This window comes from Benincasa hispida, chromosome 7 (assembly GCF_009727055.1).
Source record: "Benincasa hispida cultivar B227 chromosome 7, ASM972705v1, whole genome shotgun sequence".
Lineage (NCBI taxonomy): Eukaryota > Viridiplantae > Streptophyta > Magnoliopsida > Cucurbitales > Cucurbitaceae > Benincasa > Benincasa hispida.
The window spans coordinates 45,919,856-45,991,944 of record NC_052355.1 but is presented as its reverse complement, the minus strand read 5'-3'; the positions used below and the strand labels follow the sequence as shown (position 1 = coordinate 45,991,944).

Genomic DNA, 72,089 nt, shown 5'->3' with positions numbered 1-72,089 from the left:
TTTTGGTTTTTTTGAAAGAAATTATCTAGTAGATGGCAAAAGCTTCTTCACCATGCATTTTGTAATTCTTGAGCCAGATTTTCAAGTTTTAAGATCGTTAAAGTTTCATATCAATTCACCTCGTAGATATTGGTAGTTACGATAAACTCTTTTAAATTTTTTATTACTAAACTTTCTTTTTTTAGTAAAATTTGAAATTGAGAGATTCAAATCACAAAACTCGTGATTACTAACAGACTCATATATGTCATTGAGTTATGTCTGTTTTAACATTAAAACTATGTTTTCATAGTTTCAAGATTCCCTCTCGTTCAAATACAGTGTCCTTTATATACCCATCCTAAATTATAGTATAACTGTTGACTAATATTTATTACAAAGAAGCAAAAATCATCCTAAATTCTACCATAACTATTGACTAATATTTATTACAAAGATCCAAAAATAATATATTTAGAAATATTTTTCTAAAACACTATTATATATATATATATATATTAGTGGCTACTGTATGTCTTTGTCTTTTTAATCATTAATGTATATGAATAATCATCAAATAATGAAAATGAAATAACATATTTATTATTATTTGTATTTGTATTTGTATTTGTGTTTGTTTGCTTCCGTTTTACGCGGTAACCGACCGACCTTGAGCGGTCGAGGTATGGTTGAAGTTGATATTTCATTATTATTTATTTATAATATCATTTCCAGTGTTTTCCGGATCCAATAAAAATCCTGCCTTCGTTTTACTCAACCTCCCACGAGTTGGGTTTTTTTTTTTTCTTTCTTTCTTTTTCTTTTTTCCCTACTTTCTAATTCGAAAAGAAAAATATTATTCTCTAAAAGAAAATATAAAAAACCATTATGATATAATTTTATAAGAGACCAACCCAAGCCTAAAAATAGGGTTTGCCATACTTTTTAAAATCTTTGAGGGGTTTTCAGATAAAAGGAATGGATTATTATAGTTGGATTATAATATTTTGTGTAGGTATAGATTATTTTAATTTAGATTATAATAATATGTGTTTGAAGTATAAACTATTTTAGTTTGAGAAGAAAATAATAAATATATAGTAAAGAATAAAACAATGATGAATATAAAATAGTAAAAAATTGTAGTAAATAGTAAATATGTTAACGAATAAAGGTTTTGAAATAATGTTGATTGTAACCAATTGAGATTGAAAGATAATGTTAACTATAGCAAGAGGTGATTATTATAATTTTATGATAGTTGTTCCTCCAAACACCCTTAAGAATTTTGTTATCGGCTAACATTATCCGATTCTGCCAAATTTAGTAAATTAACCTTATTTTTTTTTCTCTTCCTTCATCTACTGTTTTTTTCCTTCTTATTCCTTCCTCTTTCTTGTCGGTCTTCTCTCCCTTGTCTCCTCCACGAGTTTTTTCTTCGTGATTTTTTACCTTCTTTCTTGTGGTGATCTCGACGGTATTTATTATAGAACAAGATCAACAAAAGAGACCGATTTGCATGAAAGAAGAAAGAGAGAATGAGAGGTCCAATCTACATGTCAAAATTTTTATTTTGATAATTTCATTCGAATAGAATGTTAGTAAGTGAAAAAAATCTCAATTTCAAGAATAAAGTAAATTTCATTTTTATTTCTCAACTTTTGGTCATCCATCGGATCCCTTCTTATCTCCATATATATCAATTGAATTATCATTTTAATCAGATATTTTGTGGCTCATCTCTCCTCATAATTCAATTGTTATATTTCCACTTCCATCCCTTCAATGACTTTCCATAAATGGAAAAAATATTGGCTTTTCATTGAGGGGATTTTCTAAAATAGAAAAATAAGATAAATTATTTACACAAAATAGAAAATTTTAATTTTCTTTTATAGAGGTTGATAGAAGTTTATCAGTATCTATCAATGATAAAAACTGAAAGAAATCTATCATTGATACTATTAGTGATAGAAACTGATACAAGTCTATCACTAATAGACGTTGATAGAAATCTATCAGTGGTAGAAACTGAAGTCTATCATTATAGAGGCTAATAAAGGTCTATTACTGTGTATCAGTGATAGAAATTGATAGAATTCTATAATTGATACAATAGTGATAAAAATTGATACAAATCTATCATAGATAGATATAGATAGAAGTCTATTAGTGTTTCTTTTTTAATTTCTGTAAATAATTTGATATTTTTTTTATTTTTGAAAATTTCTCTTTCATGAATGCGATTCTTCTTTTTTCGAGTCATTACTTTTTCAGTCTCAAAATTTTGATATAATTCTTCAAATTATATTTGAAGTAAAAATTGTAGATTTTATATCATCCACTAAAATTCCTTTTCATTTAACTAGTTTGTTTCACACGTTTTCTCGTAAGATTTCAGATAAATATTAATGTCCATGTTATTATCCATAACTTTAAAACTCGATATGAATTTTTTTAATATCATACGTAATTGTAGACTTTTTATATCTTGGTGATGAATGTAAAAATATAGCCTAATCAATCAATAAATTTATATAAGTTATTCATTACTATTAATTTTAATTAATTATTAAATATAAATATATTATTTAGACTTAATAAATTTCAATCTCTTCACAATTTTGTTCTCTTTAACTATTTAATATATATTACTATTATGAATTATCAATTATTTAATTACATTTAATAATTGATTTAAATAATTTAATTATGTTTAATATAAAAATTCACTTGCATTTATTTCAATTGATTAAATAATTAATATATATAAATTAATTAAATAATATTAAGTTTAAGTAATGACTAGTCTCTTGCATTTAATTAAGTGATGTACAAAATTAGTAAATTGAACTCAAATATTTGATTTTTAGATGTTAATTATCTTGCATATCCAAACACATGCATCAATTATCCTAAATATTTAAATTCCAAATATTCAATATTTTACACCATAAAATAATATTTGCGATTCAAATGGACTCTTAGAAGTAATTTTAGGAGTTCATGAGTAGTGTGTTAGGAAAATTTTCCATTATCATTGTAAGAATAGATATAAAAAACAATTTAAGAAACTTGAACATACAAAAATTTACCAAAATAATAATAATAAAGAAACAGAGAAAAACTACAACTCACACCATAAAGAAATTAAAATCAACTATTTGAAAAATTACCTACAATTACAAATAATTCTCTCTGCCCCAATCAAGCATACTCTTTCAAAACTTTTAAACCACTCACATTATTTTCTCCATTCTAAAAAAAAGAACATACCCAAAGCTAAAAGTGTTAAATATGATTATTTGAAAGGAGAGTCTTCCGGTATTTTTATTATGTTTGTAGTCCATCACTTTCTTGAACATTTTCGATGAGTGACAACTACGATTTTTCTAATATAAAAAACCTATATAATGTATTTAGTTATTCTTTTATTCATATAATAATTTAGGAACTTATTAAACCTCGTGAATACGATGTTGAAAACTCAAAAACTTATTTACTTGATAATGGTATGAGTGTTTTTTCCTTTAAGTTCAACAAAAATAGATGCGGTTTATTTATTTATTTATCTTGAGTTCAACAATGTTTGAGGTGAGAGATTCGAATATCTAATATTTTATTTAATGATATATGTTTCAGTCAATTAAATTACCAAAAGTATGTAAGTAGGTGTGGGCTGTTGGGGCTAGATTTATAAATCTAATTTTTGTGAAGACCAGCGCATTAATTGGTGAATTGCCCCTTTAGAGGTACCAAATAAAAAGTTAGAAGATTGACAATGAGGTGCGAAGGAAAATTAATGGGCCAAATTGCTCATTTAGAGAAACAAATAATAAACAAATCAGCTGATATTTTTTAAAATAAAAAAAATTATTAACAAGACATCTCCATTAATGTTTTTCTTATTCAGCCAATGTCACTCCAAAGATTAGTTGGGCTTTGTGTACCTAATTCAGTAAATTTCTGCACCATGGGCAAGAATCACTAGCTAGAAGATTATCTGTCATCTATTTTCTAATTTTATCACTTTTTTTTCACAAATTTTTAATTAATTTAATACCACATATACCTAATATGGTCAAATGATGGTATCTCTTCCACATTTCCATTAAGAACAATGATCCCACCAGAAGATTACTTATGGATTATATATTATGTATAAAATCCATCGTGAGAGAATCCAAAATTCTTTAAAGTTATTGTGAATTATATATATTAAAAAATGTGCTAGAATATTTTTCAAAGAAGGATATAGTTCATGAATTATTAGGAAAAAAAAAGTGTGCTATTTGTACAGGTGCTTACTTTTTGTCTTTTAAAAATAAGGAGATTTTATCTAAATTTGGGATTGATTTTGATTTTGAAATAGTTAAATCATCTTTGTCGTATTCAAACTATTGTGCAAACATGTATAATCAATTTCAATGTTATTTTGAGTGGAGGTCGCCTTAAATTGTGATATACAGTTAGTATTCTAATGCAATAAGTAACCATTTAAAAGGATAGTTTTGATTTATTTAAGATTATTGTTCTTTTAGATGGAATTATTATAAATGAGGAAGCAAAAATTTTATCTTTCATGGATTGAAATAAATTTGATGATTCTCCGAAACTTATTTAAGGTTAATAATATTTCAACAATGAAGTCTAAACTTTTATTGATGACATTTGAACTTTTTCATCGATGACACATTGTTTTAGACTTCTTTTTTTCTCCATAAAACTGTATTTTGCTCATATTTCATCATGTAATACACGATAAATAAAGATTTGATAGAGTATCTAATTTGAAGACCATCCTCCATAAATCAATGATGGTACGAGGGGTGACATACATGACTTTAAATTAAGTATATGCACCACTTAACTTTAGCTTAAAGACAACCATGCTTTAGCCCTCCCTCACATCCCATTTCCAATTATTTAACATATGTAAACAACAAAACTAGAAAAATGTAACACAAACAAAAGTATTTATTAATTTATAATGATGTAATCATGATTTAATTGCTTACCAAATTTTATGTGTAAGATTTCCAAATTAAAAAAAAAAAAAAATGAATGGTTAAATTTACAATTTCAATTTCTAAAATATGAGTTTTGTCAACTTAATTCATAAATTTTCAAAATAAAAACTTTAGCCACCGTTTAGTAATTATTTCGTTTCCACTTTTTGGTTTTTGATTTTTGAAGATTAAGTCTATTTCCTTCCCCTTTCTTATAATAATTTATATCTTTCTTAAGTATTTGAATTCTTAACTAAATTCCAAAAACAAAAATAAGATTTTAAAAGTTACTTTTTTTAGTTTTCAAATTTCGGCTTGATTTTTTAAAGTATTTGTGAAAAGAAGATAATAAAGAAAAAAATTTGAAGTTGGAAGTAGTGTCAGACTTAATTTTTAAAAACAAAAAATAAAAAACCAAATGATTATTAAACATGGATTTAGTTATTGAGGTTTGTTTTTTGTTTTTAAAAAATTATGAATTTACTAGACATTGAAAATTTAGGTTTTGTTGGTCATAAAATTTAAGTTAATATCTAATAAATCAATTACCTTTATAATAATTTTAAATTTGTCAAGTATTATTAGATACAAAATTGAAAGGTAAGAGATTTGCTAGACAATTTTAATAGCTTAAGGAAAAAATAGATATAAATTTCAAATAAAAGATAGTAAACTTATATGATTTAAAAAAAAAATACTTCCAATTTTGTGTGGCTAAAAGACATCTAGCTGCCAAATAATTATAAATAATATAGTTATAACATGCCCACGTAAGTATTAAGCGGATAAATTTAACAATGAAGACACGATAGGCACGGTCAAGAGCTTGATGACTTATTAATAACTTTTTTAAGTATATTGACTAGCTAAATATCATCTAGAAAGTATAAGTGTTGTCACTTGTAATTTTATTAAATAATAATTATTTTTTATAATATAATATTAGAATGAGATGTTTTTAAATATAGGAAAATGAATCAAAATATTTATCAATATAACAAAATTTCAATGTCTATCTACGATAAACTGCAATAGACTATCTGTATTTATCTGTATCATGATGATATAGATAATAGTCTATCATAGTCTACTGCAAATAGATTGTAATATTTTACTATTATTTGTAAATATTTTTAATAATATCTTGTGAGGTAAAGATTTAAACTTATTTTTTTTTATATAATAAAAGAAGATTTGAACCCTCAAAATCAGGTGAAAAAATATATGCTAATTACTGTTCAACATAGTTGACCACCTAATTTTTTTTGTTTACCTTAATTATTTTACTCATGTTAGCAACCATTTAATAATTTCTTTTTAGAAGAAGAAAAAAACTTCATTTAGCCTCTTGGGCATAGGAATAGACAATGTCTTTATTTACAAGGGACATTACCCAATCGGAAAAAATATTATACCAAATACCAGAAATTCTATAGCATCTAACTCTCCTAATAGCTTCATGAGCAACTAAATTCAAGTTTTTGCTTACTTGTAGAAGAGAAATTGAATTAAAATTCTTAGCCAAAAATAAAATTTCTTCAATCAAATATTGAACTTAATTTAGGGATTTTGATCTACCAATAATCAAATTAATAACCTCAAGGCAATTTGATTCCAGAATTAATTTTGAAAACCTTAAACTGTCTTACAATTTTTAAGCCTTCAATAATAGCCATTAATTCTATCATTGGAGGATCTAAACAAAAATTCAAACAATTAAGAGCTAAAGCTCTTAAGCTACCATTTGAATCTCCGAAGATCATACTTAGACCTAAAATAGAAATTTTCTCCTTAGAGAATGGTAGGAGGTGTGGGTTCTGTCTTAGGATTTTGGAAGAGGGAAGGAGAAGAGATGGAGAAGAAGAGATGGAGAGGAAGAGATGGAAGAAAAGAACTTTTCTTCTCATTTTGTTTCTCTCATTACGTATTTGGTTGAGAGAAATTAGGAGAGGGAATTGTAACTACCTCCCTTTAATTAATTAATATTAATTTAATAATAATTATACATATAATAACATCCTTATGATATATATATATATATATATATAAATATAAACTATATGTTATTAGTTACATATTGTATCAAATACAATATAACCTATAGATGAATTTTCTCTTAACCATACATGACATTTAATATAAACCACATTTATAGTAAACTCACTTATATGAATCTCATTCATATAATTGATATTTGGATCATAATCCAAATATTTGATTCATCTCATATTACCTTATATTATAATATATCAAATACATTATATTAATTATAACACATATATAATTAATTTAATTAATTATATTATAATTAATTTCCTCAATTAATTTGAACACTTCAAATTAATCCAAAAATAATTCTCAATTNATTAATTTAATTAATTATATCATATATAATTAATTCTCTCCATTAATTTGAACATATTAAATTAATCCAAAAATAATTCTCAATTAAATTTTTGTTGAGCTATAGAGAGGACCGTATGACCTGCAGATTGAAACTCCAATGGTACTTGGATAATAAATTAAACTCTTTAATTAAATTACCCAACATTCATTAACTGTCGGTCATTCCACTAAAGACGAACGACTATACTCTTTGCACTACAGATAAATTTTTGTGTTCATTGGATATAACCAATCAACAGTGCGATGACACTTCACAAATTATTTGTAAATACAATTAGACCAAAATTACCGTTTTGCCATGTAGTTACATTTAACTCTTTAAATACCACTGATCCCTCTAATGAACAATAAGTCATAGTTCAACTATGACCAAGTCCTTCTCAGGCCAGGAAAGGGTGTAGTCACTATGTTCAAGCCCCGGAATCTGCCCTTAAGAGAGAAATTTATCTACTTGCCCCTGCATTGGGGAAGTAGTGAATTCCGTCTCGTGTAGCTGTGTTCCCAACTCCCCAGTCAGACGAATTCCAAAATGGTAGGCTTATTGAATTGACAATCTGGCCACTCTCATCCATACAAATCAAAGAACTGCCTTCATGAGTAGGATTTCACAACTCACTCAGGATTTAGATCATGTCACCTATGGTCATCCTAGTGAAATGTAAGTCTCTATTATTAATAGTGTTATATAAAGAGACTAATAATTTTGTGGTCCAGTCTTATACAAACTCTTTGTATAGGATACTCGCTCACATGTCTCTACCTGAATGATTAGAATCAGATCATTTGTAGCACTTTACAACACTTGTAACACCTACAAAGCGGGTCATATCCGTAGTGTCACCAAGATAAGGTACCCAACCTTATCCATCTATTACAGACTATTTAGGTTATTATTTAAACAAAATCCACTTGTATGTCTCTACATACTTATTTAGATTACATAAAATAACCTAGGATCTTAGTTCATTGAATTGAGTATATGCTTATAAAATAACACTTATTTTATTAACAACAATATATTTATACAAAATTTACAAACTACGAGATTACAAGGAGATTTTGGCCACCAATCCCAATACGAGTAACCTTGACGGAACCCTCTAGAAGGTATAATTTGACCCCTTGCTTCTCCATTGATTACCACAAAAAAAATTAGTATAGAAACACAATCAATAATTAAGGAACGCCATCTAGAATCAAATCATAATTTAATCATGTGAAGCTTAATGACTATCAAACCATTCTTACCATTTTTACATATTTTAAGAAAATGAAGGTACTCATGACCAATGATAAAATTGTCAAAGATAGCTCGACCAGGAATAAAAGCTACCTGAGATGAAGAAATTAATTGATCCAAAAGTACTCTAAGCCTATTGGTAATTGATTTAGTAATTATTTTGTAAGTTACATTACATAAAGGGGGTTTTCAAAAATAGAAAAATAAAAGAACTATTTACGTAAGATAGAAAAAATTAATCTTCTTTGATAGAGGCTGATAAAGACTGATAGAAGTCTATCAATATCTATCAGTGTCTATCAGTATTTATTTTTACTATTTCTGTAAGTACTTTAACATTTTTCTATCTGTATAAACTAATGAGTTTGTAATCACCAACAAAGAGAGGATTAGAAATCTTAGGGATAAGAATAATATGAGTAGAATTAATGGATTTAATTCCTTTTCTATCATTCAAAACATCAAGACATTTTTTAATAATACATTTACCAATAATACTCTAATATTTTTTTTAAAAAAATATAACTGAAAATCCATCCAGACTAGGCGCTTTAGTGGGGAACATCTGTTGTGTTGTGGAGTATGCATTAGTTTATTGTATTGTATTTGATACTGTACATCTCATTTTTGGTATTTGATACTTTATACTCCACTTATTCATTGTATTGTATTTGATACGGTACATCTGACTCGTTTTAGGACAAGTGGGAGAACGTTGGAGTTAATGTCCTAAATCAAGTGTACTTGTAGTTTCTAAAGACAAATTATATATCTAATAAAATAAGTAGTATTTTATTAATGTTTAGACAACATTAATTCAATCCAATAAACTAAGATCAAATGTTATTTTATGAAACATAAACATGTATGTAGAGACATACAGGTGGATTATATTTAAATAATAACCTAAATGGTCTGTAGTAGATGGATAAGGTTGGGTACCTTATCCTGGTGATACTACGAATACGACCTATTTTGTAAATGTTATAATTGTTGTAAATTGCTGCAAATGATCTGTTTCTGATCACTCATGTGAAGACATGCGAGCGGGGGTATTCTATATAAAAAATTTATATAAGATTGGACCGCAAAATGAATAGTCTCACTATATAACACCATTACTAGTTGAGACTTATATTTCACTAGGATGACCATAGGCGACTTGGCCTTAATCCTGAGTAAGTTGTGAACTCCTGTCTATGAGGAAAGTTCTTTGATTTGTATGGGTAAGAGTGACCTTGTTAACTGACTTAACAAACTTACAATTTTGGAGACTTTTCCAAGTAGGGAGCTAGGAACATAATTACACAAGATGGAATTCACTCACTTCCCAACCTTAGGGAAAGTAGATAAATTGCTCCCTTAATAGCTGATTCTGAATCTTGAACATTGAGGCCTCAACCTCTCACTGGCCCGAGAGGTGTTAGTTTATAGTTGGACTATAAACTATTTGTTCATCAGAGGGATCCGCGGTATTTAAGGAGTTAGATGTAACTATAGGGGGTAAAACGGTATTTTGACCCAATTATAGTTATGGTTAATCTGTGAAGGGTCAACTCACTGTTCATTGGTTGTATCCATGAACACAGAAATAAATCTACAGTGCAAAGAGTGCAGCTATCGGTCTTGAATGGAGTGACCGGCGTAGTTAATGAAAATTGACTAATTTAATATAATATGGTTAAAAATAGATGTGATCTTCATTAAGAGAGAAAAAATATTTGAATAAGATTCAAATATTAAAAAGATGTATACATGTAAATACGTGATAATTATGTTGATTAATTCTATATTAAATATGATTTAATATGGTCGTTAATTGATTAATTAATAGTTAATTAATTATTTTTTGAGAAGTAGAGATAAATAAACATGTGATGTTTATTTATTAATTATATATATATATATATATATATTAAATTGATTTAATATATATCATTATTTAATTATTAATTATTAAATAAAGGTTATCTAGTTAAATTAAAAAGTAGGAATAGAAAAGACTAGGAGAAGGGGGTCACCCCTCCTCCCTATAAATAGGTCTTCATGGCTCATGTTTGTGATACAGTTGAATTGGAAATTCTAATTCCTAATCTCCTACTACTTTTCTCAAAATCTTTTTTCTTTTTTCTACTACTTCTTCTTCCTCTTCCAAGTCTTAGGGACCACACGTCCAATTCTTGGGATCCTAGAGAATAACAAGGTTTCACTTACGGTGGTATCCCTTGATCATTGAAGAGACGTTCCAGAGAAGAAGCAGAGGGAATTGTGAAGAATTTAGGAGTCTACAAAGGTAAGTTTTAGCTTTTCCCTCTTTTCTTCTCTTAATGCATGCTAATCTTGATTGTTTATCCATTACGTTATTATTTTTATACCGTATTTTGTTTATGTAAAATCGAAAACAAAATTACAAGGTGATCACATGCTTCTGCTTGGGATTCGATCCCTTCATGTTGAACAACATCTTCAGTTTCTTTTGAAGTAAAAGGAGTTAAAAGAGCATCATTCATCTCTTAGGTTACTCTAGAATAAGGACAACATCAATATTTGCTTGGGAAGGCCTTGTTGATGTAAAATTATCTTCAAAATAAGAAAAAAATAGGTCTTTTCAATAACATTTGGATTTTCATTCTAATTGTCATCACTGTCTTTAATGCTAGAAATTTCATTTTTCTTCTTTCTCATCGAAGCTTTCCTATGGAACCACTTTAAATTCTGGTCTCCCTACAAAATCCATTCTTCCCTAGACCTTTACTTCCAATATATATTGTCTTTTTCAAGTAAGTGGTCAACCAAATAGTGAATCTTATCAAAATCTATGTCAGGGCATTTATCATATTCATCTTTCAACTCTTCTTTGCACTTTGTGATTCTGCTTCTTCTAAGATGTAATAAATTCCTACCCTATATGGATAAGGTCTTGAGCATTTTTGCAGATAAAGTTCTAAAGAGTCATTGAGAGGCTTTTTGTCATTCCAGTTACAAAGATGATCTCCTTGCGTTCGTCATGTGAAGTTCAATTTTCACTAACGCCTAAAACCACCATTGGGAGACCGATCGTCGGGAAATAGCGTCTCTCCTGACAATGTAAGAGAAGTGTCGAGAGTTTGAACTAACTCTCGATGCCATATATTAGTCGTCGGTAGATTAGGACAATCTCCCGATGGTAGGCCATAAAACTCCCGACAGGCTATTTACTCAGATCTCCTTCTTCTTCTTCAAACCCTAATAGCCCACTGATAACAGATCCCTTCTTCTTTGGTCATCCATTCACCGATCTTTTTCCCTGTGCTCGCCTCACACCTCATGCCTGTGCGTGTGCCTCACGCCTTACGCCTCATGCCAATCATTGGCCACAATAGATCTGCCCACTCGTCGCTGCTATTGAGCTCGTCGTCGACCAGCTCCGTTGCCCGTTCGACCTGCTCTATAGTCGCCGGTAAATACTTAATTCGCCGTTTTGTTTATTAAATATACGTATTGTGATTGAAAGTTTGCTTTAATTGTTTTTGTGGCATAATCAAAATCAAAATCCAATATTTGTTTTGTTATTATCTTGAATATACATATTAATTTTGTTATTGTTATTATTATTGAAGATACATATTAATTTTGTTATTGTTATTGTTATTGAATGTACATATTATGATTGAAAGTTTTCTTTGATTGTTTTGGGAGTTTGAATATGGTGGGAGGTTGTTGGTAGAGGCAGTGCCAGTGGTTGGAGGGAAAATTATGGTGCATTGTTGAACTTTAAAATTGATATGAAAATGTTATGATGCGTTTTGATCACAATAAGTTTAACTTAGAGTATAGGGTCGTAGGGAATGTGGGCGTATATATCTTTCATGAGAAAGAGGACATGGGTGGAGTGTTTGGAGATTTGAAAAGTCTAAAGAGTAGGAATAATTAATGAATTTAGGGCATATGAAGTGTTTTATTAGACATCACAATGTCATTATTTTGTTGGAAACTTGTGTTGAGATGGTTGAATTGATGCTTAGTTAATTTTGCCTAGAGTATGAGATTTATTATTTGATCCGAATGTTGTGAGGTAGTTGACAAGTAGTATACCTATGAGAAAATGGGTTGCGTTTGATATAAATTATATTCCACGGATGTTATATATACACAAGTCAAATAACCGATTAGAGATTATTTAAAATTTTAAATTCTTCAAAAAAACTTGGAATCGTTTATTAAATTGATCAAAATTCATGCTTAATAAAAGCTTTGTATTTTGTTCTATAATACAGGTTATAGTTTTGGATTAAAGTTGGTCAGAAAAGATTTATTTTTAAGGATGAATAAAGAATGAATGAAAATAAGGAATAAGTTATTAGTGGAGTATAGAGAAAGAGTATCCCAGTTTTTAGATGTGGCGAAGTTTCATGTTAATGATTCCGGACGAAGAAGATGTCCATGCAAGAATTGTATGAATTTAATTTGGGAAAATTAGATATCGTGGAGCGACATCTATCAACATATGGAATATCTCCCTCATACTGTGAATGGGTATATCATGGAGAGCCAGTAAATTTATCTAGAAATTTTGAAAGTCGTACAACATATTCAATACACAATAATGTTGAAGTAAATAGTATAGAGGGTAACGTTGTCGAAGAAAATGAGATATTGAATCTTATAAACAATTTTTAATTTCCAATTGAAAACGAAGATGCAAATGAAGATGGGATTGAGAATGAAATGTTTTCTAATGGTCAAGAAAGAGATACCACGAACTTATTCGAGGATTTAATGACCGAAGCACGTAATGAACTATACCCTGGTTGTTCACAATTTTCATCCTTGAACTTTTTAGTGAAGTGGATGCATATCAAAGTTCTCAATGGCTGAAGTAACAAATCATTTGAGATGTTGTTGGAATTGTTAAAAGCAGCGTTTCCAACTGACACCGCTATACCTACTTCCTTTTATGAAGCTAAGCGAAAATTGCATAATTTAGGCCTAGGTTATGAGTCTATTCATGCATGCAAATATGATTGTATATTGTATCGAAAAGAATTTGCAGATTTGCAACAATGCCCCATTTGTGGTGAGTCTCGGTACAAAGTTAATGATGGTAAGGGTAAAAAAATTACTACATACGGTATTGCGTCATTTTCCATTGATATCGAGATTAAAATGATTGTTTGCAATCAAAAGAATGTGCTTCTGACATGAGATGACATAAAGATAAGCGAGTTGAAATGGAGGATGTATTGTGACATCCAACTGATACAGAGGGGTGGAAACATTTTGATCATGAATTTCTTCATTCGCTTCAGATCCCTAAAATGTTCGTTTGGGATTAGCTTCAAATGGGTTCAATCCATTGAAAATATGAGTACTTTTTATAGTATGTGGCCTGTGGTGATAATCCCTTATAATTTTCCCCCTTGGAAATGCATGAAAGAAACAAATTTCTTCATGTCTTTGCTCATACTTAGTCTAAAATCTCTTGGAAAGAAAATTGATGTTTACTTACAATCATTGATATAAGAGTTGAAAGAGTTGTGGACAATTGGTGTGCGAACTTATGATTCTGTTACTGGTGAGTTTTTTCAACTATATGCCACTTTATTATGGACTATTAATGACTTCCTTGTGTACGGTGACCTATCTGGGTGGAGTACAAAAGGTTATCATGCATGTCCCATATGCAAAGAAGATAATTCATCCTTCGGAATAAGAGGAAAAATATCATTTATGGGACATCAATGTTATCTTCCAGAGAATCATAGTTGGCGCCGAAGTAGGCAACATGATGGAAAAGTTGAACGTAGACCTCCTCTAGTCGTAATAAGTGGAGAACAAATCTTACAACAAATAAATATGTGGAACTTTTCTGTTCTTAACAAACATTCATCGAAGTAAGATTTAGAAAAAAAAAATGTATTCTAAACTGGACTAAGAAACATTTTTTTTTCAATTTCCATATTGGTCCAGACTATTGTTATGACATAAATTGGATGCAATGCATATTGAAAAAAACCTATGTGACAATTTGGTAGGCACATTGTTAAATATTGAAGGAAAGACAAAGGATACAATGAACGCTCGATTAGACTTACAAGATTTGAAGATAAGAAATGACCTATACTTGATACAGGTTGATAACAGATTTGTAAAACCATATGCAGTGTACACATTACCTAATAGTGAACGAATTTTCTTTTGTAAGTATTTGAAATTAGGAAATTTCCTGATGGATTCGTGTCTAACATATCGTGATGTGTGAATGACAAAAATGAAAAAATATCGAGGCTGAAAACACACGATTGTCATGTGGTGCTTCATAGACTACTCACCATTAGTATTTGAGCATACCTACCGAAGAACATATACACTGCTATTGTTGAATTGTATACATTCTTTCACAACTTATGTGCAAAAATAATATGTATAAGTGATTTGAACAGACTACAAGCAGACATCATAATCATACTTTGTAAGTTGGAGAAAATATTCCCGCCTGCCTTCTTCGTTGTAATGGTACACCTTGCTATTGATCTACCATATGAAGCCAAAGTGGTGGATCCGTTTAGTTACAGTTGGATGTATCCTATTGAAAGAATTTTACGAACATTGAAACAATTTGTATGGAATAAAGCACGTCCTGAGGGTTCTATAGTCGAAGCACATGTAATGAACGAATCATGAAACTTTTGCTCGCGATATCTAAGTAGGATTGAAACGAGATTCAATAGAGATGAACGGAATGATGATAACATTCCTAATCATGAGATATTTGGTGAATTTGAATTATTTAGCAGAGGGTACGATCATTAGAGGCGTCAACTTTATAAACACTATTAGCGGAGGAAAAGCGTATCGCACATTGATACATTCTCAACAATTGTAAAGAAATAATAGATTATTGCAAGTACGTTTCAAACTTTATAAATTTCTAAGTTCTAGGATAAATTCTTTGATATAACTTTCAAATGATTAAATTTCTAGGCAACACTCGAGGTTAATTCGTCGTGAAGCTCAAAGTGTCTCTGACTTATATATAAGACATCAACATAAATTTCTCGACTTGTTCAAATCTCAGGTATACATAGTATTGGAAGTTGAGAGATGATTAATTGTTTTGTAGTCATTTTTAATGTAATTAATTATCATGTTCTACAACGACACGAGAGAGAAGATATCTCCGATGATTTCTTTTCACGGGCAATTGGACCTTCGAAGGTGCGTTCTTACAATGGATATATTGTTAATAGGATATGATTTCACATTGTAGAGCATGACAATCGTCGAGCTACACAAAATAATGGAGTCCTAGTGGCAGGAGAGATCAGTGGGAACGAAAGTGTGGATAACAATTTCTATGATGTTGTAGAAAAAGTATTATATTTTCAATATGCGAACAGAAGACGTGCTTTTTTTGTTGTAGACAAAGTATTATATTTTCAATATGCGAACAGAAGACATGCTTTTTTTGTTCAAGTGTAGATAGTTTGACACGGATAACAACAAAAGTAATAGAACACATGTGGACTTAGGGTACAAATCGATCAATACATCGCGCTTTTGGTATGTCGATGAGCCTTTCATCTTTGCTATCCAAGCACACCAAGTCTCTTACATTGATGACATAAAATATGGTAGCAATTGGAAAGTTGTTCAAGTAGTCCAAAATAATCGAACATGGGATGTACCTGAAGTGGATGATGTTTAAAATGAACAACTAGATTTATTAGAAATTGTTAGTGGAGTCTGAGTGGACGAAACCATTGAGAATGTTACTTTATGTAGAGTTGATCCTATAGTTGTGGAAAGACTAATTATTCGACATGGTGATGATGATTTCATAAACGATGATGAAGAACAATTATCTCCCAATAACGGTTCAAGTGTTGATGAATAATTTTATATAGATGACGATGATGGGTAATCATATATCTACTCAATTCTTTTTATCTGTTTACACGTATTTCATATTAATTTTATATTGTTTCTGTCTTTTTTGTGTTTGTATAGATACGATGTCAATCCCTAATAGGCAACAGGAGGCTGATGAAAAATTCCATGAGCAAGAGATATATCTAAGCAACACGGGATCTTCTGTGGGTGACACTTCAGTTAGTATATTTTGAAATATATTCAGTTAACTGAAATACATCCTAAACTATTTTAAATTTTTTATTCCTCAGATACTAGCTCAACATCCACTCGAAGGAAACGCGAGCATTCGCGAAACATTGAGTTGGAAAAATACGTCCAAAAACATGGGAGAATTCCAATCGTGATAAATGAGGGGGAGACGAAGCTGATTTCTCAACATTCGATATGATTTAGTAATCCGATTTTTAGTACGATGTCGTACTTTCACCAAGGTTCCAAACGAGTTTATAGAATTAGCTAAGAGTCAGTTGTTGGTAAGTTATAAGTTTATTCTTTTAGAGTCAATTGTAGACTAATAGTCATGAACATCATATCTACTAATTCTTCATTTATTCTTTTGTAGCCTCATTTTGTGCTTGATTTATCGAGTTAACCACTTAATCATTTTATAGAACATCAAATGCAATCATTCAAAGAATTCATACCAAATTTTCATAGACATTATAAGAAATGTGGCAATCCTAAGCAAGCACGTGCCAACTTGCATAGCTGGCTTAAGAATAGATCAGAAGATTGGTATTTTTTGTGTGACCACTTCGAGAGTGAAGCGTTTTAGTTAGAATAATTTAGGGTGTGTATCATTTACTTCATTTACTATTATAGAATATTGTTTTATTTTTTTTATTTTTGTTCGTATGTAGGAAACGTCGAAGACGAACAGAGAGAATAGAGAGAAATTACCGTTTGACCACGTAGGCAGATCGAAGTCGTTCCTGCAAATTCAATCAGAGCTATAAGCAAAGGAAGGTCGAGAAATAGGACGTGTTGACCTATTTAGGAAAACACACTCTAAAGGTGGCAAGTTCGTGAATCAGGCAGCTGAAAATGCACATGTAACTAATTTTGTTTTACTTTCGTCTTGTTTTTCATTTCTAACTTCAGCCGCTCGTACTTACACATTTAATTAATTTTTCCAGAATCAAATGTTAGAATTACAATCCAATCTCACTCTAGAAGGTTCCTAGCCACTAACAAGGGATGAAATTTGTGAGGTCGTTTTTGGTAGACGACCCGGATATTCAAAAGTCCTAGGTTGGGGCCCTAAACCTAAGTCAAGAAGGAGTAGCAACTCATCGAGTTTGTAATCTACTCAAGGAACGAATAGGGAGGTGAGGGAATTAAAAGCCAATTTCGAATAGTCTCAGTCGAGGATTAAAGAACTTGAAGACATTAAAAAACAAATGAGAGAGGATCATGCAAAACAAATGGAAGAAATGAAAAAAATGATTGAAGACATGATTCGATCACAGAGGGGAGGGCCATCGAATTAGGTATGATTACTTCATTATTTAGTTGTCTAATATGTTGTTTACAGTTATGGTAGCGAAGACATTTAAAAACAAATGAGAGAGGATCATGCAAGACAAATGGAAGAAATGAAAAAAATGATTGAAGACATGATTCGATCACAGAGGAGAGGGCCATCGAATTAGGTATGATTACTTCATTATTTAGTTGTCTAATATGTTGTTTACAGTTATGGTAACGAAGTAGTTATGTCTTACTAGTAACTTTATGATAAAGAATTGTTGGCTATCATACAGTTATGGTAGCCAAACAATTGGATTTTGATGTATTTTTTGTCGTTATTGTGTGTTTGTCTATTAGTGTTGGAAATGTCGTGAGGGGTGGGTAAAGTTAGGTTATACTCGTTTTGTCATTGAACTTGGATTTTTTTGTGTGTTTATAGATGTTTATGGATGTTTATGAATGTTTGAATAGGTTGTGGAGGGTGGGTCGAGTTTGGTTTTGATTGTTTGGAGGGAAAGTATGAGTTTGAGTTCTTTGTGTGTTCGTTCTTGTTTATGAAGTTTGAATGATGTGGGGGTGGGTAGGGAGTTAAACTTGTAGGGTTTCATGTGTTTTTTTTATGTTTATGAGCATCAAGAATATCGTGGAGGTGGGTAGGGTTAGGTTATACTTGTTTTGTCATTGAACTTGAAGCTTTTATGTGTTTATGGATGTTTATGAATGTTTAGACATGGTGTGGGGTGGGTCAAGTTTGGTTTAGATTGTTTTGAGGGGAAAGTTTGTGTTTTTTGTGTGTTTGTTGGTGTTTATTAGTTTGAATATTGTTAGGGTGGGGAGAGTTCGGTTATAATCGTTTTGGAGTTGAACTTGTAGGAATTTGTATGTTTTTTTCTTAATTTTTGTGAGCATTGGGAATATCGTGGGGGTGGGTAGAGTTAGGTTATACTTATTTTGTCAATGAACATGGAGCTTTTGTGTGTTTATAGATGTTTATAAATGTTTGAACATGTTGTGAGGGGTGGGTCGAGTTTGGTTTAGATTGTTTTGGGGGGAAAGTTTGAGTTCTTTGTGTGTTCGTTATTGTTTATAAAGTTTGAATGTTGTGGGGATGGGTAGAGAGTTGAACTTGTAGGTTTTTATGTGTTTTTATTTTATGTTTATGAGTGTCTAGAGTGTCATGGGGGTGGGTAGGGTTAGTTTTGTCATTGAAGTTGGAGTTTTTGTGTGTTTATGGATGTTTATGAATGTTTGAACATGTTGTGGGGGGTGGGTCAAGTTTGGTTTAGATTGTTTTGAGGGAAAAGTTTGAGTTTTTTGTGTGTTCGTTGGTGTTTATGAAGTTTGAATGTTGTGGGGGTGGGTAGAGTTCAGTTATAATCGTTCTGTAGTTGAACTTGTAGGTATTTGTGTGTTTTTTTTTTATGTTTATGAGCGTCGGGAATATCATTGGAGGGTGGGTAGAGTTTGGTTATACTCGTTTTGTCATTGAACTTGGAGTTTTGTGTATTTATAGATGTTTATGGATGTTTATGAATATTTGAACATGTTGTGGGGGGTGGGTTGAGTTTCGTGATATTCGTTTTGAAGTTGAACTTAGAGTTTTTTGTTTCTTTCTAGAAGTTTATGACATTTGAATATTTTTGTTTTGTTGTAGGATACTGTTCAGAGATGAGGTTAGACGATTGTTGAAGATGTTGTGTTCCAGACGTTGTTTTCTTTTCTGTATGTCTGAAGACATATTTCTTGACGTTGTTTTCATATTATTTCTTTCATGTATTTCTGAAGACAAATTTCTTTTATAAACTATCTTGTAACTTTTCTTTTATTTATTATAGTATGGACTTCCTTTTGTTTTATTTATTTATTATGTGAATCTGTTTGAGTTTGTTAACGATGCTTTTGTAGGTTATTCAGATCAAATTTTTTTAAAAAAATCATAAATTACAAATTAAAAAATTTTAAAAGACAATATTCAGCCAGTGAAGGAACTCCCCACGCATAATTGGGTCGTCGGGAGTTCCCCTAACTCTCGACAAATGGTACAGCCTATCAAGTGTTCTGGAATTCCTGACGCACTAGTGGTCCGTCGGGAGTTCCTAGAACTCCCGATGCATAGAAGAGCCCGTCGGGAGTTCCAGACGTATCCTAATCGTCGGGGGTTCGTGTAACTCCCAACGACCACATTATGCATCGAGAGTTCGTGAACAACTCCCAATGGTCCATTTCTTATGTCAAGAGTTCCACTCCCGATGGATTTTTCCCAACCAAACTCTCGATGATCTCTCCCGACGCATTTTCTACCATTTCTTGACTATTTTGAGCGTCGAGAGAAGTGCAATTTCTTGTAGTGTTTCTTCAAATCTAAAAAATCTTTTTGATTCTTTTGCATCTATTATTTTGAGATATGTTCATATTGCAAATGATTGGTTTATGATTTGATCCATCCCAATCAAGATAAGAAACTTTCAAATTAGGAAACAATCATTGAAAGCATCATTGCACAAAAATCTATCAAGTCTTTCCCAAACTCTAATACCATGTCTTGTACCTGATCACTTAAACTCCCCTAAAAAAAACCCAAGTCTTTAAGAAAAACAATCATCAACATTATTCCTAAAACACTCAAGATAAGTGTGTGCTCTTAATGGACCACCTAACTTCTCATGATCCCAAAGAAATTTGTAGGTCACCAAATAATCCATGGTGAATCATCATTATTGTGCAATCTCCTAATACAGTCCCAGGTAAGATATTTCTTATTTGTTTTTGAGAAACCATATCAACTTGAAAATGTCCAAAGGTTACCATTGCAACTAATTCCAAGCATTAATGTGATTAGAAGAGTAAGAACGAATGTTGACATTAACTTCCCTTTTTCACATGAGAAATAGTCCACCTTTTAGCGCCTTTACTACTAATAGTTAGATAGTAATCAAATTCATTACTAAATTTAATGTGATTTGATATTCTGATTCCATATGTCATTTCAAATAAAAAAGTAGCTGAAGATTATTTGAGCGAATGAGCTCTCGCAATCTCTGAAAGGCTCTAAAATTATCCAAATCCTTAGCATTCCAACATAAGATATTCAAGGGGCATTTGGCTTACCAACATGAGTTGAGTTGAGTTGGTATAATATATCAACTCATTGTTTGGGCTACCAATTTTAAATGTTGGTGGAGTTAAGTTGATATATTTTACCAACTCATCCTAACTCACCCCAACTCTCATTTCTTCCCATGTTTTCAATGGCTCTACCCATCGGCCACTGTCACACTCTGAGAATTAACTCTAGAGTTCCGACAACCATCTTCGATGACAACTTTAGCGACCAACTCCAGGCTTCAACAACTACTTCTGACGACAATTCAGGCGACGAAATCCGGGCTCTGACAACCACCTCCTATGACAGCTCCGACGACTAACTCCGAACCCTGACAGCCTTCGTTCAACCAACTCTGAAAACCAATTCTAGCCTCACAACAACCACCTCCGGTGATCCAACTCCGACGACCACCTTCGTGCTACCAACTCCGACGACCAATTTGCTTCGACAACAAACTTCGATGACCAATTCCGACTACAAACTCTGATGAAAATCACCTTCGATGATCACCTTTGAGCGAGCAACTCTGACGGCCAACTTGGGGTTTTGACAACCACCTTTGACGACAAACTCCAACAATCAACTCTAATACCACCTTCATGCGATTAACTTTGGGCTCCGACAGTCACCTCCAACTATAATCTCTAGCGAAAATCATCTTCGATGATCAACTTTGACGACCACTTTCGCCTGACCAACTTCGGGATTCGAAAACCACCTTCAGGCTCCGACAACCACCTTCGACTACAAAATTCAGCAAAAATCATATTTGATAATCAACTTCGACAACCACTTTCGACTACTATAAAATTGATGAAAATATGTTGTAGGGTTGTTGATTATATAAAAAATATTGTTTTGTCTACATTAAGTGCAATATTTATATGTAAAAATTTGTAAAAAAATATTTTTATTTAATTGAATTCAAATATCAATTGAGTGTTAAGAATAGTTAGAAGAAAAGTATGTATGTAGTTGAAAAGTATGTAACATATAACAAAAAAAAAAACCATAAAATGAAAAAAAATTCCTAGAACATTTTCCAGTAAAAATTAGTGAAAGATAGAGATTTATTTTTTGATGATCCTCCAAATTTAGAGAAAATGAAAGTGATATTGTTGAAAAAATATGGTGACATTCCATTGGCCGTTACGATGATGGAGGATATTTAATTAAAAAAATTCATGACATAGTAAAAATATAGAGCAACAATAGGAAGAAGTAGAAAAATAAGAAGATTTAATGAAATTCATAGAGAAAAATGAGCTAGAATCAAAGTTTTGATTTGGTTTCTCATTTTATATAAACATATTTCTACAAGAAATGTAATTGGTTAATTGCCCAAGAAAGAAAGAAAAGAAAAATTTTAAAAACTAAAAGAAAAAGTTGAAATCCATATTTTATTCAAACAAAGATGAATAGAATTATTGAATAAAAAAATTTTAAAACAAAAATAGTAATCATAAATGCATATTATTGAATAATTTTTTTTAAAAAAAAGTATATAAAATACCCAGATATATGAATTCTATACTCCAATCAGAGACATATAAACTCAGACCAAATAACTCTACATCTTAAATATAAACATAAACTTGACTGATATATGAATTCTACAGATATATGAACTCAATGCATTTTACCTCGACTCTGCGCTCCAAATAGCTCTAATAGTTTTAGGCAAGACAGCCTCTACCCAAGTAAAATTGAGATCTTGGAAATCTGAAAGGCTGCTCTCCCCTAACCTTGAGCAACCATTAAATTATTAATAACGGGTTTTATTTTATTATTTTTCAAAAGAGAGAGATATGAAAAGGAAAAAGTTTTCTATAAAGAGGATGTGACTGTATTACATTGAGTCCACGTGTTCGGATGGTTCCAATAATGATCCTTAAAAGCCATAAAGGTTGCAAATCCTATTTTAGTGAATTTACTTTTCTGACCATTTTGCTTTTTATAATTTTTAAATACCTATTTCAGCTTTTATATATTTTTATTTTTCACCTAATCTCTATATTTTAAAATAGATGGTTCTCAAATATAAAAAAAAATAAGCCAATTTACTTATCTAGATAGACATAGTTACCGTCTAAAATAAATCAACTCATTTACATCGATAGACAATTATTAGTCTCTATCGCTGTCAATGACTAATAAACAACGACATTTTGTTATATTTGAAAATGTTTCAAATAATTTTATCATTTACAATAATTACCTTTTTAAAACGGTATATTTTAATATCTATATATATTTAAAAAATATATTTTATTTGTCTTTAGATTTTGAGTATACTTTCTAATTAGTTCTTAGAATTCAAAATGTTACACTTCTAAGTCTTGAGTTTTGAATTTGGTTTCAATATAGTTTATAAATTTCAACGTGTTGTAATTTTACACTTGAGATTTGAGTTATATTTCAATTAAGTCTCTAGGTTTCAAGATTTACACTTGTGACCTTGATTTTTCATTAAATGCTACTTTTCGTCTTTAATGGTAATGTATACTAATTAATTTAAAATAATTAAAATTAATTGACTCTTAATACTTTTCGTCATTATCAAAACTAAAGGCAAATGATAAAAGACCATTCTAAAATATGATGTGGTAATTACAACTATACTCTCAAACTTTCAGTGGTAGAAATTATAGCAATTGTAAAAGTTTGAGAGTTCAATTTTATCATTCGGAGGTTCAATTTCAACAACTATTATAAGTTCGAGGTTCTAGTTTTAACAATTGTATAAGCTTGACTGTATTTGTAAGTTGTAACTATCACCATACTTTGGGGGTGGTTATTGCACTTTGCTCTAAAATTAAATTTAAAATTTTACTTCATAATTATTTTAAAATACTTAATAGATATTTATGCCAAAGACTGAAAGTTATTATTTATTGAAAAATTAAGATTAAAAGTGTAAATTTTGAAATATAAGAACCAAATTGAAATAAAACTCAAATATCAAGGGTACAAATGCAATATTTTGAAACTTATGGACTAAATCGAAATCAAATTCACCACTTAAGACTAAAATATAACATTTTGAAATTTAGGAACAAATGGAAAGTAGACCAAAACTAATGGACCAAAAGTATATATATATATATATATATATATTTGGTTAATTATGTTGCTATTTGCAAAGTCTTAGTGGGTATGAGATTAGAAGTATAGTTTCAAATTTGAAGAGTTGTATAGTCATGATACTTTAATATAAAAAATTAATAAGACATGAAGTTGGTATGTTTTTAGTCGTAACACCCATGAATTTTTTGGGAAAAAAGAAGTGAAATTACACCATCAACTTCAATTTCTTGGATCAAAAGAATTTCGATCTCAGGAAAACCTAGTTTATGTTAAAATTCCAAACAATTAGATGAGTGTAATATTATGATTGAAAAAGAAACAAAAATAAATTGAAAAAATGTTTTTTAAATATTGACTTGGAATTATAATGGTTAAAATGAATATTTTGAAAAATCTAAGATTTTTTTAGAATGAAAATTTTAAGATTAAGATGGAGAAACGATCAAATTACATACACTAAAATAATATATATTTTGCTAAAAGCGATAATTTTCTTTTGTTTGAAAGCTCATAGAGTAATAATTTGGTGCAGTTTAATCATTAAACTACATCTATTTGACTTATTTTTATGCATTATTTTCAATCATAAAGAAAAAAAAAATATAAAAATGTTTTTTTTAAAAAAAAATTGTCATGTAATAATTACAATTTTAAAGCTTATATGTCACTATCTGGAAGAAAGTAATTGAAGTGAGTGGGAGTTGAGAAATTGAAATGTTAAAAGAGTTTTTCAATGAAAGAATATCTACCTACGCCCAATAACGCCATAAACAGTGCCATATGGGTGTTGACTGTCACCAAGAAAAATTATAGTATCTGATAATTTTTCATACTACTTAAATTTAGTATTTTTATAATAGTAACATGTGAGAATAACATATTATCTACCACATTAATTATCATTTCATATAAAAAAATATTGTTTATATATTTTGTCGAGAAATTTTCCAAACTTCTTTGGTTAATACTATAAATTTTGTCTTTATAAATAGTAGTGAACTTCACATTTATATTAGTGGTACTATTGTAAATTTCAGATAGCACACAAAAAATGATGTATTAATTTTTTTTTCATATTTTAAACGTCTTAATATGAGAAAATTTGTGGTGCTACAATGGTGAAAAATTCATTACTTCCTATAAAAGTATATGTTAAAAAATTATATGAGGTCCACAAAATAAAATAATAATAAATTATAAGTATGTGTTAAATAATGAATTAGATTAGTGGATAGTAAAGTACTTCCATAATTATCAATAAGAGTGTAGCTCAAATGGTATAATATTTACATTATCAAACTCGTGATTTGAGGTTCAATTCTTCAACCTCATACTTTAGTTACAATACCTCTTAAAAAAAATATTACCATAATTTTTTCTCTTGTCACTCTTAAAGCATTCCACGTGTCTTTCATACATTTGATTTTCACACCACCGCCCCATTATTGTTCCCAAAAGATTCCGAATCCTACGTGTCAGAGATTTCCATACATTTCAATCATAATTATCACTTCCTCCCTTTATTACTTTTATAAAAATAAAGGCGATGTATACTACTCCATACTCAAATTATTACAATTATAATAGATTATTAATTAGTCATTTGAGAAGGTATTTGAATGGACTCATTTTTCATATTCATTGCAATTATAATAGATTATTAACTAGTCATTTGGAATCATTTTTCATATTACGATTGATTGATTATGTTTGCTGAAAAGTAAACATGGCCAAATATCAATTAATCGACCTCACAAGTTATCAAATACAAACGTAATTTGTCTTCACTTTTTCCATTACCAACCGTGTTTTTTTTTTTCTTTTTCCTTTTATAGTTAAATGTTGAAGGACGAGAGTAGGTGAAAGAAGAGAAAAGAAAGAATGGCAGCCGATGATGGCGGCATGGCGACTATGAGAGAGAGAAGGCATCGGATGAGAGAGAGAGAAAGAAGGAGTTGGAAGCGTGCGATGGACACTCACAAATAAATAATCAACAAACGATTATTTGAGAGGAAACAAAAATACTTTTAATTGAAAGACTTTCTAAACTTGGTTCACACTTTTGATTGAACTCTCTTTGTGTGTTCTTCTCTACACTTGGATACATCAACAATGTCAATGTCAATCATATTTATAAGATTATCATGGGTAAATTTAAATACATAACTCACACCTTAATTAAATATACATGGAACAATTAAAATCCTACACTTAATTTATGTGAAACTCTACTAAATTAACTCTTACGTTACTTAATTAACTCCCATCTTTTAATTTTTCCAACTCTCATAAATTAATTCATTTATAACCTCTCCTAAATTAATATGCTTAATTAACCCACATCCTTAAATTCATCTGTAACTTATCTAGTTAAATAAAACATGTTTAACTTTCAACATCCTCCTTAAACATGTTTTCTAAAAGCTCCAAGCAAAGTTATTAACTTGTTAAACACATCAACTTTGAGTCGCTTCGTGAAAATATCTGCAATTTGATCTTCAGTCTTTACATATTCAACTTTACAAAAATTATAACATTTATAAGATTAACTAAAGTAATGTCATGCATCATGCAATTCTCATTTCATTACTAACATATACATAACACTTATATATAAAAGTAATGAAATAAATAACATATAACATGTGCATACATTCAAACTATATATTATAACTTTTATAATATAAATGATGCATGGCTATGTTATTTATGTATGCATATATATAGTATAACACTTATATTATATGATGTATGAGCATGCTATAAAATTAAAACATGCAACTATATATTATAACTTTTATAATATATATGATGCATGAATAATGCATAACCTATAGTGAGATTTTACTATATGACATATTGTATGACTTATATTAAAATAAATAAACCATACATTATATGCATAATTTAAATAAAGCAAATATGGATCGGGATTAGACTCCAAAAAAAATTAATTAAATAAATATAACGTTTATATTAATTTAATTAATCCAAAAAACGACCTATTACATTAATAAATAGTACAACCGATTCAAAACAAATGAATCAAGTCCTGAAACAACTCGAACCGGACTATCCAGCAATCAAACCACCCACGAACCGCTCGAACCAAGCGAACCGTGCCCAAACCAGCTCCAAACCGAACTGAGGCACGTGCGAACCGGAGATTTTTCTCTGCGTTGGAGCATTAGCATCGCGACATTACTGAGAAAAATTTTCGTTTGTTGCTCATAGCGTCACGACACTACTATATAGTTGCCTACTGTACAGCTTAAGTTTTCTTCGAATCGATGTCCAATTTGAGCCCCGTTTCGCCAGAAAAACATTGGGAACAACATAAACAACTGAAGATTTAAGAATTACAGACTCTATAACAATTTATCCCAAAAAACAACGGGCCTTTACACAACGAATTGTAAAAAAAAGCTGTAAATCTAAACGATCTAATCCCGAAAACATCCATATTGCAAACCATTCATTCAATCACATTCATCAATATGAAAATAGAATGATATCCACCAAATTCTATAATTAAAATTCTAGAAATTAACAAAATTTGGGATTGAAAACCGACCTCTCTGATACCAATTGAAGGAAAAATCATCGAAGGTTTTCGTAGCAGAAAATAGGGATTGATCCCAATTTTGTATTTCACAGAATTTACAAAGTTACAGAATTAAGAAGAAGAAATTATGCATTAAAATTAAATTTACAACAAGCTATACAAAAGGAAAAAAGGGAGAAGAAAGACTTACCCTTTGAAGAACAAATTCTTCACAAACTCCTTCGAACGGATCACGATTTCTTCTTCCAAAAGGGATATCACCAAAAGAGGAGCCTCTATTCTCCTAGGGTTTGAGAATAAGCAGGAGGTGTGGATTCTGCCTAAGAGTTTTGAAAGAGGAAGGAGATGAAGAGGGGGAGAGGGAATTTTTCAGAGAATTTTTTTCTCTATGTAATCCCCTTCAGAGAGAACTTTTCTCCAGGGTTTCAAGGAGGAAGATGAATGAGCATCAGACATCTCACATCCTCTTACCGCATCACGTACTTAGTTGAGATAAATTAACTCCCTCCCTTTTAATTAATTAATATTAATTTAATGTAATAATTATAAATATAATAACAACCTTATTATAGGTATATAAACAATATATTATGTCATATATAACACATAATCTATAGTTACATATTGTATCAGATAGAATATAACCTATAGATTTATTTTCTCTCAACCATACATGACGTTTAATATAAATCACATTTAAATTAAATTCACTTATATGAATCTCATCCAAATAATTTGAATCATATTCAAATTCCTCTCACATTACCTTATGTCATAATGTATCAAATAAATTCTATTAATTATATCACATATATAATTAATTTAATTAATTATATCATATATAATTAATTTCTTCAATTAATTTAAACACTTCAAATTAATCCAAAATTAATTCTCTATTAAGTTCCTATTAAGCTACAGAAGGGATCTTATGTACCTATAGATTGAAGCTCCAATGGTACCTGGATAATTAATTAAACTCTTTAATTAAATTATCCAACTTCTATTAACTGTCGGTCATTCCACTAAAAATCGAGAGCTGCACTTTTCGCACTACAAATATATTTCTGTGTCTATTAGATATAACCAATCAACAGTGCGATAACTCTTCACAAATTACTCATAAGCACAGCTGGGCCAAAATTACCATTTTATAGTTATATCTAACTCTTTAAGTACCACTGATTCCTCTAATGAACAATAAGTCATAGTCAAACTATGACCAAGTCCCTCTCGGGCTAGGAGAGGGTGTGGCCACTATGATCAAGCTCCAGAATCAGCCCTTAAGAAAGTAATTATCTACTTAACCCGACATCGGGGAAGGAGTGAACTCCGTTTTCTGTGGCTGTATTCCCAGCTCCTTAGTTAGACGAATCCCCAAAATGGTAGGCTTATTGAGTTGACAATTTGGCCTCTCTCAACCATACAAGTCAAAGGACCGCCTTCATGAGCAGGAATTCACAATTCACTCAGGATTCAGGTCATGTCACCTATGGTCATCCTAGTGAAATGTAAGTCTCTATTATTAACGACGTTATATAATGAGACTAATAATTTCATGGTCCGATCTTATACAAACTCTTTGTATAGGATACATCCGCTCACAAGTCTCCACATGAATGATCAGGATCAGATCATTTGTAGTACTTTACAATACTTGTAACATCTACAAAGCGGGCTGTATCCGTAGTGTCATCAGAATAAGGTACTCAGCCTTATCTATTTACTACAAACGGTTTAAGATATTATTTAAACAAGATCCATCTGTATGTCTCTACATACTTGTTTAAATTACATAAAATATCCTAGGATCTTTAGTTTATTGTTTTAAGTGTATGCTTATAAAATAACAATTATTTTTTTAATAACTTGTTTATATAATGTTTATAAACTACGAGAATACAAGAGATTTAGGACACCAATTCCAATAGTTACCACGTCCTCAACCTCGATTGCCTTTTTCTTGGCCATCTTCTTTATCTCTCAACTGCAACTTTGACTGAAAAAGTTACTCAGTTGTTTGTTTGTTCTTCTTGGGAAGCTTCTCTTTATGGGCTTGTAAGGAATTCATAAGTTGATCAATGGACATTGTACTTAAATCCTTTAATTCTTCAATAGCTACAATGATGAAATTGAATTTTTGATCCAATGAGCGAAATATCTTTTCTACCACTTGCTCATCCTCTATTGTCTCACTATATCTTTTCATTTCATTTACTAGCTAGCAATCTTGAAGTATAATATGAAATCGATTCAGATTCCTTCATATGTAGTGATTCATAATCACCTCTTAATTTTTGGAGGCAAACCTTCTTGATTCGATCTACTCCTTTGTATGTATTCTCCAAAATTTTCCATGTCTGATGTACAGTAGTTGCTCTAGAAATCTTCTCAAAATTTGGATCATCGATGACTTGATGAATGATGGTGAGAGCCTTTTGGTCTTTCTTTCTTGTATTTTGCAAAGTTTCTCGTTGAGCTTAATTTTAAGTTGCATCACTTTCTGGTTCTTCATAACCATTATTGACAATGTCCTATACATCTTGTGAACAAAGTAGAGCTTTCATACGAATACACCAACTGCTATAATTTTCTTTTATAAGTTGATGCACTTGGAAGGAAACCAAATTATTATTTGTCATTTGCAAAACAATTATTGTTTTTCAAACTTAAGCTCTGATACCACTTTGTTAGAAGCGTGTGATGGACACTCACAAATAAAAAACCAACAAACGATTATTTGAGAGGAAACAAAAACACTTTTAATTGAAAGACTCTCCAAACTTGGTTCACACTTTTGATTGAACTCTCTTTGTGTGTTCTTCTCTACACACTTGGATACATCAACAATGTCAATGTCAATCCTATTTATAGGATTATCATGGGTAAATTTAAATACCTAACTCACACCCTAATTAAATATACATGGAACAATTAAAATCCTACACTTAATTTATGTGAAACTCTACTAAATTAACTCTTACGTTAACATACTTAATTAACTCTAATCTTTTATTTTTTTTCAATTCTCATACATTAATTCATCTATAACCTCTCATAAGTTAATATGCTTAATTAATCCACATCCTTAAATTCATCTGTAACTTATCTAGTTAAATAAAATATGTTTAACTTTCAACTGAAGAAATACAACCTGAAGCAAACCTAATTAAATATTTTTTCTCACTCTTCTTCCTTTGTCGCCCATTACTCACCATTTTTCTTTGTTTCTTTATCAATTTCTATTAGTGATGGTAGAAAGTATACCTACTATTTGTTCATTCATTCCCATTTTACTTATTTATTTTATATACCTTATATGAATACACTTTTGTATTTTTTGGCGATTAGAATAGAAAAAGAGAAATTGTATCCAAAAAGTATTTAGTGTTTAAAGGATTATTTTCACAGATAGAAAAAATATTAAACTATTTACAGAATTAACAAAAAATATTGATAGGCATTAATAGACTTCTATCAGCATCTATCAATGATAGACTTCAGTCAGTTTCTATCACTGACAGACATTGATAGACTTCTATCAGCCTCTATTAGCCTCTACCAAAAAGATTAAAATTTTACTATTTTGTATAAATAGTGTTGGATATATATAGTGAAAAAAAGTGAAAGTTTAAAGAAGATTTGAAATATAAAATGAATTTAATTGTATAGATTAAATTCATTGTTTAGAAACTTTCAAATTGAATTGAAACTTCAAATTAAAATGATGTTTCATATACAAATTTAATATTTATGAAAGTTAAATTTATAGTTTATTCAATTTGAATGAGTTATGTTCTATTTTTCTCAAGTAATAACTCAATTGAATTAAATTTGACAAATGTTTCAATTTTTGTATTTATAAATTTTATTTTGTAATTTAGAGAGTTACCTAGTTGCTAGCTTAAAAATATCAACTTGGTTCTTCATTTGTAGCATCCAATTCCAAATTGAAGAGTTTTCTCATTTCCTTTTTTATTTTTTTTGTTCATGAGATGAGTTGAGAGCAAGTATCCAAGAGTTTTGCTAGATCCAAATAGTTCGAGGCTGCAGTTCGACCAGAGTTAATCATTGCATCCTGCTGAAACGATCGTTGTAATATGCTTACAGTCTGTGTAGATTGAAAAATTTTCTTCAGGATAACGCTTACCAGAAGCATGCCTCGACTATGTTTTGAGTCTCCAAAGTTTGCTAGTGTATTCAGTTCTATATATTCCATTCCCCCCCAACAATTTGAAAATAATTAGTATATTTGAACTGATGGCTGCAAACTCCACCAATGTCGCTAATTCTACAATCATTCGATCGCCCATTGTCAAGCATCATGCTGAAAAACTAGAGAAATTCAAGGGAGATAATTTCAAGAGATTGCAACAGAAAATGATCTTCTATCTCACCATACTGAGTCTTGCTCATATTTTGAAGAAAGATTGTTAATTATCCCATCAGAAGCTATAACTCCTTAAATAGAAGCTGCAAAGCAAGCATAGATGCATTCGAACTTCTTGTGTCGTAATTATATACTTAGTAGTCTTGAGGACACTTTGTATACTGTCTATTGCAATGCCTACAATATATCAAAACTATTGTGTGAGGCATAAGACAAGAAGTACAAGCTAGAAGATGCTGGTATTAAGAAATTCTTTGTGGGAAAATTCATAGATTATAAGATGATCGATACCAAATTGGTAGTCAATTAGATGGAAGAATGAAAAATTATTATAACTGATTTGCAAAGTGAATGATTGAACATCAGTGAGCCATTCCAAGTTGTTGATGTGATTGAGAAGTTGCCTCTTTCCTAGAAGGACTTCAAATGCTATCTCGAACACAAGTGAAAGGAGTTATCCATGGAAAACCTCGCGGTAAAACTCCGTATAGAAGAGGATAACAAAAAAAGAGATAAAACTCCACTAGAAGTTGAAGTTAAGGTTCACATTGCTGAAGCTTCAAAACATAAACCCAAGAAGCAGAATTTCAAGAAGAAAAATGTGAATCACGAGTCAAGGAATGATGCTAGCAAGCGCATTCAAGGCAATTGCTGGATTTATGGTAAGAATGACCATACTGCTACAATGTGCAAGTACAAGAAGGGACAAAGTTCCAACAATCAAACCATTGTCGTGGAAAATGATGATTTAGTTGCCGTCATTTTTTTTTATGTAAATATGGCTTCAGACACCAAAGATTGGTGGATTGATACTGGCGCTACTAGACATATTTATAAGAACAAGTCATTGTTCATTACATATGAGAAGCTAGATGGCAGCGATAAGTTGTACATGGGAAATGCTTCGAAAGGCAAGGCAAAGGTCCTACTAAAATGGACTTCTGGATAGATACTTACCTTTAATGGCGTATGACATGTGCCAGAGATTCAAAAGAATCTAGTATTCGGAACCCTACTTAAAAAAAAAGGGTTGAAGCTTGTATCTGAGTCAGATAAATTTATTATGACAAAAGAGGTTTGAATGTGGGAAAAACCTATCTAAGTGATGACATGTTCAAACTGAATGTACTGGCACAAATGCCAAAGAATAATAATAATATCAACTCTTCTGCTTATTGCTGAGTTGTGTGACTTTGACACTCTAGATTAGAGCATGTCAATTATCGTTCTTTAAATAGAATGGTAAACTTAGGACTATTGTCGAATTTTAACATTGATAATAGACACAAATGTGAAGTTTGTGTTGAATCAAAGTTTACTAGAAACTCATTTTCATCTGTGGAAAGAAGTAATGAGTTACTTGATTTAATCCACAGTGATGTATATGACATGAAAAGTACTCCCACACGAGGTGGTAAGAGATACTTTGTCACATTCATTGATGATTATAGTTAATATTGCTATGTGTATTTATTACATAGTAAAGATGAAACCTTTAATATTTTTAAAACATATAAAACAGAAGTTGAAAATCAACTTGAGAAGAAAGTAAAGGTGCTCAGATCACTATTACAAAATCTACATTATTCGACACTTGTAATTTTTAATTACTTAACGTTTCTTTGTAAAAAAGTTAAGTAATGACTTTTTAGAAAAGAAAATGTCAAGTAAAAGGGTTAAAAAAGCGAACTATTACTTGACATGTTTTTCATGTCAAGTAATATAAGGTCTTACTTGACACGTTTTTCATATCAAGTAAAATATAACAAATAATTGACTTGTTATTTTAAAGAAGTAAAATGTTAAATGTCCTAGATTTAGTCGATCGACCTTCAACCTCTTGCACGCAACCATGGCGTCCGTTCGACCTTCAATCATTTTCTATCTGTTCGACCTTCAAGTAGTATTCCATCAGCCACCTCTTGCCGGCATGGAATTCCCGTCTTTAGCCAGCCCTCTGGTCCCTCCTTGCCCTTTCCGCCGTTGTTTGTGTACCTTTCTACAAACACTGGTCCTCCGAGTTTCGTTTCACTATTCCATTTCTCTCCTCCATGCTCTTTGTGCTCGCGGCTCTGCTCTTCGAAGCCCTCTCCATTCGATTCGTCACTGCCGTCCTCGGTCTGGACTGACACAGGTAAAGTTAGGATTTGGATTTGTCTCTTTTGTGATTCCTGTGTTGGTTGCTTAAAAATTGAAGTGGATTGCTTGAATATTTAGTTTGATTTGGACTTGGAGAGAGAGGATTGGTTTCTGATTTTTAAGTTGATTTCTAATTATTTTAGATGGTTAAGTTTAGGTACGATTCTGTGAATCTGCTTTAATTAACTCACCGGTTTTGAAAATTCTTTCATTTTCTTTTTGTGTGAATCGGGAGATTAATGATGGATCTGATATTTTTGGCATGTGGTTAAGCTTGAGTTTTCATATTTGAACTTCACGAAGGCCTTGACTGAAAAAATTATTTGTTTTAGAAGTTTAAAGAACGAAAAGGCATTTATATCCATCATCATTGTTTGTCTCATTATGAGACATTAATGTTATACTCGTTCTTTGTAAATGATTTATCAGTTTAGATCCGTTATACTCGTTCGACATTCTATTTGTTCGTCATCCATTTTGTCGTTCGTTCGTTCGACATTAGTCTCTATCACTATTTTATACGGTTATATTTATATCATAGGAGAAGAAAGTTGTTAGTGCATCAACCACAGATGGGGAAGAGAAGAAGGTGAAATATAACTTGGTTGTTCAATATTATTTATATGAAGCATAACTTGGTTGTTCAATATTGTTTATATGAAGTATAACTTGGTTGTTTTAGTAGAGAGTTTCAATGAAGATGGTAAAGGAGAAGGAAGCTATTAGTGCACAACCACTATCGCATAAGGCAAATAAGAATTGCACTATTCCCATTGTTTTGCATCTTATTCGTGAGTTAACCTTACTATTAATTACTTATAAAATTATAACTTGGTGGTTTTAGGGGAAACTTTCAGAGAATGCCGGAAAGGAGAAGGAAGTGATCGCTATTAGTGTACCACCGATCTTAGAATGAAATGATTGTTATGTGCTGTGAGAAGTTGTGATCGAATTTTGTAGCACGCAAAAAGTGAAGACTTCATCAATGGTGGCTTTGTATAAGTAAATGTTATTTATTTATGATATATTATAAGTTTATTTCATTTTGGCCGAAAGAGTTAAGTTTGCAGGAAGATATCAAATACATAACAAATATGTGGATATTATGTCATGAGATATATGCAAGAAATCTTGACTAAAGAGAAAATATTATCACAGATGCAGTATATCTTTAAACTACTTATATATATTGTAACATTATAAATAGTGTAAATAGTGTAAATAATGTATATTTGACTTTTTATATTTTATAGATTGATACGAGGAGCTTGTACTCGCAACTTGAATTGGATGAAGTATGCATGGAATGGGTTGAATATTTAGGTCGCTATATCTGATGGGCTTCCTATAAATTTTGTGTATATGGCTATATTGTTACAGAAAGACTCGAAATCAAGAAAGAACAATGCAGCTGGCAGTTGAACAGTTGTCGACTTCTTTCTATTAAATGTTATAACCATCGGAACTCATTATTGTTGAACGAATCGCTACACATATATAAATGAAATCAATCGAAAGTTAAGGTAAGAGTGAATTATAATCAAGAGAGCAAGGCATTTTCGTTATGTAATAATTTGAAGAATAATAAAAAAGAACGTTCCATTTTGCACAGTGGACGTAGGCCTTTGGCCGAACCACTTAAACTCCTGTGTCTTTTCTTCTTCCTCTACGATCGTTTGGATTTTGCTAAATTATCGTTTACACGATCGTGTAGTTCTTATCGCATCGTGTACATGATCGTTTAACTCAGCGCTCAATCGTTTATACGATTATTTAGCTCCTCGGCTGTCGTCTATACAATCGTCTAACTTCGGTCAACTGTCATCTACACGATCGTTTAACGCTTCCTCCTATTGTTTAGTTAATTGGTCTATCGTTTAGTTATTGGTGCATCATCTACACGATTATGCAGACTTTTGGTAAACAACAGAAGGTTTTTCGAGCATCTATATTCTATCTTTCCTGACTTTTGAATTGTTATCAACCATTATAACTGTGTGTATTGTGATTATTAACGTGAAGATCTAGTCATCTAGGACAATAAGTGGTATCAGAGCTCAGTGAACAGTTCAAGAAAGCTCCAAGATTTGAATTTTTTATTCAGAGTAATCATTATTGAAGACCAAGAATGGCAACTACCAGATATGAGATTGAGAAATTCGACGGCAAGATAGATTTGAATTGTGAGAAGCAAAGATTAAAGGAGTCTTGGGGTAGCAGAAGACATTTTTGGCCATTATGGACCTGCGAAGTACCTTGAAACATTTTCTGAGGCAAACAAAGAGACTATTGAATCAAATGCATATGGAACCATCGTTCTCAATGTCACAGACAGTGTTTTGAGACAAATTATGGATCAGCTGCCTATGCCCTTTGGAATAAGTTGAATGAGATTTATCTCAACAAAGATCTACCCAACAAAGCTTTCTTGAGGGAAAGATTCTTCATGTATAAGATGGATCCAGCAAAGTCCCTCACAGACAATCTTAATGAGTTCAAGAGGCTGTCTTTTGAGTTCAGATTGATTGGAGATAATATTGGAGAAGAGAATGAAGCATTCATATTATTGAATTCTATACTAGAAACTTTCAAAGATGTGAAGACTGCATTGAAGTATGGTAGAGAAAGAATCACCACAGATGCTATTATATCAGCTGTTAGAGTCAGAGAGCTTGAATTGCAAATGACCAAGAAGGATCAACCAGGAGGTGAAGGCTTGTTCTCTAAAGAAAAGAATAAGAACAATTGGAAGGGAAAATAGAACAATGGAGATAAGTAAAAAATAAAGTGTCATTTTGTCACAAGATGAGGCACATGAAAAAGAACTATTATGCCTTGAAGAGAAAATTGAATCAGTAGAACAAGGGGGGTAAACAGACCGAGACTGCTGTAGGTGAAAATTCCCTAGTCTATTCAGATGTTTTAGCTACTACTAAAAAAGATGGAGACCGGAATACTATGGAGACTCAAGATTGGGTGTTAGATTCTAGTTACTCAGTCCACATGACACCATCCAAGGGATGGTTTTGTGCTTATAAGAAACGGGATGGTGGGTTGATCTATATGGGAAACAATAATACATGCAGAGCTGTGGGAATGGGGTCAAGATGCATGATGGTTCAGTCAAATTGATAAGGAACGTGAGGCATGTTTCAAATTTAAAGAGGAATCTCCTTTCATTGGGGATGTTTGATGCCATAGGATGCAAATATAGAGGTATGGGAGGCACATTTGAAATTATTAAGTATTCCAAAGTGGTCTTGGTGGTAGCCAAGGTAAATGGTCTATATGTCATCAAGGATGTACAAATGGCACACTCGACTTTGTTAGCAACGGATAAGAAACCTACCGAAGATGAGTTGTGGCACAAAAGGCTCTTTCATATCAGTGTGAGGGTCTGCAAATTCTATCTAACCAGGGTATACTACCAAGGGGTGTTGGAGATAATCTTAAATTTTGTGAACATTGTATATTGGGCAAGGCAACTAGACAGCAATTCCCCAAAGGGCAACACACTTCAACGGAAATCCTTGAAAATGTGCACTACGGCTTGTGGGGGCCAGCTTACTCTCCATCTCTTAGTGGAGCAAGGTACTTTCTTTCATTTGTAGATGACTATTCAAAAAAGAGATTGGTTTAATTATTAAAATCCAAAGATGAATTATGGAAGACCTTGATTGAAAAGCATACCTCTAAACAAATTAAACATTTGAGAACTAATAATAGTTTAGAGTTTTATGGAGAGGAGTTTAATTTGTATTGTAGGGAGCAAGGCATCGTAGGCATAGAACTGTAAGGTACACACCTCAACAAAATGGAGTGGCTGAAAGATTAAACAGAACAGTACTGGAAAGAGTAAGATGTCAGCTGTCCAATGCCTTGTTACTTGGAAAATATTGGGCTGAAGTTGTCTTCTACACTATATACACACTTAATAGATGCCCTCATCTATCTATAGAGCTGAAGAGTCATGAAGAGAGGTGGACAGGGCAACCACATAAGCTAGAACACCTAAAAGTATTTGGTTGTGTTGGCTGTGCACCAAAGCCAAGGGAAATTGAAACCAAGGGCTGTAAAGTGCATGAAACCAAGGGCTGTAAAGTGCATGTTCTTAAGCTTTACACTGGGAGTAAAAGGCTTGAGACTATGGCATCTAGTTGAAAAGAGGTATGTGAATAGCGGAGATGTGATATTTAGAGAAAATGAAATGTTCATGATGTCAGAACAACCATCTTCAACAGAAACCAAGACTAGTAGCACTAGATTTGAGGTGGAGCATCAAAATGATAATGGAGTTTCTACTTCCTCTCAAAATCAAGAGTTAGAAGGTGATGAGGCAGCTGAATCCAGTGATCATGTGTCAAGTGATCAAGTTGAGACACATAAGGACTTGCACAATTACTCATTGGTAAGAGACAGACCGAGAAGAACTATAGTACCACTAACAAAGTACCAAGAGTCTGACTTTGCAAGTGTAGCATTGAGTGCTGCCATTTCTTTGAGTAATAATGAACCTTCCAGCTTTGAAGAAGCAACAAATAGTCGGATGCTAGGCAATGGATTGAGGCTATGAATGATGAGATGAAGCCCCTCAATCAAAATGACACTTGGAGATTAGTACCTTTAAGGTTACAAACCTATCTCATGCAAATGGATCTACAAATTTAAAGAAGAGATTCTAGGTGTGCAAAAGTCTAGGTTCAAGGCTAGGCTTGTTGCTAAGGGCTTCACTCAAAAGAAAGGCATTGACTATAATGAGGTGTCCTCTCTAGTTGTGAAGCATACTTCCATCCGGCTACTTCTTTCCCTTGTTGTACAGAAAGATTTGAAATTAGACCAGCTAGATGTAAAAATAGCCTTCTTACAAGAGAAGTTGAATGAGACAATATTCATGAGACAACCTCAAGGTTATGTTAAAAGTGGAGAAGAAGGACCTTGTGTGTTTGTTGAACAAGTCCATCTATGGCCTAAAACAGTTACTGAGATACTGGTATGAAAGGTTTGATGAACTAAAAAGAGCTCATTTGATTGGTGTGTATACAAAAATACTAGTTGTTTCGAGGAATCGATCTGTTTTACTTCTCTATGTAGATGACATACTGCTGGCCGAGAGATCCAAAGATGAACTGAAGCAAGTAAAAATGCTTCTTAAGAGAGAATTTATCATGAAAGACCTAGGGGAGTCAAGGAGGATCCTATGCATTGAAATAGAAAGAGACAGAAAACAGGGTAGATTTCTTGTTAGCCAATCTGAATATTGTTAAAAGATTTTATAGAGGTTCAAGATAGAGAAAGCTAAGCCAATAGGTACTCCTCTTGCCCCCCACTTCAAGCTTTCAGTTGCTAATAGTCCAAGAGCACTGATGAAGAACATTTGAACCATATGAAAGTTGTCCTTTAATCGTAAGCAATGGGATCTCTTATGTATCTTATGACTTCTACACGACCAAACCTGTCCTATGCAACGAGTATGGTCAGTAGGTATAGGGTAAATTCTGGTAGAAGACATTGGGAGGCAGTCAAGTGGATACTAAGGTATTTATGCTCATCTAAGGAGGCAAAAGTCTTACAGAATGAGCCATCCAATGATGAGGTTTATGGCTATGCAGATGCAAACTATGCAGAAGACTTGGACAAAAGACGTTCTTTATCAGGTTATGTTTTCCAATGGGGGAATAATTTGATCAGTTGGAAAGCTACATTGCAGCTTGTTGTGGCCCTTTCCACAATAGAGGCTGAGTTCATTGCTTTGTCTGAAGTTGTGAAGGAAGGTTTGTGGCTGAAAGGTATACTAAACGATTTCGACATAACACAATCTAAAGTCAGAATTTATTGTGATAACCAGAGCACAATATACCTATTTAAGAATCAACAGTTTCACAGCAGAACTAAGCATATTTATATCAAATATCATTTCATCAGACAAGAAATTGAGAAAGCGGAAGTCGAAGTAGTGAAGAATCATGCCTCGGATAATGCAGCTGATATGCTAACCAAAACTGTTCCACTGAATAAGCTTGGCAGATGCTTGGACCTTCTGGGGTTCGAGTTACCTAAAAAAGGTTGGCTCAAGTCAGCTCAGTGAAGCAAAGAGGGAAGGAAATCTAGATGCTTACAAAGGTGGAAATTGTTACAGAAAGACTTGAAATCAAGAAAGAACAATGCAGCTAGCAGTTGAATGGTTGTCGACTTCTTTCTGTTAAATGTTGTAACCACCAGAGCTCCTCATCATTGACCGAATTACATGCACATATATAAACGAAATCAATCGAGAGATTAAGGTAAGAGTGAGTATTAATCGAGAGAGCTAGACATTTTCGTTCTGTAACACTTTGAAGAGTAATAAAAGAGAACCTCCCAATTTTCACAGTGGATGTAGGCCTTTGGCCGAACCACTTAAACTCCTGTGTCTTTTTTTCTTCCTTTACGATTATTTAGATTTTGCTAAAGTATCGTTTACATGATCGTGTAGTTCCTATCACATCGTGTACACAATCGTTTAGCTCCACGCTCAATCGTCTATACGATCGCTTAGCTCTTCAGCTGTTGTCTATATGATTATCTAGCTTCAGTCAATTGTTGTCTATACGATTGTTTAACGCTTCATCCTATCATTTACTTAATTGGCCTATCGTTTAGTTATTGGTGCATCGTCTACGCGATCATGCAAACTTTTGGTAAACGACAGAAGGTTTTTCGAGCATCTACATTCTATCTCCATCGACTCTTGAATTGTTATCAACCGTTATAACTGAGTGTATTGTGATTATTAACGTCAAGATCTAGTCATCTGGGACAACATACATGGGAATGCCCAAAACCTTTTTCGTGTAAATGTTTTGTTCATAGCCATTATAGATTATATACTTCAAAGAAATGTGTGGTGGGGGATATAATTTTAGTCTTATGATTTCTAGAATATATAGCACATATGAATTGATCTTGTAATTTTGGAATTATCACATATTAAGGTGGGTTGATAGAGTATATACTAATGTGGATTGATCTTGTAAATTTCAGAATTGTTCATGTACATGAAAGGTAGTAGAAGAATGAAATTGTTAAGTTACGTTGGATATATTGGGCTGATATGTAACTTGAAATATGTGTAGTTGTTTTTTTTAGTTGATGAAATTCTCTTATTGGAACACATGTAATGCATGAAATGAGAAATGAAAATTAAATTCGAATGTTTAATTTGAAAAAAAAAACATAGATTACATTGGAAATGTGAGAAGAATTAGATTACTTATCCATTATTTTGTATCAAGATAAAGATTTATACTTGACATGTCATCACACTACAAGAATTTTGGGCGTTAATGTCAGTTGAAAAAAGTGAAACCGAATGTATAATGTCGGTTTTGTTTTTCTTTTCTTTTCTTTTTTTTTTTTTGCGAATCTTTAATGTCTGTTTAAAATCGACATTGTAGGTATACCTTTAATGTCGGTTTAAAACGAAACATTAAAGATTCGCTTTTTTTTTTTTTTTTAAAAAAAAACCCATTCACCCCCCAAATTTTCTTTTTCCTTTCATTCCCATACTTTCACTCACCCACAACCCACGCGAAACCCTTCCAAAACGTGACTTCTTACTTCCTTCCACGCGAAACCCACAACCCGGCCAAGCATTCGGCCAACAACCTGGTAGATCTGGCCTCTGTTCGTCAATCTGCCTCTATTTGTCGTGCAGATCCGCCTCTGTTCATCAAGATCTACCTCTATTTTTCTCCCCCTCTTTCTTTTCTTCTTGTGATTTTATTTCCACGTTTTCCATGATTTGTTCCAAATGAGTCGTTTAGGGTTCAAATCAGCGGTGTTTCACGGCGACGTCTGTTTTGGGGAGATGTCCTCCTCTTTCAAGTTCTTCAGAAAATTTCTTCATTTTCTCTTAGGTGTAAGCTACAATCTTCCTTTCTGTTGAACAATCGCACTTGATCCAGCTTCACTACTCCTGTTTCCACGAATTGAAGGTTTATTCATTTTCTTTATTCTTTTTGCTTCCTCTGAAACTTTTTTATTTTGTTTTCTGAGAGGAAATGTATGTGTGTTTGTGCATGTTTGGTATGGATACTGATGGATACTGATGGATACTGATTTTCAGCTCTGTTAATTCTTTTAATCATGAAAAAATTTACTGTCAATTTGGAGTGGAGTAGACATATGAAAGCGAGACGTATTAAACGAAGTTAGATTGTAATTTCGATTCTGATGTTCTTTTCGGAACTTATAGACCGCAATTGTGTTTTTTGGGGATGAAGAAATTCACCTGTTTTCCATGTCGAGCAAGTAGAAGAACTTTCCATGCTTTTGGTGTTTTGCAGTGCCGTGTAGCTTATATCTGTCATCTCTTAGTTATTCAGACAATTTCTTCATTTTCTCTTAGGTGTAAGATACAATCTTCCTTGCTTGTTTAACAGTCGCACTTGATCTAGCTTCACTATTTTTGTTTCCACGAATGGTAGGTTTTACTCATTTTCTGGTTTCTTTTTTTTTCTTCTGAAATGTTTTTGTTTTGTTTTTTAAAAGGAAATGTATGTGTGTTTGTGCATGTTTGGTATGGATACTAACTTTTAGCTCTGTTAATTCTTTTAATGATGAAATATTCACTGTGAATTTGGAGTGGAGTCGACTTATAAAAGTGAATAAACTCAAACTTAAGTAACTCACTAGCTAATAATTTGGACTATGGAGTTTGGGCAATTTCAATCTCAAACTTGGTATATACGTTGGGGATTCATAAGATTTCTATGCCTAATATATATATGCGTGGATGTGTGTATATATCTATGAGTGTGCTTTAATTTTTCGAGTTTCAAATTAATATTGTTTTGTTACTATGTATTAAAAAAGTTGAGCAGTGATTATTAACGTTTATTATTCTCTCTTTAGAGACAAATCTTTAGCTTGTTAGAGGACATTGATTGTTGAGTTTGAATAGTAATATACATATGCATAAAGTTTTGACTGAACACTTTATATTGGCAGCTTTATTGTGTCATTTTCGAATAATTTCTTTTTGCTTTATGTTGGAGAATCAAACATTTTGATGTGATGCAATTTTTAGGCTAATTAAAGGAGAGAGAACTTGTTTCTAGCACATTTCCTAATTCGACTTAAACATTAATTTGATGGGTTGTAAAGAAGTTTTTAGATGAATAAATATATAAGAACTCCTTTTTTTTTTTTTTTTTTATGATAGTGTGACAAAATATAGTAGAGCTCCTAAAAAGCAATTGTTTTACATATATGAGAAGTTGCATTTTAATGGTGTATCTAATAGGCCTATAAATTTTTCTACTATATACTTTTAATGGTATTTTTTGTGTGTTTTTTAGGTATTTGGAAGCGGTGGGGAGGAGATGGATTTCTTGCAACAACAAGAGATTCATGTAAAAATTATTCTGGGTAAGTGCATTTTTGAATGCTTGTAGTCTTAAGCACAGTTTCCAAGTATTTTCAAGTTACTCTAATGATATGGAAATTCCTGTTTGAGAAGTTATATTGTGCTTATTTCTCTTTGGACCATATTGGATTAGAATGTAGCACCTATTTATGACTTATGGGTACTATTTATTTGTAGTTTAGATTTGATTCAAGGTGCTTGAGTTTGTGGGTTGCACTATGATAGTTTGTGGGTTATTCATGCACTATGGTAGTTTTTGTGACAACTTTTAACATTTGAAGTACATTGTGAGCTAAATGTTCTTATTGATATATGTATTTTTAAATATTCATTTTTTGGGAATTCTGATAGTTCTCTTGAGAACACGTGGTTGTGAAATATTTTTGGGAGTGTGTTTCTTTGAGCAGGTTGAAGATAAATTTTTGGTTTGTTTTGGTAGCATCGTTATGCTGCCAAAAATTTTTCATCGTCTTCATATCTCATATATAGGTAACTAAGCTTCTCTTCTTCAAGATCTTGAAAAAGAAGATTCTCTCATCTATTGATATCAACTCTTGAGATATATCCGTTTTTCTTAGAAGAATATGTTTAAATTGGCTATTTCCTATTTTTTTTCTTCTTGTGTATGAACTGAGAAAGAAAGATTACTAAAATAATGCCATCTTTTGTTGTTTCTTCTTCAATATTTAAGACACCTTTGGAAGAGACATAGAAGGCATTGTCGTTGTTCGTGTGTCTCCACCGCACATGCCGCCAGGTTCGTTCTACCCTATACTTTTACTGATGTTGTTTGCGTGTTTTTTAGGTGTTTAGAAGGGGTGGGGAGGAGATAGATTTCTTGCAACAACAAGGGATTCACGTAAAAATTGTTCCTGGTAAGTGCATTTTTGAATGCTTGCAGTTTGAAGTACAATTTCAAGTGTTTTCAAATGACTCGAATGATATGAAATTTTCTGTTTGAGAAGTTATAGTGTGCTTATTTCTCTTTGGCCCATATTGGATTAGAATGTAACATCCGTTTATGACTCATGGGTACTATTTATTTGTTGTTTAGATTTGATTCAATGTGCTTGAGTTTGTGGGTTGCACTATGGTAATTTGTAGGTTATTCATGTACTATGGTAGTTTTTGTGACAACTTTTGAGATTTGAAGTACATTCTGAGCTAAATTTGCTTATTTATGTATGTGTTCGTGAATATTTATTTTTTGAGAATTCTGATAGTTCTGTTGAGAACACGTGGTTGTGAAATATTTTTGGGAGTGTGTTTCTTTGAACAGGTTCATGGTAAATTTTTTGTTTTGTTGTGGTAGCATTGTTATGCTGTCGAAAATTTTTCATCGTCTTTGTATCTCATATCTAGGTAACCAAGCTTCTCTTCTTTAAGATCTTGGAAAAGAAGATTTTCTCATTTATTCAACATTGAATTTTCTTGTTTTGCAGGTGCAACAAAGGAGTAAATATTTGGTATCGCAACTTCTTTATGCTTTTTCTTAGGGAACTCTAGATCCAACACATTCACTACAAGAATTTTGCCTTGAATGTACTATTTATGCACATTCCCAATAAACACGGTTAGTTGAATATGAATTCTGATCACATTTTCATTTTCAATCCTTTGTCTTAAATCTTTATTGTTTGTGATCCCAAGAAGAATTATGAAGGCCTGAATTATTTGTATTTTTTGTATTACTTGTAAAATCATAATGTTTGTATTACTTGTAATTCATGTTTTCAAGGCCTAAATTATTGTACGGCTTTTTAAATTATAATTCTATAGTAGAATTTGCAGATTAAATGTAATAGATTTATAATCCATACATGAATAATGTCATAGCCACAACGTTCAATGATGATGCGTCATGTTATATTTTTCTATCAAAAAAATGGATTTGGAAACGGAATTTAAAAAAAGGGACAATAATTGATAAAACGGATAGATTTTGGGCTTCAATGTCGGTTTAAAGGACTTCATTTGATTCTTGGGCTTCAGTTGAAACCGACATTAAAGGGCTTTAATGTCGGTTGCAAATTTCATTAAAGGGCTTTAATATCGATTGCAAATTTCATTAAAAGGCTTTAATGTCGGTTGCAACCGACATTAAAGACAGTGTTATTAAAGCCCTTTAATGTCGGTTTAAAACCGACATTAAATACAACCGAGGCTTTAATAACACTATCGTTAATGTCGGTTGTCAACCGACATTGAAGCCCTTTAATGTCGGTTTAAAACCGACATTAAATCTCGAAATTCTTCTAGTGTCAGTGTCAAGTGTATTATCTTTCTTGACATGAAAATTATATGAAGAAATATTTGCCTTAACGTTTTTTTCAGAATCAACTTATCACATTATATATGACAGTCGAATACTCAATGCTTTTATAAGCGTAAAGTATACCCTTTACTTGACATTGGAAAAACATTAAGTAATCTAATTTTTGTAGTAGCGGATCAGATAGAGGTGGTAAATGTGAATCATCATCACTTTATGTATTATGTGATGTTAATAGTATAGTCCATCAAACTACAACATCTTATACACCACAACAAATTGGTGTAGTTAAAAGAAAGAACCAAACTTTAAAGGACATGGTTAATTGCATGTTAAATAGTTCAGGCTTACCTCACAATTTGTGGAGGGAAGTTTTGCTAATAGCAAAATTTATACTAAATAGAATTCCACATAAGAAGACTAATAAGTCGCCTTAGGAAGTGTGAAATGGAAAGTTACCCTCATATAAAATGCTAAAAGTGTGGGGGTGTTTGGCAAAGGTACAAGTTCCTTTACCAAAAAAGATCAAACTTGGGTTTAAGGCAAATGATTGTGTCTTTATAGGCTATGCAATGCATAGTGTTGCTTATAGATTTCTGGTGAATAAATCAGAAATATCTGATATCATTAATAATACCATAATGGAATCTATGAAAGCTAAATTCTTTGAGGATATTTTTCTTTAGGGAAGGACATAAAATTATTCGTACCAAAAGAATTAATGAGGCTAGCACTTTGAAGGTCAAGATTATTATAATACTGAGTCTGAACCTAGAAGAGGTAAAAGAGCTAAGAAAGCTACTTCTTTTGGACCCGACTTCATAATTTATATGATAGAAAGTGAGCCTCAGACTTTTCAAGAAGTTGAATCATCTCGTGATGCACCTTATTGGAAGGAAACTATCAATAGTGAGCTAGAATCCATTTTACAGAACAATACATTGATATTCGTTGATTTACCTCTTGGAAGTAAACTAATTGGGGGTAGATAGATTTTTAAGAGAAAGCTAAAGGCTGACGACACTATTGATAAGTACAAAGCCCGATTGGTAGCTAAAGGCGAAAAAGAAAGGCTATATTTCTTCGATACCCATTTTCTAGTGACGAGGATGACATCTATAAGGATGTCCTCAAGGATGTTAATTACAATAGTAGCTTGACAAAATTTGGAAATACACCAAATGGATGCAAAAACTGCATTTTTAAATGGAGATTTAGACGAAGAAATTTATATGGAACAACTTGAAGGATTTTTGTTAAAGGACTTGAAGACAAAGTTTGTAAACTTGTTAAGTCTCTTTATGGATTGAAATAAATACCTAAATAATGGCATGAAAAGTTTGATCACACTATATTTTCAAATGGATTTAAGATAAATGAGTGTGATAAATGTGTCTATATTAAAATCATAGATCAAGAGTATGTCATCATTTGCTTGTATGTGGATGATATGTTAATAATGGGCATAAAAATAGGAACGTTATTGATTCCACTAAAAGAATATTGAAAATAACTTTGATATGAAAGACCTTGGTCTTGCTAATGTTATCCTTGGAATTCAAATAACAAGAAATCCAAGTTGATACATACTTTCTCAATCTCATTATATAGAAAAGATGAGAAAATTTGATCATTTTGAGAGTACGCCGACTATTACTCTATTTGATCCAAATTGTAATTTGAAGAAAAATAATGATGAAGGTGAGTCTTCTCTATAATATTCTAGAGTTATTGGTAGCTTAATGCACATAATGAATTGCACAAGACCTGATATTGCCTATTCAGTAAGAAGGTTAACAAGATACTCCAACAACCCTAGGCATGATCATTGGAATGCGTTAGTCAGAGTTTTAAAGTACTTGAAGTATACTCTAGACTATGGATTGCATTATCTAGTATCCATATGTACTGAAAGGATTTAGTGATGTTAATTGTATTTCTAATAGCATGCCGATTAAATCAACTAATGAGTATATTTTTACCTTATGTGAAGCAGCTGTATCATGGAAATCTTCAACACAGACATGTATAAAACGTTATACTATGAAATCAAAGTTCATAGATCTTGATAAAACAGGAGAAGAAGTTGAATGACTCCGAAACTTTCTTGAAGATATTCCATTGTGACCAAAACTTGTAATTGCAATATGTATTTATTGTGACAATTTAGCGGCTTCTATGAGAGCCAAGAATTAATGTCTATAATGGCAAGTCACGTCATATTAGATGCAGATATAATTCGAGAAAACAATTGCTCTCTAATGGAATAATTTCTATTGATTATGTGAAGTCGAAAGAGAACATTACAGATCATTTGACGAAAGGATTGTCATGAAGGCAAGTCGTATATGCATTGAGGAAAATGAGGCTAAAGCCTATGAAATGAGTAATCTGGTGGTAACCTAACCTAGTTAACTAGAGATCCCAAGTTCTAGATGTTGGGAATGTCCTAGAACTCGCAGTTCGTATTAAGTATTATATTTATCAATAATAATGACTTGTTGATTTTGCATCTTATTATGAAAATTCAATAAACACATCCTTGGCTATAGTCTGAATGCTGTAACTTCATGTAGTGACATAAACATGATCAAATATGACAGTATATAGCCTAAATGGTCTAATAAGTATATGGATGAAATTGGGTATCTCATCCTGGTAACATTATTGGATGCAACCCACTCTGTAAAGTGCTACAAACGATGTGATTCACAAATCGTTCATATTGAGACATGTGAGTGAAGGCATCCTATGCAATGAGTTTGCATATAGACTGGACTACGAAAGTAGTCACTTTTCTTTATAACGACTGTTTACTGTTAAAACTAACTATTTCATTTATTATATAACCTAGGTGAACTCGATCTTAATCTTAAGCTAGCTATGAACTCCTGTTTTTTCAGGATTATCCTTTGATCTGCAAACGGTGAGAGTAATCCAACAGCAATCCTCAATAAACTTACCATTTTGGGGATAAGATCGGATGAATAGTTGAGGACATAGCCTTGCAAGATGGAATTCACCTTAACCTATTAGGGTTAGCAGATAGGTTGTTCTCTTAAGTACTGATTCCAGGTCTTGGACAATCGGGGCCCCGCCTTCTCATGATTGAGAAATGATTTGGTTCATAGAGATTATGAATCAAAATTGTTCATTAGAAGATCAATAGGAACTTAAGAACAAGATGTATTCACAGGGGTAAAACGGTATTTTTGACCTAGCTGTGATTACAAACAATCTGTGAAGGATCGACTTACTTCTTTTGGTTATTAAGTGGACATAATATATCTATAGTGAGGGGAGTTTAACTATGGGCTATATTGAAGTGTCCTATTAGTTAATGACTGGGGGTCAGATTGGATTAATTAGTTTAGTCGATTAATCTCGAATCGTTGGAGCCAATGATCTGTAGGTCCGCGAGGCCCCCCTACTAGCTTGTAAATGGATAAGCTTTAGAGTAGCTTGAGAAATTAATTTTAAACGGAATAGGAGAATATATATTTAAATATGATTTAAATATATGAAGATGATTATTGTGCAAAAATTAATTTAATATTTGATATTAAATTAATATTTTAAATTAATTTATGAAATTAATTTAAGAAAATCATTTTTCTGTTTTAGTAATCAAAATGGTTTTGGAATCAAAATTTTATTTTAAAAGGAAATTGAAAATTGGTTTTGCATGGTACAAAATGGAAAATATTGTTTTTCCATTATCATCTTCATCATACTCACACAAAGCCCATCTCCTTCTCTTCATTAATACTCCAAGCATGAGCTACAAGCCATACAATTCACTTCTTTGCATGTTCATCTACAATAAATAAAGAAGTTGGAGTGATCCGGGGAGAGCTAATACAGAAATTTTGAGAGAAAACCTCTGTGAGAAGAAAGAGTTCTTCCAATTGGGCTACTGTGAGTTCTTCACTGTTCTTCATCGATTCAAGTTGTTCTTAAGTCCCACAACTCTGTCTAAAGCTCCAAGAGGATAGTGGGGAAGACCTTGAGGTGGTTCACAGTGATGCTGTACAATCAAGTTCTTGGAGAGTTCTTCAAAGGTATGATCTTAAAACCCTATTTTTAGAAAAGCATGCTTTAGTTTCTGCCAAATTAGTGAATTTGAATACTTATGGATCCTTGATACTTCCGCTGCATGTTATTTAACTCTTTCACTAGGTTCAATAGGCAAACTAGTTGGATAATTCATAGTTGACATGCATACTAAGAAACTTATAGTTTCTTCTTGTTTCTATGATGTTCTAGAATGCGTGATTTGTTGATGTTAAGATTATATTGTTCTCTTATTTTATAAGAGGAGTAGTGATAGGATGCTCTTAATCAATATTACCTATATGAGAGTAGAAGTAGTGTTGCTTCTATGAGAACTTTTTAAATGGCTTATGTTCTCTAAAGCTCTCATAAATTCAAGATTTTTTTCCAGGACCAAAGTGGACACAAACGTATAGAACTCAAAAATACAAGATGAGTTGTGTATGATATCTATTGTCTCAATTCACCAATGAGAAGGATAGTTCCAGAGTTTAATCTCATCATTTCTTCAGTAAATTCGATGAATATTCATTAAAGAAGGTTCAAGTTCAAAAGACACCTCTCCTGATGTATAACTTATCAGTTTGCTCTCAATCGGTTTGTTTGATTTTTCTTACTTTCTTTCATGTGGGGGATTGTTGGATATATATAGTGAAAGAAAGTGAAAGTTTGGTGAATATTTGAAACCTAAAATGAATTTAATTGTGTAGACTAAATTCATTGTTTAGAAACTTCAAATTGAATTGAAACTTCAAATTAAAATGATGTTTCATGTATAAATTTAATATGTATGCACTGAAATTTGTAGTTTTTTCAATTTGAATGAGCTACGTTTGATTTTTGTCATGTAACAACTCAATTGAGTTAAATTTGACAAATGTTCAATTTTTGTATTTATTTGATTTTATTTTGTAATTTGGAGAGTTACAAAGTTGTTAGCCTATAAGAAACTTGATTATTCATTGGTAGCATCCCATTCTAAATTAAAGAGTTCTCCCATTTCTTTCTTTCTTTCTTTTGTTCTTGAGTTGGGTTGAGAGCAAGTATCCAAGAGTTCTACTAAATTCGAGTAGTTCGAGGTGGTAATTCTACTGGAGTTTATCGTTGTATCCTGCTGAGACGATCGCTGTAGTTTGCTTGCTTCCCGTGTAAAGCGAATAATTGTCTTCAAGACAGCAATTACCAAAAGCATGCCTCGACTACGTTTTGAATCTTCAAAGTTTGTTAGTATATTCAGTTTTATATGTACCATTTCCTCCAACAAATAGTTCCTTTATTTTTCTATTTTTGAAATTCTTCCTAGTCTAAAACTCATTGGAATTTCTATTTTTATTGGTTGAAAAAAATGATTTTGACATTAATTATAGGAAAGAAAAAAGAAATAACTAAAGTAGAGGAAATCAATTAGCCTCGTTCGATAACTATTTGTTCTTTTTAGTTTTTAGTTTTTGAAAATTAGGCATGTCTAATAGTGATTCTAGAATGGTTAAAATAACCTTTACCATTGTTAAAATTATTTTGAAATATATTTTTATGATTCAAAACCAATTTTGATTAATTGAAAATTGCACTCAGAAGTAAAAACTAAACATTAAATAGATTTTGTATGACTATAAGTGAGTTTCAAAACAATTTAGAACATCGTAAAAATGATTTTAACCATTTCAAGATCACTCCCAAACATACATTTAAGTTTTCTTCTCCATTTCTTACAATGGTTTGATCTTTCTTATGTAAAAATTGTTGAATTCTTAGACAAATTTCGAAAAACAAAAATAAGTTTTTAAGAATTACTTTGTTTAGTTTTCAATTTTTGGGTTAATTTTTAAAACATTGGTAGAAAGATAACAGCGCAAGATTTTAGAAGTGGAAGAGGTGTTTATATGCTTATTTTTAAAAAACTAAAAACAAAAAACCAAATTGTTATCAAATGGAAACTTAGGCCTCATTTTGTAATCATTTTGTTTTTAGTTTTAGTTTTTGAAAATTAAGTCTATGGACACTACTTCCACCTCCAAATTTCTTCCTTTGTTATCTACTTATCACCAATGATTTAAAAATTAAGCCAGCCAAATTTTGAGAACTAAAAAACTAGCTTTCAAAAAACTGTTTTTGTTTTTAGAATTGGGCTAAAAATTCAATCATTATACTTAAGAAATATGTAAATTATCGTAAGAAATGTGGATGAAATAAACTTAACTTTCGAAAACAAAAACTAAAAATAAAATGATAACCAAACGAGACCTTGGTTGTTCATTAATTTTTCATTTATTCAACGATTAGAAAATTACACGATTAATTATATTAACTAGAGAAAAAATGTTTTTCAAAACAATTATTTTTATTTAGTTAAAAATTATATAAACTAAATTTCGAAAATATATCAAAAATTATTTTGAATTCTTATCAAACATTTCAATTTATTTCAAAATGACTTATTTTCAAAATTAAACTAAATACACTCTAAATAAATTTTGCTGTTACAAATATGACAGTTTGCTGTTTACGTATGTTAAATTATTGCTAATGGGATGTGGAGGCTAAAGTATTGTTGTCTCGAAGCCAATGTCATGTGGGGTTTGACACGTTTAGACATTAGAGTCGTGTACGTTACTTATTTGGTTTTGGGAAAATTATTTTGAGATTTCCTTGATTACATCCATGGTCTTAATTTGTCTTTTTGTTTTTGTTTTGTTTTTTGTTTTTTTTTTTTTTGGAAAATAAACCCAATTCATCTGTTATTTGTGTTCATACACAGCTATAAAGAGAACTGTCATATGTGATCTAATAAAGAAGAAGAAAAGGAAGAGAAAAAAATACAAAAAATTTACATGAGAAACCTCTAAATAAATTAGGTTTACAGGTAAAGATGAAAACCTTCACTATATAAAATAGAAGTTACAAACTTGCTTTCTTATAGAAAAATAGTAAGTCTCTTTAATAAAAAGAAGCTCTCTATTTTTTCCTCACATTTTGCTCATATGTTGAAGATTTTTGGATGGTTTGACAACCACGGATCTTCATCTATTTATAGCTCCAAAAAAAACTAATCATCAAACAGGCTCTAAATTCACCTTGATCATTGGGAAGATTTAAGAATCACAAATTGGCTTTGGACAATGTGGAAGATCTAATGACGATAAATTGATTTTGGACAAAGTGTAAGAACCAATGATCCAAAATTGTTTTTCAAGAAACTTCTTGAATAATAAGAAATCCTCTTAAAGAATCTTGAAGATTATTTAACACATATTGGATTTTATTGAACTTTAGTTCGTGGATTGAACTTAATTAAGTTTATGTTGATTTCTATATATTTGGTACGATCTCTAATACTAGATGTTTGGATTTTCTTTATTAGAAGTGGACTTCACTAAAATATAGCACGTATGTGTTCTTAAAGTTGAAATTGTAGAAAATATATATTTTTTAAAAAATCTTTAAAAGACTATGGTTATCAATTTATGTTACCCGCTAAATGAATGAAAGCTAGTTCATATATTTTATAGAGCCCTCGTGGATAGTGGCCTTAGACTTAGTTGACTTTAGGTCTCATTTATTGAATTGAGTTTTATTGATCTTGGTCGAAACCCCTTTGAGCTTAGGCTTCAAGTCAATTTGTCACTATATGAGTTCTTTTGACTTATTTAAATTAGGGCTAGAATATACCATATGACCCAATTTGGCAAAATCCAATTAACATGACCACATTGAAGATGTTAAAGTAGAAGACAATATTAACTATTCTAGAAGGTTCTTGAAGTATCTACCATATGACATAAATATGTAAATTAGATTTCTCTAGAATTACATTGAAGTATGTAAATAAATATCTCAAAGAAAAGTATAAATATCCTAGGCTTTCTTTAGGTTAAAGAATTTTAGAGAATTCTTCTAGATAAGAATAAACCAAGAAATATCTAGATATTTAGAATCAAAAAATAATCTAGAGAGATCCTTTTATTTGACCTCCAAGGATCTCATGTCTATAAATAATAGTTGTGCTCTCATTTGTAAAGCAAGTAAGCAAAAGGGGAAGAAAGAAAAGCAAGAGAGTTAGAGAGAATCCTATATTGAAAAGTGAGTAAGTGTGTCTTGAGAGAGTGAAAAAGTATTCTCTCAAAAGTGTCCAACCTTGTACATTCATAATAAAGGTTTCTTTCTTCCAAGATTGTATCTCTTCTTTTTGTACCAATTTCTTCAACAAATGGTATTAGAGCCAAGCTAGCATAGCCTGCTGTGGTGGAGCTTTTGAAGATCGAGTACAGTCTGGGATTGTGAAGCTTATTGTCTGGGACACAACTACTCGTGGAGCGCATTCATCACTATAAGATGATGGGAGACCTTCAAGTTGTTGGAGGAATCAAGAAGCTCAACACTCAAAACTACAAAACATGATCCACATGCATGAAGTCGTATCTCCAAGGCCAAGACTTATAGGATGTTGTGGGAGACACTGAAGTCAGTTCATTTGAGAATGTTACTGCTTTGAAGAAATGGAATATCAAGGTAGGTAACGCCATGTTTGCAATTAAAACTATATTTGATGAAGAAATGTTAGGACACATCAATACAATGGAGACACCAAAGGTAGCATGAGACGTTTGCCTCAATTTTCTCAAAGAAAAATGATGCGAGATTGCAACTTCTAGAGAACGAGCTCTTGTCAGGTTCTCAAAGGGAGATGACTATCAAACAATACTCCACCAAGATAAAAATTCTATGTCGTAAAATATCTGAATTATATCCACTATTTCAAAATCAAGGATGAGAAGAATTATTATTATGGACTTAAACCTGAATATAGAAGCTTTATTGTTGCTATTCAAGGTTGGTGTAGTCCAACATTCTCTAGTGGACCTAGAAAATATGCTTGCTAGTCAAGAATCATTCGCTAAGAAAATATTGAAGGTCACGATAAAGAGCAACAACAAAAAAGCGCTCTTTGGTGGCCAAAGAAAAAGGTCAATTAAAATATCAAAAGAAAGTAAGATCAAAAGAAGATGAAGAAACTGCAAAACACTGTCAAGTAGGGGGAGCTAGTAATACTAATTAAAATAATGAGCATAAACAAAAGGGTGAATGTTATAACTGTGGAAAGATAGGCCACTATGACAAAGATTGTCGTCGAAAGAAAAAGGCAACAGAAAACAATACAGTCACTTCCCACGCTGAGAGCATTAGTGAAGAAGAATAGGATGCAGAGGTATGCTTTGAAACAATAGATCCCAACCACCAGTCCACATCCAATGTGGTGGAGAAGCAATTGTTGGCTCTCAACGTAGAAGAGGTAAATTATGAAAATGTTTGGATTGTCAATCCAAGTTGCTTTAACCACACGACAGGAGATAAGAGGAAGCTACAAAACACATATGAGTACAAAGGAAGCTGAGTTATTGTAACTGCAAACAACTCAAAGTTTCCAACAACCCATGTTGGCAAAACTCTGATAATACCTTGTTCTAATTCCATTCAAGTGGACTTAGAGAACGTGTTTTATGTGCCTGAAATGAAGAAGAATTTGGTGTCAGTATCTCAATTGACATCAGTAGGCAACTTTGTCATATTTGGGCCTGATAATGTTAAGGTGTACCATAATCTCAAAGTCAATGATACGCCATTGATGGAAGGATGAAGAATGGACTCAGTCTACATCATGTCAACAGAGATCACCTACGTGAATAAAACACGAAAGAATGAAACAACAGATTTTTGGCATGCAAGACTTGGTCATATTAGCAACAGCAAATTGAAGGCAATGATAAACAAGTCTATGCTTAAGAGGCTTCCTCGACTTGATATAAAAAAGAGACATGGTTTGAGTTGGTTGTCAATCAACTGCCATTCAAGAAGTCCAAATTCAGAGTAAAGCAACCATTGGAGTTGATGCAGCCAGACGTATTTGGTCCTGTCAAGCAATCTTTAATCAGTGATATGTGCTACATAGTGACTTTTTTTTATGACTTCTCCAGGTATGTTTGGGTTTTCTTTATGAAGGATAAGTTTGAAACAATTATAAAGTTTAAAGAATTCAAAGAACAAGTTGAAGGTGAATTAGGAAAGAGAATTCAATGCCCACAAACAGATAATGATGGAGAATATACATCTAATAAATTCTCTCAATTCTTGCAAAAGTATAAGATACATCATCAGTTGACGTGTCCAAACACTTCAAAACAAAATATAGTGGTAGAAAAAAAAATAGACATCTTGTAGAAGTCTTTTGCAGCATGTTACATGCAAATAATAGGCCAGAAAGTTTTTGGGCTGAATGCATGAGAACAGCAGCCCATGAGGTTAACAGACTTCCCCAACAAAGGCTTGGGTTCAAGTTACCTTATGAAAGGTTGTTGAATATCAAGCCAACAGTTGGTCACTTTCGAGTCTTTAGTTGTGTGTGTTATGTGTTTGTACCAAATCATTTGAGAAAGAAGTTTTATAAGAAAGCATAAGAAGCATTTTTGTTGGATATGACAACAAAAAAAAAATGGTGGAGATGCGTTGATCCTAGCAGTGGATGATGCTATACATCAAGGAATGTGATATTTAGTGAAGCATCATCATGGTGGGAGCTCGAATAAGAAAAGACACCTAAAGATGAGAAATATTTCAAAGAAAAATCAATAGAAGAGATAAGTGAAGTGCAATAGGCTCCAATAAGAGGAGAAGAAGAAAATGACGAAGACGAAGAAGAGCAATTAAGGACACAAAATTCTTGGCAAAATAGTGTATATAATCAAGAGCCACAATTACCTAGATCAACAAGACTAAAAAAATCGAATTCTAAGTACGTGAATGCGGTGTTAGCAATATTTCAGGAACCAATAACATATGAAGATGCGTCACAGAATATCCAATGGAGAAAGGCCATAGAAGAAGAAGTGGACACATTTAGCAGACATCAACATTGGGACATAGTGTCAGAAGGCTAAGAGCATCTAAGCATGCAAAATTCCAACAATAATTCGAGATGTTGGAAAGAGCTAGAATGGTTAGCGTTGAAGGGAGTGTTGAAGTAGAAGATAGCACTACTATTCTAGAAGATTCTTGAAGTATCTACCATATGACATAAATATGGAAATTAGATTTCTCTAGAATTATGTAGAAGTATGTAAATAAATATCTCAAAGAAAAGTCTACAAATATACTAGGCTTTCTTTAGGTTAAAGAATTATGGAGCTCCTCTAGATAAGAATAAATAAAAAAAAATCTAGATATTTAGAATCCAAGAATAATCTAGAGAGATCATTTTTCTTGGGCTCCAAGGATCTCTGCCTATAAGAGTGAAAAGTGAGTAAGTGTGTCTTGAGAGAGTGAAAAAGTATTCTCTCAAAAGTGTCTACGTTCATAATAAAAGTTTCTTTCTTCCAAGGTTGTCTCTCTTCGAAAAATTGTCCGAAATAATATTCTTGAGTTTTCACCTTATAAAACTAGCTCTCTTTTTGAAAACTCGTTCAAATAACTTTTCTTGATCCTTAGATCGACCACCGAAATTTAGTTTAAAAAATTAGTTTTTTCTAACCTATCGATTGTTTTGGCCCTTTTAGGCCTTTCTTGGTACATCTCAGATTACATCGAGATTCTAGTAATTTTTCCAAAATATGATTGATCTTCCTAAATCTTATACCAAATCTTATATAATTTCAATTTTTCTCCAAATTCGATTATATTTACCAAATATTATATCAAAATCTTACGTAATTTTTAAATATATAGCCAAATTTCTAATTTCCATATCAATTTACCAGTTATCCAAATGAATTTTTTTAGATGGGTCTATTTTGATTTTTAAATTTTTGGAAAAAATAAATTTTCAAAAAAAGGTAAAATATGGAAAATATATAAAATATCGATATGAATCTCAAAAAAATTAACACCGAGATTTTATATATTTTCCATATCTTACCTTTTTTTCCACAAAATGTAATTTATCCCAAAATTTAAAAATCAAAATGCAATCATAAAATCTAATGGGTAAATTCATTTGAAAATTTAGAAATTCATATAATCATGTAAACAGAAATTGACCTAAAATTACATAAGAATTGAATATAATATTCGGTAAAGATAACCGAATTTGAAAAATTTGAGAATATATAAGATTTGGTATAGGATTTGGATAGATTATCTAATATTTGGAAAAATTACCAAAACACCAAATATTCGAGATGTAGATAAGTTAGAAAAAGTAAATTTTTATAACTGAATCTGGTGGTCAATCTCGTTCGAGATCCCTGAGAAAAATTAATTTACCGACTTTTCAAGAAATGTGCTAGTTTTGAAAGATGAAAAGTTGAGGGTACTATTTTTGACAAAAGACACGTGATATTCCTCTCCCTTCCTTTTGTGCCAACTTCTTCGGCAAAAGACACGTAATATTATTTGAGATTGACCATATTTTCAACTTTAATTTTAATTTCAGATATTTATAATTACGTCATAAATTTTAAAAACAACTTGATATTAGCCAGAAGTTTATGGATGTCAAGCATTTGGATGAAAGGTTATCCAATTTCATGGCAGTTGAGGAAAATTGCTTGAGGATGAAAACAAGAAAAAAGTAGAGCAAATATTTTATATTATCCTTTTTAAAAGGAAAATCATGAATGAAATTCTTGTTTACTTTTGTAATATAGATTTGTGTATATTTCATTTTCCTGCTTTTTTTCCCCTTAGAATAAAGTTATTTACATATGAATACAAATTAATTTCGCGGAAAATTTCCATTAAAGATGTACATGAATTAGATTGAGGATATTTTTTTGGATCAACCTGAAAATTCAGGTTGATTGGGATGATAATCCAAAGAATCCTAATAAAGTTTTCAATCCAACCAAACCCAATAATTCGGGATTGAGTTGTCGGGTTATAACTTTTTTTTAATTAAAAATATGTAAATTTATATACAACGCAAGACGAATAATTAAAATCTTATAAAATTCAAATGTTAAATACCAAGTATCTATAATATTTATTACAAACTCTAAACAAAGATAAATAACATAACAATTTTAAAAAACTATATTTAAAATTCACAAATTAATCAATACAAAGTAATCAAACTTTAAACAAAGAAATATATATATATTTACATATATTTCATTAACATACATAAAATTTGGGTTGGGTTGGGTCAACCCAAATTTTTTTAACCAATCTACCACCCAACCCATCAACAATAGAAAAAATTTAACCCAATCTAACCCAAGAACAAAACTACCTCAATCCAATTTTTACATTTTGGGTTGGATAGTTCAAGTTATTCGGATTATTTGAATACTCTAACTCCCATCTGTATGATGTTTAGAATTTTATCTTGATGTATATGGTTGACAAAAGCAAACAAAAGAAAAGGAATACATATATAAGGTGTAAGACATGTATAAGTTAGATTTCATACAGGTAGAAAGAAAAGTCCTGGAATAAATTGGAGTTTATGGCCAAAAAGTGATTATATTTACATTTTTTTAACGAAAAAAAAATCATATTTAAATACTAGTTTTAGTTGGTGAACTTTGCATAAGGCTATTTCATCAATATTTGACATCAATTTTATATGAATGCATGTGATAGATGTTAGTAGAAGTCAAATAATAATATTGTTTGGTTTAAAAAAATGTTACGTAAAAAATCTTGAAAAGTACATTTAATTTGATTCGTTTATTAGTTTTGCAATTGAGATTCAAATACATATTTATTTAACGACCACTATGCCTAAAAAAACACTCATCATATGTTCTTAAATATTCAATTCTACATATAATGTGTCATTGTCTTTGTTGGATCAACCTTTTTTTGGTTTGAATGTCTGTTTTGTCTTTATCGTTTCTGATACAAAATTAGATTAATATCAAATTTTATCTCAAAACTAATAAACAACTAGAGAAATAACTCATGTGTTTTATGAAGATTGTAATATCTCTCCATCTTTTCGATTATCAACAAAAATATATTATTAGGAAAGAAGTGGAGATTCAATTTATCCTTTTTTCTAGAAAAATGGTGAGAGGGTAGGGGCATAGATGCCAAACAAACCTGACCCCTATCTAATGGAAGATGATTGAATAAAATCTGGAAAGAAAAAGACCCCAAAAAATGGGTGTGTAAAATGCAAGTCGGCTAATTTTGAATTTGTGTGTAGTAGAGGAGCCAGAAATCTTATATAGAGGTACTATATGAAGAAAGAAAGAAATCTATAAATGAATGTAAAAAAGAAATTACAATTACCCTCTACGAGTTATCAGATTTTGAAATCAATCAATGATAACTTCAGTATCTAACTTATCAAATAAATCATTTTCAATATAAGCTATAAGACAATCATTCATCTATCAATCTCCCAATCGCTTCGCAATCGAGTCTTTACAATATGCATAGCAGAAAATGTTCTCTCTACAATAGATGTTGTAACGACTTGACTCCCTAGGACTTATACTAGACCTTTACCATAGACATGCATGCATACAATTCAAATTAAAATCTTTTTATGACTTAGTAAAATCAGATAAATAGCATAAAATAATTAACTTTAAATCTAAATAACGGAAATTCATTTACCAGGGTACACGTAAAACCATAAAAGAAAACTAGAAAGATATTTTAAAAGGTCTAAAAGCACAAATACCAGAGTGGAAACATATGATTGGTTCCAGTGGCTCGATCACGAATTCCACTTGTCATTCGTTGGCATATTCTTGCCCTTACCTGAAAAATAAACATGAGAAAGAATGAATATAAAATACTCCGTAAGTAACCTCACTATTGGAGTCAGGCTAAGCATCTATGTTCTCTAGATACCACCCTCTAATGGGACATAAAGGAACTCTAAATACAGAGGACCTTTGAGCAAAAGCAGATCGTCCAAACTCCATTGTTAAAGAACTCATACATTTACAGTCAAACAGAACAGATTATGCGCATAACTTAAATTACAACATGCTTCTTGAAATAAAAACAAAAGATCAAGAAACTATACCTTTGAAGAACCTTTCTTCAAGTATATCTTTCGATTAAACACGAACGCAACGAGCAGTAACTCGATCCTCGAACAAATCTGGACACTACCATTAGATTACCTTGGTATTCTCGATGTGAGAATTTAGAAGTGGTGGACTTTGGCTTATTTTAGTTTGAGAAAAGATTTAGAGTGGATAAGGAGACGATCGAGTAAACGATAACACGATAGTGTAGAAGATGAAGGTCTATCGCATAGACTAATACTCAATCATGTAGATAAGAAAGCTATCGTATAGTCTTTCGATGTTATCGTGTAGTAGCTCGATTACTAATAATATGAGACGTGTGAGATTTTGAAATCAAATTTCATTTTATCCAAAAATTACCATAAAATCGTGCAACTGCCCATTAAGGGTGGATATTGTGAAAAAGATTTTTAATTATCAAATAATTAATAAATATAAATAAATATGATAACTCACTTATCATATTATATCTATATAATCTACAGTTTTAATATTGCATCATATACAATATATAAACTATAGTTCTTTTTCTTTATTTCATGGAATTTAATATAAATCATATTTATATTAAATTTAATGACTATGAATCTAATTTATAGAAATTATATATGAATCATATTCAAATAATAGTTCCTCTAAACATAACAATGTTGTATCAAATACATTATATCACTTATTCATATATAATTGAATTAATTTAATTATATCATATATAATCAAATTCCCTCTAACTAATTTGAAAATTTCAAATTAACCCAAAAACTAATTCTCAACTTGAATCCATTGAGTTACCAATGAGATCTTATGAACCTGTAGCTTGAAGCTCCAACGGTACGTGAATAACTAACTAAACTCTTTAATCACATTATCCACCATCCGTTAACTGTCGAGCACTCTATTAAAGACTGACAGCTGCACTCTTCACACTACAGATATATTTATGTATCCATTAGATATAACCAATCAACAGTACGATGACCCTTCACAAATCGCTCGTAAGTACAACTGGGCCAATTTACCTTTTCCCCCTGTAGTTACATCTAACTTCTCAAGTACCACTGATCCCTCTAATGAACAATAGATCATAGTCCCACTATGACCAAACCCCTCTCGGACCAAGAGAGGGTGTGGCAGGACCAAGAGAGGGTGTGACACCATATTGTTCAAGACTCGGAGTCAGCCCTTAAGGGAGCAATTTATCTACTTACCCCTGCTTTGGGGAAGGAGTGAATTCCATCTTGTGTAGCTGAGTTCCCAGTTCCCCAATCAAACAAATCCCCAAAATGGTAGGCTTGTTGAGTCGACGATCTGGCCACTCTCACCCATTCAAATTAAAGGACCGCCCTCATAGACAAGAGTTCACAACTTACTCAGGATTCAGGTCATGTTACCTATTGTTATCCTAGTGAAATGAAAGTCTCAATTATGAACGGTATTATATAACGAGACAAAACATTTCATGGACTGGTATTATACAAACTCCTTTGTATAGAATATCCCCGCTCACATGTCTAATACATGAATGACCAGGATCAAATCATTTGAAGCACTTTACAACATTTGTAACACCTACAAAGCGGGTCATACTCGTAGTATCACTAGGATAAGGTATCCAGCCTTATCCATATACTACAGACCATTTAGGTTATCACTTAAAATTGTTGAGATTGGTGTCCTAAATCTCCTGGTAGTCTCGTAGTTTGTAAACATTCTTTAAACATATTGTTATTAATAAAATAAGTGTTATTTTATAAGCATTTACTTAATTCAATGAACTAAGATCCGTGGTTATTTTATGTAACTTAAGCATGTATGTGGAGACCTTATCCTTGTGACACTATAGATACGACCTGCTTTGTAGATGTTACAAGTATTGTAAAGTGCTATAAATAGTATGATCTTGATCATTCATGTGGAGACATGCGAGCGGAGTATCCTATACAAAGAGTTTGTATAAGATCGAACCACGAAATGATTAGTCTCTTTAAATAGATTAAAGTGAATAAAATATCATCATATATTATAAATCATAAAATGTTTGTTCATACAAGTGTTTACAAACTACAGGACCCTACGAGATTTAGGGCATTAACCCCAATAGGATGTTCATAACCTCTACTTTCCATGGGATGACCATCTAGTGGATAGTTGAACCCACCCTTTCGTAAGTGAGATGTACTCACAAACCTCTAGTAAATCCCGAAGAAAACACAAATCCCTGGTGACGTCTCGAAGGAGATCACCATCTCTGGTGAATCCCGAAGGAAACACAAGCCTCCGGTAAATCCCGAAGGAGATCACCACCTCTAGTGAATCCCGAAGGAAACACAAACCTATAGTGAAATCCTTATGGAAATCACCACCTTTAGTGGGTATCTAATTACGGTAGAGTAACTATATGTTAAAGTGTAATAACATGCAGCGAAAGTAACAAGGGTCCATAAGCATTCGAATTCACTAATTTTGGCAGAAGCTAAAGCATGCTCACCTAAATAAGAGGGTTTTAGATCATATCTTTGTAGAACTCTTCAAGATCTCGATCAAACAGTAGCAATCTTCTTCAGAGATCACCGTGAACCACCTCAAGATCTTCCCCACTATCCCCTTAGAGCTTTAGACCGAGTTGTGGGACTCAAGAACAACTTGAAGCAACATAAAATAGAAGGAGAAGCTCATAGCACTCAGCTTCGAAAAACTCTTCTTCAGCCGAAATTTTCTCGCAAAATTTCTATAGAATGCAATTCCTCAAAAACACTTCATTCTTCTTTAATTATTGCATATGAACATGCAAAAGAAGAAATATGCATGGCTTGTAGCTCATGCTTGAAGTTAATGAAGAAGAGAAAGTGATTTTTGTGTGAGCATGATGAAGAAGATTATAATGGAAAACCATGAAAAACCATTTTGTGCATGTTTTTCAATTATCCAATTTTATCTTAAAACCAACATTTTGATTTTAAAACTGAAAAATTTGATTTTTTTAAATTAATTTCATAAATTAATTTAAAAAATATTAATTAATTTAATATCAAATATTAAATTAATTTTGCACAAAACCATCTTCATATATTTAAATCATATTTAAATGTATATATTCTCCTATTCTGTTTAATTTTAATTTGAACGTTTCAAATTAATTTTTCAAGCTACTCTAAAACTTAACCATTTTTCAAATTAATTATTCTTTGGATTAATTTGAAGTGCTCTTTGGAGTTAATCAAAGCTAAAATTACTTTGGGCAAGACCATGGTTCCAATACCTTTAAACTTAAAGTTGGTTTCCAAAGGAGGGTTAAAAATCACCTCCCTGTGGAAGCAGTCTATACTGGCATTATTAGCAGCTAGTCAATCCATGCCCAATATCACATCAAAATCACGCATGTTTAGAACTATTAAGGTCACATCTAAAGTGTGATTTGCTATTTCAATCTGACATGCCTTTATCTTTTCATTAACTAACATGATTTCACCTTATGGATTAGAAACTTATAGAATATACTGTAAGGTATCTAATTCTAACATGGCATGGGTTACAAATGTTGATGATATGAATGAGTGAGATGAACTAAAGTCAAACAAAGTCAATGTATAGCATCCTAAGATTGGGAGTGTATCTGTCAAAACAATGTTAGACTTCTCGGCCTTCTACCGAGTGGTGGAATATACTCTACCCTGCTACTGCTGACAGCTCAAACCACCTTGATTCGAGCTCGTAGGTTGGCCCCTATTATTAGATGCATTCCTCTAGAGGCACTTTTCCGACATGTGCCCTCTCTGGCCACACCAAAAACAAATTCCAGTACCAGCTAGACAACGTCCCCAATGACGTCTACCACAAGTTGAACAAACTATCTTATCCTCTTTAATAGCTACAGATGGGGACCTCTACTTCCCCCATTGCCATGGAGCTCTGTTTTTGTTCTGGTTCTTTTGTGGAGGCTTTGGAGGCCTCTAACCTGCCTTCCTCTTCTGACCTGAAGAGGATCCTACTCCTTGTGATCTCATGTTTCCCTTCTTAGAGTGGAATCTATTATGGCTGCTATACGTAACGCTGTTGCACAACTGGTGGGCTCATGATACCTACTGTAACGACCCGACTCCCTAGGACTTATACTAGGTCGTTTCCAAAAATATGCATGCATATAATTCAAATTGATATCTTTTCATGACTTAGTAAAATCAAATAAATAACATAAATTATTAACTTTATAAAATCTAAATAAAGGAAAATCATTTACTAAAGTACCCCTAAAATCATCAAACAAAACTAGAAAATTCTTTAAAAAAGTCTAAAAGCACAAATACCAAAACTCTGAGTTCAAACATCAAGACTAGAAATTTTAAAACATAAAATCCTAAAGAAAAACATAAGCAGAAGCATACGACTGTTCCTAGTGGCTCGATTATGGATTCCCCTTGTCATCTGCTGACGTGTTCTTACCCTTATCTAGAAAATAAATATGAGAAAGAATGAGTATAAAATACTCAATAAGTAACTCATTTTTGAGGTCAAGCTAAGCATTTATATCCTCTAAATGCCACTCTCTAGTGGGACGTTCATAACTTCTACTTTCGATGGGATGGCCATCTAGTGGATATTTGAATCCGCCCTACTATAAGTGAGATGTATCCACAAACCTCTGATGAATCCCGAAGAAAACACAAATCTCTGGTGAATCCCGAAGGATACACAAATCTCTGGTAAAATCTTGAAAGAAACACAGATCTCTAGTGGATCCCGAAGTAAACACAAACCTCTAGTGAAATCCAGAAAGAGATCACCACCTTTGGTGGTGTTCTAATTATGGGTAGGGTAACTATCACTATCATAAACCTAACATACATCATTAAACATAGTCCCACAAACGTGCAAAGTCATAATATCATGCTCAATGTTCGTCCAGCAAATCATATAAACTGTAATGACCTGACCCCTTAGGACTTAAGTTAGGTTGTTACTAAATACATGCATGCATGGAACTCAAAACGACACTCGTTCATGGCGAAATAAATTTTAATTAAATAAGGTAAGTTCGAAAGACTTTCATTAAATTCAAACACTAAAACAATAGTAAAGTACCCATAAATCATAAAGGTCAATAAATAAGTCTGAAAAACAATTCTTAAAAGTAAGTTTTAAACACCAAAACTAAAAGTTAAAGAGAAACATAAAAAGAACTTCAAATCTCATGATGCGAAAGCGTAAAAACTAGTCTCAGTGGCTCGATCATGAATTCCGCTTGTCCATCGCTGGTACATCTCTACCCTTACTTGAAACAACAACAAGAGAAAGAAAGAGTATAAAATACTCAGTAAGTAACCTCACTACTGGGGTCAGGCTGGACATCTATGTCCTCTAGATACCCACCTCTGGTACATATACACATGAAGCAAGGAGACTGAGTCCTATCCTACTGTAGTTAAGTATGCCCACTACCTCTGGTGAATCCCGAAAGAGACACAAACTGGTGAATCCCGAAGGAAACACAAAGTCTAATGACTATCTAACTAATCAGTAAGAACATTTGCACAGTCTCAACATCATAATCATCACTACGAATCTAGGACATACATATTATCCTCAATATCATGGCTCTACCACATACACATATACCTCAACATCATGGTTCTACCACATACATGTATACCTCAACATCATAATTCTACAACATACATGTATACCTCAACATCATAGTTCTACAACATACATGTATATTTCAACATCATCAGATTAAATACAACCATATGGAAGCATGTACCATCTCATACTAGCATTCAAGTGTCTATGTGCATAATTAAATAATTCAGATCTCGTACCAGAACATACTTTGATCATATCACACTATCAATCTATTATGCTAACATTCTGCCATAACATACGTTTATCATGCTAGCATACATCTAATGTCTGGCCTGTGGGCAGTTCTATTATTAAGATTCCTTACCTTAATTGAAAATCCACAATCAGATAACCAAACGAATACAACCATTGAAGTAACGGTCTACGGCGGCGGACCGGCGGCGTGAGGGTCTGTAAGGCTAGACGGATGAGTGGCGCGCGAGTCAAGGGATGAGTGGTGCGAACTGAAGAGCGGCGGCTCCTCTGGTTCGAGCTCGAAGAGGGCGGCGGCAACACTCAGACGGCTAGACAGAGGAGGGTATGTGGGAGCGTTACACGGCGAGGTCTGTGGTGGCAAGCGACGATTGAGGCTGGACAACGAGTAGCGAACGAGGCTGGGTGACTCACAACGGCATGACTGAAGCTTGGGCAGTGAAGGAGGCAGCGGCGGAAGGTTTTCAACGAGGGTGGAGGGGATGTCACGCTTTCCACGAAAGGGGAAGGGTTTTCTTTTGTTTAATAATAATAATAATAATAATAATAATAATAATAACTAAAAAAGAAAATAAGTATAATTATATTTAATCTCTTTCCTTATTTCATTTTATACTATTAAATTCCTTTCCGTTTAAAAAAAAATTAATTTCTGCCATTAATTTTCAAATTGAATTTTAAATTAAATAATTTCACGTCAACAATTAAATTCTCGCACTTATGCTTGAAGCCCAAAATTCAAAAAATGCCCTCCAACTAATAACAATTACTGAAATTCCAAATAATAAAGTTACTGAAATTACATTATTATAAAAAAAATGTGCGGGGTGTTACATAAATAAAATAACTTAATTCATGCCTTCACTCAAAACATGCTTCAAAATACAATTAAGATCAACTCATTTATCCTCATGCATCTCGATGCAAACAGTCTTAAAATCTTCATAATCATTCTTAAATTCATCGGCTGACACTAAGGTGGTTCAGCAATAATTTCCAGCTACAACCACCCATGCAAATAGCCCACACTTGTACTTTATCATTCTTCACTATTTTGACATTATACGAACCAGTCATAAATTTTTGATAACTTCCTTTAGCACCTCCTTACTACTAATTCTCATTCTTACTTGGAAAAAAACATCTTTCAAATCAGTTTCCGACCTAAATATAGGATAGCTATGCACTTTCCCATCATTCTTAGATAAATATAGAGATTTCAAATTAGAAGAAAACATAATGAATCTATATCTAGATTGTTTAAATCAGATGGAAAATTCAAATTCATATCAATATTTGAGTTATTTGACTAGTTTGATACTAGATCATCTTCATGCAAGTCACCAGAGTTTTCATAAGACATGTGAGGGGACGGATGGGGAGACCAATCTAACTGCTTGACTTCCTTATTTAGATTATGTTGAATATAGATATGAAAAGCCTTATTTCTAAGACTTTGGTTTACCATATTTAAAATATCATTATCATTGCATAGCAAACATAAACCGCAAGATAATTCAAAACCAGGTTTAAGATATCAGTAGTTGTGGACATTAAGTACACTTGCTTCTATCATAAAATTATTTAGCTCAATGATTGACAACATATCTTTATCAGACATATGTTGAACTAACTATCAATTTACATATTTGCAAGAACACATTATCATATTCAAGGCAATAAACGTGTAACGTCCATCACAAAATTTTAAATTTCTATATATATCCAACTGAACATTTAAAAACACATTGTTGTCTTTTTAGCCCTTAATTTCAAATTAATTAATTTTTATAACAACCCTTTTTACTAAAAAATTTATTATTTTGAATAGTGCATTGCGTAGAGCTCGAAACAACGATTTTAATGCCTCTTGAATCACCCAAATAAGAGTTCGGAGAAAAAGAGGCGTAACAGAAAAATACCCAAGATGGTGATGTGGCGAATTAATCATCAAATTGGACCAATTAGAGAGTGTCATTTGTAACTATAAGGGTAAATGATACATGGGACTTAAAATTTCGAGCTAAAATTATCTCAACTTTTCAAATTTTACAAGCCTCAAAATTAGTAAAAAAGGCCACGATTTTTACTCTCTCTACAAGATTCCAATTTTCTTCTTTTCAACTTATTCTTGAGAGAAATTTTTATTCTATTGTGAGGATTAAAGTGTGTGAGCTCAAACATGTATACCTACTCTTTTTAGAGAGTTTTATTGGATGATTTAAATCTTAGAAAAAATATTGTAATGGTTGGATCCTAACCCGTGGAAGGTATCTGGTTTGCTCTTGAACCTGTAAAAGGAGCAAGGTCACAATTCAACTTTCATCCGTGAAAAGAGTCAAAGAAGATTTTTTTAATCAAATTCTCAAGAGGCACTTAGGAAAGTAGATGTAGGTTGCATTTGACCTGTTGGATTTTATGTCCTAAAACTCTTACTTTGTAACGTTGTTTACTATTTAAGACTGACTATTTTACAACGATGACCTAGATAACTTAACCTTAATCCTGGCTAACTATGAACTCCTGTTTATTCAGGATTATTCTTAGATTTGCATAAGTGGGGGTTGGCTCAATAGTGCCAGCTCAATAAGCTTCCCATTCCAGGGTAAGATCGAGTAGATAGTTGGGGACCTAGGGTGCAAGATGGAATTCACTCCTACCTTTTTTTAGAGATATTAGAGAGGTTGTTCTCTTAATGCTGATTGCGGGTCTTGAACAAGGGGCCCTATCTCTCATTGGCCCAAGAGAGACTCGATTTGATGATCAGATCACAAACCAATTGTTCATTAGATGATTAGTGGGACTTAAGGAACAAGAGGCAATCTCGGGGCTAAAACAACCTTTTGATCCAACTATTATTACGAACAACCTGTGAAGGGTTAACTTACTAATCATGGTTATATCGAGTGGACACAATATATCTACAGTGAGAGGAGTGCAACTATTGGACTTTAGTGGAGTGACCCAGTAGTTAACGAATGAGGGTTAATTCGATATAAAGAGTTTAGCCAATTAATCTCAAATTGTTGAGACCCATGATATGTATGTCCATTAGGTCCTCTACTAGCTCACAAACTTATAAGCCTTATAATAGCGTGATAAGTTGATTTGAAACGTTCAAATTTGAATTAAGGAAATTAGTAATTATATGTACGTCTAATTTTGGAATTTAACAGAATTGGAGAATCGATTAATAGTTAAATATGATTTAAATATTAATTTTATGAATAGGGATTCTTGGTTGTGAAATTGGTGATTAATTAATTTAATATTTGATATTAAATTAATTAGAATTAATTAAATTATTTAATTAATTATTAATTATTAATTTTAATAGAAAAATTAATTTTGAATTAATTTTTGTTAAATTAATAAAATTTTCATTTTTAAATTAAAAAAACTAAAAATAATATTTTATTTTGAAAATGGATTCAAAATTAATAGAAAAATGAAAAATTGGAAAATGGAAAAACCCACCAAAAGTGGGATTTTTCCACTTTCTAGCCAAACACTTTATTCACTTCTCACTACCAAAAATTGGAGTTGAAGCTGGCAGAAGTTGATGCAATTGAATTGCATGATATTTCAGGATATATCACATAAGCTTCAGCTGAAATATTCCTATGCAATTGATTGAATTTGCTGAGAAATTCTAGATGTTGAAGAAGGTCTTTAACCTTGGTAAACCAGTGACCTCCTCTTCATTTTCCCCTAATCCAAGCTTGTTTTGAGTCCCACAACTCAATCTAAGGTTCCAAGAGAATAGTAGGGAAGACTTTGTGGTGGTTCACAACCAAAGGAAAAGGAGATTGCAGCTGAAGATCAAGATTTAAGAGGTTCTTTAAAGGTATGTGTTGAAACCCTTTTAATTCTCTATGAACATGCTTATTTTGATGTCAAAATTAATGAATTAGAATGCTTAATGATCCTGTTTTCTTCCTCTACATATATCTGTAAACCAACATGACCAAAACATTATAAAAATCACGGTTTTCTTGATAAATCGTATTGTTAAAGTATTATGGAAATGCTAGTAGTAAATAGAATTGTTGAAGGTCAATCTACTTCCAGACCTCCTTATTGATGGTTCAAATTATTCATATTGGAAAGTGGGAATGAAATTTTATTTGCAATCCATTGACTATAATTTGTGGTTAATTGCTAAAAGTTCATATATTCTCATAAAAAAGATTGATAATGTTGATAAGCCTAAATTAGAAGAAGAGTATGATGAAAATGAAATGAAAAAAATTTTCTTTTAATGCTAAGGCTATTAATTATTTGTATTGTGCTTTAAGCAATGATAAATTTAATAGAATATCTATATGTTCTTGATAACTTGTAGAAATACAAGTTATTATAGCCTTTTACTTAGAATAATGAGAGTAGATAAGAAGAATATGTGTTGATTCTACTAAGAATTTATGATAAATGTTAAACTTGCATTGAAGTACATTAAAAACACCCATTGATCGCATATCATGAATTATATTATGTCAAAGTGTCTATTTTACAATTGACCGCAAGATTTATCGCATGCATTGAGCAAATAGTTGACTGCATGCCTCGAGTTCTCAAGCCTATACTAGCGGATCTTCTATCAAGAATCTAGAATGTTGATCATGATTGTGGTGCTGATATCTTCACCTACTACGTCAGATGATGACGACTAATCAAAGCGGGAATCCCAACAATTGTCAACACACAGCTCTATAAATAAAGCCTTGACGCCCATAAAGAAAAGAGGGAGGGAGACTTTGAGATTTTAATAAGAGAACTTCCATCTTCCAAACTTTATCTCGATTCATCATTGGAGCATCGCCGGAGCAAAAGTTTGAGAGGGTGTTCTTCATTCACATAACCACTCTATCATCAGTAGCCTTGACATCCATTTGTTGGAAGCAAGAAATTGCTGACAACTACCTTCATTTTACTTCTCTACTACTTTTTGTTGTTGTTATTACATTATGTTTAAGAGATTATTAATTTGTAGACAACGATTCTATATTTATCTTAATATTATCATGGCTATCCTCATCATCTTTTCCATCTTTACCTTTAATTTCTCTTTTAATATGAGTAACTAATTTTCACGAGGTAAGGGAGAAGGTTAATGCCATGAGCTATGATGAATTATTGAAAGTTATCCTATTTGCTTAATGTATGACTATTTAAATGCTTGCCTGTGATCATTCATTGAGTCAAGCATCTATGACTAACTGCCCGAGAGGGAACGTAG

At 31.9% G+C, this 72,089-nt stretch overlaps 2 protein-coding genes across 5 annotated transcripts; one reads left to right on the top strand and one right to left on the bottom strand.

Annotated features, from left to right (window-relative positions):
• The first annotated feature begins 33,831 nt into the window (after window positions 1–33,831).
• Window positions 33,832–35,501, top strand: LOC120082039. 3 transcript variants are annotated; one of them, XM_039037254.1, is made up of 4 exons: window positions 33,832–34,300; window positions 34,847–34,894; window positions 34,991–35,053; window positions 35,150–35,498. In XM_039037254.1, the coding sequence occupies exons 1-4, from the start codon at window positions 34,019–34,021 to the stop codon at window positions 35,219–35,221; spliced, it is 465 nt and encodes a 154-aa protein (XP_038893182.1). In that variant the 5' UTR covers window positions 33,832–34,018; the 3' UTR covers window positions 35,222–35,498. The 3 variants fall into 3 exon arrangements, with proteins under 3 accessions (XP_038893182.1, XP_038893183.1, XP_038893184.1); XM_039037255.1 differs by lacking the exon at window positions 34,847–34,894 and having other exon boundaries at window positions 35,150–35,501; XM_039037256.1 differs by lacking the exon at window positions 34,991–35,053 and having other exon boundaries at window positions 35,150–35,499.
• Window positions 35,502–53,838: 18,337 nt separating this feature from the next.
• LOC120082175 lies at window positions 53,839–67,354 on the bottom strand. 2 transcript variants are annotated; one of them, XM_039037428.1, is made up of 4 exons: window positions 66,963–67,354; window positions 61,012–61,089; window positions 60,661–60,740; window positions 54,042–55,944 (listed from the first exon to the last, which is right to left on the bottom strand). In XM_039037428.1, exons 1-4 carry the CDS (start codon window positions 67,005–67,007, stop codon window positions 55,767–55,769), a joined length of 381 nt encoding a protein of 126 aa, XP_038893356.1. In that variant the 5' UTR covers window positions 67,008–67,354; the 3' UTR covers window positions 54,042–55,766. The 2 variants fall into 2 exon arrangements, 1 of the variants encoding a protein (XP_038893356.1); XR_005483084.1 differs by lacking the exons at window positions 60,661–60,740; window positions 61,012–61,089; window positions 66,963–67,354 and adding an exon at window positions 56,790–59,012 and having other exon boundaries at window positions 53,839–55,944.
• Window positions 67,355–72,089: the final 4,735 nt, after the last annotated feature.

Coding starts and splice junctions, on each gene's coding strand:
- LOC120082039 (XM_039037254.1), top strand. CDS start 34,019: ATGGCGTCCGTTCGACCTTCAATCATTTTCTATCTGTTCGACCTTCAA. Junction 34,895..34,990: donor CAGATGGGGAAGAGAAGAAG/GTGAAATATAAC, acceptor TTGTTTTAGTAG/AGAGTTTCAATGAAGATGGT. Junction 35,054..35,149: donor CACAACCACTATCGCATAAG/GCAAATAAGAAT, acceptor TGGTGGTTTTAG/GGGAAACTTTCAGAGAATGC.
- LOC120082175 (XM_039037428.1), bottom strand. CDS start 67,007: ATGGTTGTATTCGTTTGGTTATCTGATTGTGGATTTTCAATTAAG. Junction 60,741..61,011: donor TGAAGAAAGGTTCTTCAAAG/GTATAGTTTCTT, acceptor TTTATTTTTCAG/GTAAGGGCAAGAATATGCCA. Junction 55,945..60,660: donor AATCATATGTTTCCACTCTG/GTATTTGTGCTT, acceptor ATTGCTTGACAG/GACCAAATACGTCTGGCTGC.